Below are 60,948 nucleotides of genomic sequence, written 5' to 3'. Positions count from 1 at the left end.
CAAAAGGAATGAAAGTGCGAGACAACCCATGCAATGATGAAGGATTTATTTGGCAAGTACATATATCCCAGCACAACTTGTACACTTCACAGATTACCATCCCGCCCACCACTTTGAGGGTTTCTTCTTCAACGAATTGCTAAAGAAGGTACCCTTTAGGAATGAGAATTAATTGCTCTCGACATCCAATCAAACAAGGTTGTACTTTTTGGAATTTCACATGCATGGGATTATCTAGGTAGAGCATGACATCGATACACTTGTCTTGAATTACTGTAAGATTCATATGCTTGTCGATGAGATAAGACAATAAATAACCAACATGATCTTGCAAAAGAGTCCTCTATGAGCCATGGATGATACTTCTCTTACCATTTGCGAGGATGCAAGTGACAACACAATCGAGAGGAGCCGAATCAAGATTCTACAACTACTAGACAAATTGAAAGGCATGGAAAATATGACGTCGACAGAAGATCAATCTGCTATTTACAAAAACATCTTCGAGATAGAAGCGGGCTACACATTGTTTGCAGAACACCTGGCTCATGTAAGACATTCATGATCAAGTACATTACATACAACCACGCTTTGCACAAAAAATCCATAGTTCTGTTAGCAACAATTGGTGTTGTAGCACTTTGCGTGAGCTGCCTGGCGACAATAATCCATCATCAATTTACCCTTCCAAAGAAGAACGATATGTTTCATAGCACACTTGCCAAATCAGATGAATGCTACTATGCTTTACTTACATTAGACACAATCATCATTGACAAGATATCTACGATGACGTCCCAAATGATGAACCTAGTGGTTCGACACCTATGTGAGTTTTGCAACAACAGTAAGCTAGACCCATTCCAATCCAAGAAGGTGATTCTTTTCAGCGATATGCAATGACTGCCACCGGTATGCAAATGTAGAGTCGGTGCAAAGGACTATTGCTGCAAATGCCACATTACTAATTTTCCCTTCTAGAGAATGGGAAGATTTCACTATATGCACACATCCATACGGCACCTGGAAGATCTAGAATTCAATACGTTCTTAAACATGATTTGCACAACACCACCAACTTCTCAGATCCAACGATACCTCGGTGGCTCCTCGGTGGCCTCATGATCACAGAAGAAGATGCTGCAACATTCATTGACACAAAGACGACTATTCTATGCACTCACAGATAGGTCGTACATCTATTTAATGACACAATATTAACATCACGATTCGCGAGCTCCCACATCATACCATTCCAAGTCGTGGATGAATGCCACCAACATTGATGAATTACAAGATTGGATCATGGACCCTGATTTCCATGAAGTTCCACATGTAGTAATTGGGGAAAAAATCATGCTAACAAAGAATATCAACTTGATGATCGGGGTGGCCAATGGAGCAACAACAACTATTCAAAGGCTGGAGTGGGACGAAACAACATCATGCCATCATCTCCTCAACAAGAGAGTGTATAATCTCCTTAGATGCTCAAAGCACACACAAAAGGTGCTGAATGGAATGTGGTACCACAAAATGTCATCCCCAATCACACTCGCATACGCCATGATTGGCCACAAGTCACAAGGCACAACACTACAAGGAAAAGCATTAATCATGATACGATAGTCGTTTGCTCCAGGACATACATATGTCATGCTCTCTCGAGTGACTACTCGTCAGAATCTTCGTATCTTGCATGACATAAAATCGACTCACTTTGTATCCATGCCGTACATTGCACTACCGGAATAAAATAGGTATTTTCTTTAAAACAACCATCATGTCCACTCTTACATTTCAACTAGTAGTTATCGTGAAATTATACTAACACTTTTCTCCAGTGTATCCACAAACCTTCAGAGACCAGACCAAAGCCCCAGAACCGAAAAGGAGACTTCGGTAATGAATTTTATCTATTGCATCATTGTCTTGACAATGGAAAGAAATACATTGGCCAAACTACAGACGCTGTAAAGTGACTACAACAGCACAAGACTAACCCACCAACTAAAATGCTTGATGATGTACACAGGTACACCCCATTTGAAAGCCACTTCTTGATGGACATACTAGCGTTGACTCGAAGCAAAAAAGAGGCAAATACCTTGGAGCGCCAACACATTCTACACCTAGGAACAACATCGATCTCAAGGGGTTACAATAACATAAAAGGAAACCCAACAAGTCTTAGCAAGTATTACTACTTAAAGCGGAGGAGACTTATTTAATTGCATTTTGTGGGGGCTCGAATCTAGCCTATATTTTTGTTAGTCCTTTTCGAATCATGCACAAAAACATTGAGCTGATATCATCACTTTCGGCTACTTTTGAGTAATTTTGTTATGATTTGCCCACATTAATTTTCGATAAATCAGTGTTCCTTTCGAAAAATCTATTTTTTCTTCAAGAAAACAGTGTTCATTTCTCAGTGTCATTTAATAGTGTCTAGCTACCGACATGAACACGTTTGGCTATTTTTGAATCTTTCAATTATGAGTTAACTACATTAAACTTCAAACAAGGTGAATTATATTTCACTGGGCCTGCCCTCATGCTTTTAATATAATAATTTTTAAATTGTTGTGTAAACAATTGAGTGATTGAACCAATAGGCAAAGTCTTTCCCGGAGATTAGATTTTGTATGTTGTTATTTGTGTCCAAATATGGTCTATAGTGGATCCATATATAGTTGTTGGTGAACTTATTAATTGAGTCATATGTATTTGATGCATGAATTCTTTTAGTGTTTTTAGATGAATTGTTTGCTTATGGAAGTTGATGTTGAAGTCTTCGCAATGTAAGTTATTGTGTTTGTGTTTTGTATGTTGTATAATTCTTGCAAGCATTGACGAAGCTTTTCTGGTTGCATTTTTGGGTGTTTGTAGACATTAAATATCCGAATTGTGTTTTTTTTGTGTGGAAAATTGTAAGTAGGCACTCAGCTCCATCTTTTATTCTGTAATGATTTTCTTTTAGTTGCATTTCTTTTTTGTAGTATGTCGCTATTCCATATCCATCTTCCCTATGAATATTTAGAAATCCTTGTAGTTGTAGTATATTGTTTTTTGTTGCATGTGTTTCTTGAAAGCATATTATGTTTGCTGGCCATGAGGTTGTTTGTTGTTAATATATTTTTCTTATGGATTGAAAACGACGTTGTGTTTAGTGATTGGATATTGATTTTCTTGTTTTCAAATGTTTGCCAATCTATTTGTTGAAATTGCCATGCTGATTCTTTTTGTAGTCTTTCTATTTCTTGTAGTACATGTGTGTCGACTTTGATTTGTTTTGGTTCAATTTTGTCTAGCAAGTATAAGTTACTTTTTCAGTAAGCAAGCCACGCTTACGTGTTATGTGCATCACTGACCAGTTGCACGCAGCCAACACCAAAACCAATCCAATATTGCCACCCAGGCAGGCCAAAAATAGACATTTATCATCGCGAGCAAAACCAACCCTTCACTAAAGCCTTTCTCCCGGGCAGGCCAAAAACTACAAAAGAAATTAGTGTTCGTTTCTACGACAGTCTCATTTAACAATTAAAAAAAAACGGGAAAAAAAATAAAATCCAGCATAGTTCGCAGTGCTTACGATTACGCCTCACTGTCTGCCTACCGCGGACACTTGAGAGGGACTCGCAGAGCTATCTGCAAAGCATGACCAAAATGAAAGCCAAATGCCAGTAGCCCATCGGTACGAGAAGCTGTTTGAGATCTCTGACAGAAATCCAAGGGCTGTAGATTTTAACGAGAAATTTGCGAAGAACTTGGCGTGGGCTAAAATCAAGGATCGATTATTGACATGTGGCATAACGAGGAGTCTTCAAGCAAATATAGTAATGCACTGTACCACAGCATCAAGTAACCAGGCTCGGTCAAACTTTCAAGACGTGGAGGAGCTAGCGGAGTGTAAGGTCACCATTAGTTCTGCAGTACAGGTGAATGCATGTATCATTTCTCTGGAAGGATGTCCCAGCTGCCTTCGGTTGAAACGCTTATATGGGTTTTGCAGGGTTGCAGGAAAGATAAAAATCTACAGTATACCAAGCGTTTGCGGGCTTGAACTTCATATATGTCCCAATCTTGCTGTTTTAAGAGGTTGGTTGATAGGACTGAGCATCTTGGACTTGTTCAATCCTTGAATGTGGGGAACCGCGGCTTGCCCTCAAATGCAAGAGGACTCTACGTCCTAGCAAATGTACGTTTGTAGCCCTCCTGAAGGCATGTGATAGTTGAAAGATGTGGGAAATACACGCTGAGATTGCCAGAGGAATTGTAAAGACAGAATTTCGTTGGCAATGCCTCGGACAATATGTATGCCAAATGTGGTTCACCTGTAAAACCATGCAAAGTGTTCAATCATCAAGGTGTAGTGCACCTTATTGAACAGATGCAACTGGAGGGTGTGTCTTGACAGCTTGTGGCACCATTAGAGCAGAAATAAGAACGTAGATTGCCAAACAGAAACTGCAATGGAATCCCTTTGTTGGCAGTACCTTGGTTGACAAATATGCCAAATCTCCAAAAGCACGAGAGGCCTTTGATATTCTGGGCTGCAGGATATACTCAGCAGGGGATTTGTGAGTAAGCACTGATCTGTTTTGAACAGATGCAACACAAGGGCATCTCTCTGAATGCTGTCATGTTTGTTTGCAGCTAGAAATCTTCTGCAGGCAAAGGCCAAGACATACATGCTGAGATTGCAAGACAAAAATCTGCAAGAGATCATTTAGTTGGCGTCAACCTAGATCCCAAATGTGGCTCGCTTGCAAAAGCATGGGAATTGTTTGTCAAGCTGCCATTTAGAAGTGTAATCTCATGCACTAATTGTTAGGATATACTGAAGATGGAAAGCGCTGAATTTGAGATGCAATCACTAGACGGTGTCTGTTTGTAAGCTGTCACCTTTGATTGCAGCTTGAAAGCTTGTAGCAGCATAGAAGCCATAGAGAAGGTCCAAGAAGTACATGCGCAGATTGTGGGACAGAAAGAGATTCAGGAGATGCTAAACATGACAGCTCTCGCAATCTAGGCTGGGCTAAAGAGATGTACGAGAGGTCTTCGCCAAGCAATGGAGTGTGGTGGACCAAAGCATCCAGAGGTCAGGCATGGTTAAACTCTAAAGATGCTGGCTCGGTGGAGGAGCTGGCTGAGTATGTCTCAAACTCGAAGGGAAGCTTTAGGTCTGGCATTCAGCTGAGCGCATCTAGTGCACAAGGGCTGCAAGAGAACAGTGAGTTGCAGATGTTGAGCTTAGAGGAGGCACTCACTTATTTGGAACGGATGACCCAGCTGCCTTTGGTTGAGAACTTAATATGCATAATGCAGAAGTGCCGGGAAAAAAAAAATCCAGTGTATGTCAAGCGCATGCATGCCTACATGTGCAGAAGTGGGCTGGAAGCTCATAGCTTTCTTGGGAACTACCTTATCCCGATGTTGGTGGAAAGTGGAAGCATGTGCAGTGCTCAGAAGGCTTTCAACAGGTTGGTTGATCAGAATGAGCATTCTTGGACTTCTCTCATCATGGGTTATACTGAATATGGGGAATCACAGCATTCCCTTAACCTGTACAAGAAAATGCAAGAGAACTCTGTACATCCTAGCAAGTTTACGTTTGTGGCTCTACTCAAGTCTTCTAATAGGCTGAAAGACCTGGAAGGAGGCAGACAAGTGCATGCTGAGATTGCAAGGCAGGGATTGGAAAGAGAAACTTTTATTGGGAATGCCTTGGTTGATATGTATGCAAAATGTGGATCGCTTGCAAAAGCTCGCGAAGTATTTTACAACCTGGCTGTTCGAGATGTAGTCTCATGGACTTCACTTATTGTGGGATTTGCTGAACACGGGTTTGGTGAGGAAGCATTGAACTGCTTCGACCAGATGCAATTAGAGGGTGTATTTCCAGATACTGTCACATTTGTTTGCAGCCTGAAAGCTTGTGGCAGCATAAGAGCTATAGACAAGGGCCAGGAGATACATGCTGAGATTGCCAGACAGGGATTGACAAGAGATCCTTTTGTTGGCAACAGCTTGGTTGACATGTATGCCAAATGTGGGTCACTTACAGAAGCACAGAAAGTGTTTGACAAGCTGCCAGTTCAAGATGTAGTCTCATGGAATGCACTAATTGCAGGATATGCCGAAAGTGGGCTTGGTGAGGAAGCACTGAACTGTTACGAACAGATGCGATTGGAAGGTGTAGCTCCGGATGCTGTCACGTTTGCCTGCAGCTTGAATGCTTGTGCAAGCATAGGAGCCATAGACAAGGGCAAAGAAATACATGCTGAGATTGCCAGACAGAAATTGGCAAGAGATCCCTTTGTTGGCAGCACATTGGTTGACATGTACGCCAAATGTGGTTCTCTTGCAAGAGCACGGGAAGTGTTTGACATGCTGCCAGTTCGAGATGTAGTTTTGTGGACTGCACTAATTGCAGGATATGCTGAACATGGGCTTGGTGAGGAAGCACTGAGCTGCTTTAACCAAATGCAACGTGAGGGAGTAGCTCCAAATGCTATCACATTTGTTCACAGCTTAAAAGCTTGTGGCAGCATAGGAGCCTTAGCCAAGGGCCAAGAAATACACGCTGAGCTTGTGCGACAGCAATTGTCAAGGGATCCATTTATTGGAAACACATTAGTAAACATGTATGCCAAATGTGGTTCTCTTGCAAAAGCACGGGAAGAGTTGGACAAGCTGCTAGTTCGAGGTGTAGTTGCATGGACTGCATTAATTTCAGGATATGCCGAACATGGTCTTGGTGAGGAAGCACTGACGTCTTTTGAACAGATGCAACTGGATGGTGTCCCTCCAAATGTTGTCACGTTTCTTTGCAGCTTGAAAGCTTGCAGCAGCATAGGAGCTCTAGGCAAAGGCCAAGAAATACATGCTGAGATCGCCAGACAGGAATTGGCAAGCGAGCCTTGTGTTGCTAACGCTTTGGTCGACATGTATGCCAAATGTGGCTCACTTGCAAAAGCACGGGAAGTGTTTGACATGCTCCCAGTTCAAGATGTAGTTTCATGGACTTCACTACTTGCAGGGTATGCCCAGCAAGGAAAAAGTAAAACTGTTTTCCATATGCTTGAGAGAATGAGGGGAGAAGGCATAAAGCCAAACGATGTGACATTCCTTAATGTTCTTACTGTATGCAGTCATGTCGGTCTAGTGGATAAGGGTCAGGAGTACTTTGAAACAATGAGCAAAGCCTGTGGCATCACCCCAACTGTTGAACACTACATTTGCATGATTGATCTTGTTGGCCGTGCAGGCCAATTAGATGAGGCAGTAGCGATGGTGGAGAAAATGCCTTTTCAACCTAATCTCATTGTGTGGCATTCTGTGTTGGGTGCTTGTCAAAAGTGGGGTAACGTTGAGCTTGGAAGACGAGCCTTTGAACATGCAGTGTGGTTGGATGAAAAGAATGCTGCGGCTTATGTCTTGATGTCTAACATCTATGCAGCTGCATTGAGGAAATGAGGTTGACAGGAGCATCATGTAAGAAGCTGGTACAGGACTAATTAGGTCTACCTTTGTGGTGGAGGATACAAGGCATCCCCAGAGAAAAGGGGGGGGGGGCGGAGAAGGGTATGCCCCAGTTTTGAATTGTGAGCGAGGGTGTGTGTTCAATTATGCAAATCAAGATGGGTTATGTGGGCACACTGAAAGGAAAGGTGGCTATTGTGTGTGCCCTAATTAATATGTGGCATGAAAATTCTCTGGGCTTGTGATGACTGCCATGCTGTCACTGCAGTTACATATAAAAAAGAGAGCAGCTCACAATTCTTGTCATATTATTAAGGAAGGAAAGTGTGGTTGTGGAGACTATTGGTGGGACTGGTGTGTCTATAGGTTCCAGTGTATTGAATCAAGGAAAGACAGGTGAGGCAGATTCAGAAGATATCCTTTCTTTTAAAGAATGGGGAATGGGTGGCAAACCATCCTACGAGTTCGACTAAATGCATGCCATTTGTGACAATACACACGAATTGCATATTCTTGCCTAGGTAGAGAGTATTACAGAACAGGAGAGCAGTACCACTTCCAATTGCAAAGAAAAGCAGAGATGGAACTGGTGTGTCTATAGCATAGTTGCACGAAACGTGCGTTTCGTGGGCCGAAACGGAAACGCCGAAACGGAAACGCCGTTTTGTCAAGAAACGGCGTTTCGTATTTTCTGTTTTTTCAAAAACCCTAAAAACGGGATTTCTTTCAGATTTTCGTCGCCTTCGTCTTTCGCCGCCTCCCGCATCCTTTGTGCATCCTTCCTCCACTTCTTCAAGCTCTCTCCATCCCATCCTTTGCTCTTGGACCTACCCTCACCTCCATCCTTCTTTGAGCTCTCTCCATCCTCTTCATCCTTTGCTCCATCTTCTCCATCCTGCAAGCTGCAGCCTGCAGCTTGGCATCCTGCTCTCCTGACTCCATCCCTCCATCCTTCTTCTCTCCATCCTCTCTTTAATCTTACCTTCTACCTCTCCATCCTCCTCCTCTCCATTCTCCTTCACTTCTACCTCTCCATCCTCTCCATCCTCTTTTACCTCTATCTCTCCATCCTCCTTCTACGGTCTACCTCCCATCCTTTCTCACGAGTCACTTGTGACCTCTCCATCCTCCTTCTCACCTCTCCATCCTCCTCAATGCCGAGAGATGCTTATTGGGTCCATGTCTCCCTCCTGGATAGTTATAAAGGAGGCGGTGGCTCCAAGAAGTGGAGATGCAACTATTGCGGCATAAGCAAGACGGGGTCTGTCACACGGGTGAAAGACCATCTAGCAGGTGTTCCCTGCAAGGATGTAGGACCTTGTGAGTTCGTGCCTACTACAGTGAAAGGTGGCCTAACAGAATGGAAGCGTGCGCGTATGGCAGCCTTGGCTGCAAAAAGTGGAGGACAAGGGCTGCAAGATGAAGAAGAGGCTGCTGACACTGAGCCATTGGATGATGCCAGCACATTGGGTTCTGCAAAGAGAAGTAGAGGGGCATCAACTACATCGAGCGCGGGTCCTAGTGCCACAAGAACACCCTTGCCACATGGATCAATTAGTGTGGATGCTAGTGCGGGAAAAAGAGGATCACTGCAAAGGTCTAGCATTCAAGCACGCTTGCAAAAGCAAGCAGTGAAGGAGGCCACTAGTGAGCTCACAAAGCTCTTCATACAATGTGCAATACCCTTTCATGTGGCGAAGACTACACGATGGAGGAAGGCCATGAGAGCCGTAAGCCGCATTGGGTATGAATGGAAAGGGCCTACATATGAGGCCTTGCGGACAAGAGAGCTAAGAAGAGAGAGGGCATGTGTGGAAGACCAAATGAAGCCCTTGAAAGAGACTTGGAAAAAATATGGATGCACACTCTTATGCGATGGATGGTCAGATGCACGCAAGAGAAATGTGTACAATATTTTAGTGTCTTCTTGCAAGGGAACCATGTTCTTGAGAGCCATAGACGCTTCCACTGCAGGTACAGTGATTACAGGGCTGTATATTTGGGAGCATTTATGGGCAGCCATTATGGAGATATGTGTTGAGTATGTGGTGCAGGTGGTGACAGATAATGGCAGCAATTGTGTGTCAATGGGTGCCATGTTAGAAGATGAGTTCCCTAAGATTGTGTGGACACCCTGTGCCTCACATTGCCTTGATCTTTTGATCGAGGACCTAGGGAAGATACCTTGGATTGATGCCATCTTCTCCACAGCCCGCAGTATCGTGAAGTTTGTCACGAAGAGACCCAAAGTCCTCAGCATCTATCGGGCTTACAGTGACCTTGAGCTATTGAAACCTCCAACCACAAGGTTTGCTTACATGTTCATAGTGGTGGAGAGGCTTGTGCGAGTGCGCCAGGGCTTGTTGCGCACGGTTGTGTCTCGGGAGTGGGGAGATTGGGATGATAGAGGCCAAGCAAAGTCTATCAAATTTTTTCGCATGATCATGGATGAGTCTTGGTGGAATCAGGCGGAGGCATTAATCAAATCGATTAATCCTATCTACACGGTGCTTCGCATCACAGACATGGAGGGAAGCACATTAGGGCTCTTGTACGAGTTTATGGACAAGATTGGAGAGGCCCTCAACAGAAACACTTCCCTATCGCCTGATAAGTAAGACTTTTTACTTTTGTAATATGTATAATTATTGCAGTTACTAAATGGCAATTTGTTATCATGAAGCCTGGAATTTTCAGATATATATTATGTATGTACTATTATCTATAGTCTATGAATTTTGCATGCATAATGCATTCTAATTTCTTGTGGCATGATTTAGGGTTGAGTCCATCCGTGCTATATGGAATAAGCGGTGGAATTGGTTCCACCGCCCAATCCATGCGGTGGCACATGTATTGCATCCGCTCTGGCGCAGTCAAGAGCAATATGAGAATGACGAGTTGGAGGAGGGGATGCAACAGTATCTACAAAATTGGACGGGTGGTGACTTGGAGATGCAACGAAGACTGGAGGATGAACTTCTATTGTTCCGCAATCACAGCCTCTCCTTTGGTCGACCTACAGCTAGGCTCCGAGAGACACAGTTGCAACCTGTCTCCTGGTGGGAGAAATATGGCAACTGTACTCCTACTTTGGTAAGAGTCTAAGAGACAAGTTCCAACGCCACTAGTTGGAGCTTAGTCGTTAAGTAATTTGAAGTTTTATCTACTACAAATATGTTTAAAGCTATCAAGTTCCTGATACTTATCTCGGCTTAATTGGCTTATGGCAGAAACGCCTTGCTATACGTGTTCTCTCACAGGACTGCAGTTCCGGTCCTTGTGAGAGGAACTGGAGCACTTGGGCCCTCTTTCACACAAAGAAGAGGAACAGATTGAGCACGGCTCAATTGGAGCAGTTGGTGTTTTGTCATTGCAACCTCCGTCTCCTTGAGTTTACCGCCGGCTGCCCCGAACCTCGCCAAGTGAATGTAGACAAGGTGGACGTGGAGAAGATGGAGGTCATACCAGATATCCCACGGGAGGAGCTGGACATATACACCATGTTGTATGAGGAGCTGTCAGCACCAGCACACCACACACGATCATACACTCAACCATCTGGAGATGGTGCTAGTACTTCAGTTGCACCCGATGGTCCTGATCCTGATGTTGATGATTCTTCTTCAGACAGTGACACAGATGCCTCGAACTTATCTGAGGATGCAGAGGATGACGATGACGAGGAGTCCATGGATGATGCAGATGATCAGTAGTCCTGCTGCTTTTTTTTATATCATCCATGAGAGCTTTTATTTTGAGTCTTGCATGACTCATGAGTCATGAGTCATGAATCATGATCATGAAATTTATGGACCATGAATCATGATCATCTATGGAGTCTGGACATTGAATACTTTCAAGTTTCAAGTTTCAAGTTTCAACTTGTGTGCTAAGTTTAAACTTTTAAGTACTTCAAACTTCTAAATTTCAGATTCTTGTAATGCCAAACTTGTTAGTCATGACTCATGATACATGTTGATTTCAGATTATTGAAGCATCATTCAAGAATTTAGAATCATAGAGGCATGAATCATGAATGATGCATTGATGCTTGAAGGCTGAAGCCTGAAGCTTCAGCCTTCAAGTATAGATAATTGTAATTTGTATTATGTATGATTTGCACTCTATTGATAATTATATTATGTATAAAAAATAAAATTTTATACATAAATTGTATCATATTGCCGTTTCTTCCGTTTCCGTTTCGGCGGGGCCTGGAAACTCCGTTTCTTCCGTTTCCGTTTCGGCTGGTAACTATGGTCTATAGGTTCCAGTGTATTTAATCAAGGAAAGACAGATGAGGCAGATTCAGAGGATATCCTTTTTTTAAAAGAATGGGGAATGGGTGGCAAACCATCCTATGAGTTCGACTAAATGCATGCAATTTGTGACAATACACATGAACTACATATTCTGGGGTAGGTAGAGAGTATTACAGAACAAGAGAGCAGTACCACTTCCAATTGCAAAGAAAAGCAGAGATAAAAGTTCCCACAGCTGTGTTGAAGAAGTAGGCCACTTCTTCAATACAACACATAACAATCTGTAGTATGCAATCCATTGACTCCCCTGCTTGGCAGATGCTAAACTTAAATAAAGTTGGTGCACTCTGAAGTCCATAGAAAAGAAGCTCTCATACTCTGAAAATACAGGCGCGCCCTTTTTTTCGAGCTCTCTCTGAATCTCCCTTGTCTTTCTTCCCATCAGCATTGCATCGTCCTACTCTTTTAAGATAGGTGGTGTCTTGTGTGTTTGGCGTGGAGTACAAGGAGCCTTCCATTTGTAAATCCCTTTATGCTTTGGATTATCCTTGTTAGTCTCCTCCATTGGCTCCTCCGTGTCCTCTAGCTCTCTCTCCACTCTGTCACGTCCATTTCTACAAGTAGGCTATTGCCACAATTGTGTGGGGGTGTGTTTGGTTGTTTCCATGGTGTTGTGTATGTCTTGTGTGTGTGCGCGCGTGTGTGCATATGAGTGTGCATGTGCACACATGCACATTTGTGGGTGGGGGGGGGGGGGAGGACATGATTGGATGGACTAAAAAGCAGTGTCCATGGGCTAAGCTTTTTAAGTGCTTGTAGAAGCACCTCCAAAATGTAAATTTCCTAGTCAATTGGAAAAAACAAAGGACTCATGCAACGTCTCACGTCCAACTGGTATCATTGTCTTTGGCAACTTTGTTTCTTCCTCCTCTGCAAGTCAAGCTCTGTGTCTCCATAACTCTCCTTTGTATGCAAGCTTGTCTCCTGTGCTTTCTCCCGCCTGCACACTCTCTCTCTCTCTCTCTCTCTCTCTCTCTCTCTCTCTCTCTCTCTCTCTCTCTCTCTCTCTCCCCCCCCCCCCCCCTGCAGTCTCTCCCTCGCCTATAAGCTCTATGTCTCCCTCGCTCTCCCGTGCCTGCAAGCTCTGTCTCTCCCTCGCTTGTAAACCATGACTCTTTGTTTATTATAGTTCCCTCTTTCTCAAGGCTCTGCGTGCACGTTGTTGAGGCAAATTGTAACTGCACAAGAAAAATAATACATGCTTCTTCAAGAATACATTTGCTTTGCTTTTTTTGAATGATCTTTCAGACTCTCACTACGAAGGAGGCTTGTAGTGATGTTTTATGTTATTTCCTTGCAGGTGCAAGCAACCTATTAATCTTGGCATTTGAAGATGTCAACGTAGGGACAACAACACAATTGACATGTAATTGATGACAAGGTTAAGCACTATTAGAGACTATGAGGCTGCTATGGCAGGTTTGGATAACGTTGTAGTCGACATGGACAAGAACTGAAAGATAGCAAATGGGATTGTGCCTTTCTTTTTGAAACAAACAAATAGAATGGATTCAACTTCCAGAAAGAACATCTTTGGATGAATCCTATTTCATCCCAATGTCAGGCATTTGCACAATGCTAACTTGGAGGGAGCAATTGTATCCAACATCCACAACACCTTAAGCCATGCTAGGTAGCCACAAACTTGTGATGAGGTTTTCTTTACTGATGAATTTTGATAGACTAGACCACTAGAATTTAACATTATTTTGGGTGTCCATAGGAAGATTTTTACCTTGCAAAATCTCGTTTATTCATCGAACATCATGGAATGTTGCCGCTATCCTCTTATGCCAAAGACAACAACGAGGAGTTAGCAACCTTACACAGGAGGTTCAAGATAATGTGTTTGCACTTTGGACTTAGGGAACACAGCTGTTCCCTAATAAGAAAGATGTTTGTCGTTGCAAAATGATAGGTAGAAGAAGCTACACGAAGCACCATGTTCATCTTCTCGAGGAACTACAAGCGTGGTGCACTCACTGCTTTGTAGCATTCATGGGATTGTTATTGTGTACTCCAATAGACAAAAAATTGATTGAGACATTCATTGTACCCCTAAGAATTATATGGCAATAGCCATCACAATGTATATTTTTATCTCACAATCACATGGGGAATTTATATAAATAAAAAACTCATTATTGGTTTAATTTTTGAACACTTTGATCGAGACAAAGATGGAATAAAAAAAAATTCTCCATGTTCAATTTTTAATATTTTGATTGTGACAGAGAGAGGGTTGTGTGATGATGTATCTTATGGTGTGGTGTTTAATTGAGAAATAACTTTTCTTCTGAATAGGTTGATCTACATGTTCTACTTTTTTCACTTTGAAAGAGCTTAGGGTTATGATGAATGGGTTCTTTGTGACTGCTTTGGACTATGGTGATGATGACCCTCCCAAGCCAATTAAACCACTAAGTGAACTTGCTATTAGATTTCTTTGGGACTGCTTTGTGATTTCTTGAGGCTGTGGTGGGTCCCCGAAGCAATAAAGCTACCAATTGTAGGTGCTTTTTGACTTATTTTTTAGTGCTCAGGGGGATGATCGTAAGCAATGTTTGTCTTTGTTTTTTGGCTATTTTATCACTGCTTTGTGATTGGTTTGATTCTTGTGGTTTGTGCCAAGCAATCAAACTGCCAAGTCAACTTGCTCTAGATTTCTTTGTTACTACTTGGAACCTTTATGAATCGCCCAAGCCAAAAACAACCAAGTTCAATGCTTTTGGATTGCTTTGACATTGCTTTGTAGCTACTTGGGGCCATGATGAGTCACCCACACAATCAGACCACTAGGTTAACTTGCTTTAGAATGCTTGTAGACTACTTGGGCCCATTTAGAGTCCTCCGAGCAATATGATACATGTCGAAACTACCCTTGGATTGCTTTTAACTTCTTGAAGCCAATGTGAATTGCCCAAGTAGAAACAACCAAGATGAGGTGCTTTTGGAATTCTTTAAGACTGCTTTGTTGCGACTTAGGGCCATGATAATGTCCCCCAAGCGATAAAGCTACTAGTTCTAGGTGCTTTTTTATTGCTTTTGGACTAGTTGGAGCCATGTAGACTCCCCAAGCAATCAAACCACCAAGTAAACCTGCTTTGATGGCTTTTGGATTGCTTGGAAGCCACGATGAGTCCTCCAAGCTAAAAAACAATCATGAGAAGGTGCTTGTACCACGATTCCTAATTGCTTTGCCAAATGATTTCTTTTTCATTGCTTTGTCTTTTTGCCTTCTTTGAGATTGCTTATGGTAGCATACTAGGGGTGAGTTTGTTATGCGATCAATATTGTTATTATGTTATGAGAGCATAGTGTAGGTGGCTTTTGGGTGAGTGCAAAAGTTGTGCCCTATAGATAAAATATCATGTTGCACAGATGAGATGAATTTTGATTCCAAATAGGTGTGGTGAAGGCCTTTGTGAATGTGGAACCAAGCACCATGGTGCAGGGAAAAAAGAATCAATGAAAAGACCTTGTAGGCAAGGAGATGCATTGCAACAATCTTATGTGGCTAATGACGACTTACCTCAAAAAAATCATCAAGCGCAACACTTGTACATGGCATGCTGACCAATTGAAAGAGTGCATGCCAAGGTCCCTAAAGATGTGGTAATTACAATGGTGGAGATCACAAAAAACTATTCTTTCAAGGAGTAAAATGAGATTCTATCCATGCATTGGCACTCCATCTAGGTTACAAATTTTAATGCCCCTGACATATGCCCGTATAGAAAAAAGAAGACAAAGAAGACATTTCACTTCTTTATTTCAAATGACAAGGTGCACGACACCCTCTTTATCCCAATATTGTTTTATGTTGCATCGTAGATGGTTGATAGATCAAGGGTTGGAGCTTATTAGGAATTGGATTTGGTCACATGGAGCAGCCCCCCAATTCAAGGCTAGAAGACCTTTCTATTTACTTTCTAGATTTGAACAATTGGTAGGTTTGCAAATGACATGGAATTTCTTTGGGTTTGGGCATAACATGGTCAGCATCTTAGAAATTGGATTTGGTCACATGGAGCAGCCCCCCAATTCAAGGGTATTTGAACAATTGATAGGTTTGCAAATGACATGGAATTTCTTTGGGTTTGGGCATACCAAGGTGAGCATCATGGAGTTGAGGCTATTGTGAAGAGAGCATTGACCATGAATAGCTAAAACAAAATGGAGCCACCATAAAATGTGCAACATATGTTGTGAATTTCTCGAGGATCCCTTATCTCATGGAGATCAAGCTAGTTATGCATCCAAGGAAAGGAATGTAGCAAGAGTGTTTTTGAGAGGTTAAGAAAGAATATGCTGATAGATCTATACAGTAGGATTGTCAACTTGTGCTAAAGACACAATCCATGCACTATGTAGGAGTGTCTAGACAAGGGCTAGCAAAGCAATGGCAACAAACACGTTATCATGCTATTGCACTGCTTGTATCCCAGAGTCTTGAATAAACTGCGCCAATAGAAATCATGTTTTCGACTAGAGTACCACATCCTTGTTCTTGATGAAGATGATTTTGATAGTGATGAGGAGCTCATTGATGAGCCTATGTGTGCATGGCATCATGACGTGTTTAGCAATTCTCTTTGCATGAGGGACAACGTTATGCAAAAGAAGACAATGAAGAATGTGCAAAGTTCTACATTTTAAAGTGTACCAAAGCTAAAGAGAGGAGCCAAAAGCCTATGAAGGATGTTGGGGCAACATAATTGCAAGGAGATTCTATGTTGTAAAGGGTTTCTTCTATGGCCATCAAGGTGATTGCTTCTATGAGCTTCTTCTATGGTTGGGGCAACATAATTGCAACGAGATTCTATGTTGTAAAGGGTTTCTTCAATGGCCATCAAGGTGATTGCTTCTATGAGCTTCTTGATGATTGACTTGAGGTCTTTTTATACTCCCATCTTGTAAGGTCAATAAAGTTTCCACTAGAAGCAATTGAGGTACATAGCAACTTATACTTGATTTCATGTGAAGTGTACAAGCATTCCTATAATAGTTTGCCTTATGATCTTCAAATTATATTTTCATAAAGTTATTTCCTACCTTTCCTTCATTTTCTACAAATTTTCTTTGTTGACATATGTTGGAAAAAGGTGTTCGTTGGTCTATGTTCCATTATATACAATGTCTGTGGATTTGCAAAGGAGTGGTTTGGGTATTTGTGGATTTGCATGGTCTGGTTTTGTACATTAAAACATTACAATCATATGGCTGTGAAAGCATTATTTCATTTTCTAAAAAAGTTTTTTGTCGCCATATATATTGATAAGGATAAATAGATATCCAACCAATCACAATGAGTAGTAGTAATAAACTGCTGTAGAGTAGTCAGAAAGCAGTCATGAAGCACTCACATAAGCATTACCAAAAGTAGTCACAGAGAACCAAGTAGTCATAAAGTACTACCAAGTAGTCCCACATCAGTGACAAAGCACTGACAAAGCACCATAGAGCAGTCACAAAGCAGCACTCACATAGCTTTCACAAAGCACTGCCAAGGACTCACAGAGCGCTACCAAGCAGTCACATAACAGTCACAAAGAACTTACACAATAGTCACAAAGCACTACTAAGAAGTCTCACAAAGCACCAAAAAGGCAGTCATAAGCACTCAAATAGCTTTCTCAAAGCACTACAAAGCAGGCACAAAGCACTATAAATTAACTACCAAGCAATCAGCACAAGTGGAATAAAGTACATATTAATTTTTGACAAAATGATACATGAACCATGGTTGAACATAATTGCAATTCATGATCTGGTTCACAAAGTACATGATCCAATAGCTAAATGATTACTTTTCATGATCCAAGTCACACAATACATGATCTAAGGGCTTAACAAATACACTTCATGCACGATAACATTACTGAATGTAGTCACAATATATTTATAATACTTGAATAATTACATGCATAACATCATTTAGTTACCAGCTACTACCCCCATCGGGGTCCCACATAGCTTATGTGGCTTGTAGAAGCAACCATCTCTAGTATTGGGAATGTCATCCACCATGGATGTACAATATTTTTTTTTGCAACTAGCAGGCTATCTGAGTCTCCCCAACCCTTTACGTATGCTTTTTGGCCATGTCCAATGCACTGATGGTAGCTATGTCCACCTCTAGACTCACGTTGTCGAGTGACCTTCACAACCAACAACATATTATGGTTTCATTGTGTAGGTCATGGATGGTGTGCCATGGCCATGTGAAAACTAGATAGATGAAGACCCTAGAGCCAATAGATTGTGGGAAATTGATTGCTGGCTCATTGCTCCCTATCTAAGGCTAGGTGTACTCTAAATATCTTCATCCTATGGTATGCCTTCAGAGGGTTAGTAGAAAGATTTCTTGTTTTTTGGTATCGGTTGATTTTACCCTCTAGCTCGCCCTATTGCTCAATTGTGCCAAGGACCAAAACTATCGCCAATGTAACCTTAAATTGATTATTGGAAGGAGAATCTTGGTAGGCTCAATAATGCAAATATAAAGCCTCTTGTAGAAGGTTGGGGTCATGAATGTTTTTAAACTTCACTCTATAGTCCTTGCTCTTTATAGGCTCACTAAACACAATGAGCCACTCTCGTTTTCTAAGAGGTCCAAATCTATGAAAAATCATGTGTTCTTTCCACAATAATACTCGAGCCATGAACATCATCAAAATCTCTAGTAGGACAACAATGCCTCCTTTGTGGAAGATCGATTAGTGAGCGAGGCATTTTAATGATTCATTGCTGAGCAAAAAATTGGGTTTGATTAACATAGAAAAACTTTCTAAAAAATGAGAGGCACCAAGACAAAGCAAAAACTAGAATAGAATGAGAGCAAGAGACATCATCGACGAAAGCAGAAAAGCAAGCTATAGCAATGTAGAAGGCACAGAGGTTCCTAGAAAAGGATGATGGTAAGAGAGAGAGAGTGTAGAGATGTGGTGGAAAGTAGGAAGTTACAATTGACGTAGTGTGTCGTGATGTTTTGAAAGTGTCACATTAACTAGATATATGAAACAAGTAAGATATCAAATTAGTAAACATGACTCATATACATATGCTTTTTAAATCCCACCAAGTTCTATTTTCTAAGCATACTTGAAAAGTGCTAAAATAGTAATTTTTAAGCACATCTTCTTAGCACAAAGCATACCAACCAAACATTCATACCCCCATGTGTGTGTGTGTGTGTGCGTGTGTGTGTTTGTTATGAATAAGCAACGACAAGCTATGTATGACAAGAGACTTATGAGGGCACTGCACCCTTGAGATGAACGTGTTGGTCTCCTCCTAGAGCATTGGATGCTCTCTACCATCTCCTTTGTCTTCTTTTACTCTCTGCACCTTCTACTATCTCTTCCCGCCTTATACTATCATGCCCAACGCTCAATCTCTTTAGGGAGTGGCTGGTGCAAATTTTTTCCTTATGTCTATTCTCTCTATAAACTCCTAGACATCACAAGTCCAAGGAGCCTTGTTGGTGACTTCTAGATTCTCGCACTGTTCCATAATAATTACTCCATAGCTTCCATTGCAAGAAATATGGGCTCCCATAATCCCTAATATAAGTAGGAACATGCATCCATAGTTATCCATAGTTATGAGGGCAAGATATATCCACCTCCCTCCTACACACAATTTGTAGTCCATATTAGGGGAGGGTTTCAAGGGGGTCATGGGTTTGGGAAGTCCATATGAGTTTATGGTATAAATCCATAATAATCGATGGGGTAAGCTCATATTATCATAGTGGGAAAGCCACCAAAAGTATATCTCATGTCCTTCCGGCCAAATATCATAAATAAGTCCCATATTCGTATACCGCCTTTAAGATTCCCAAAATTATTTCATGTGGGTTCAATAAGCTCCATATGGAAAATATATCTTTTTTGCTGGTGGTTAATAGACACTATAGCTTTCTAACAAAACAAACTCCATGATATATATAGCAACTAATGTTAATAGTAGATGACGAAGACCCCACAATTTTGTGTAATGCTGAGTTAAGCATGATGGAAACAAGAAAGGACATGAAATATGTTACTATTGATAGAGGATCTAAAATGGAATTCGATACCCTTTATTTGGTGGAATAATCATGATATTATGTTGGATAACTTGTGCTGATTTCCACTATCATTGGTAATTCTTATGAAACTTGGTTGGGTTGGTCCATTTTTGGAAATTACTATGGCTTAAGGAAGCTCGGTTGATTGTTGACATGGAAATGATACTTTAATGAATGTACACTGGTAGGACCATGGATAGAATAGGGTAGATGAATGCTAGGTAAAACACGCACCTGCGTACATGCATAACACACACATGAGAGAGAGAGAGAGAGAGAGAGAGAGAGAGAGAGATGGGTGATAGGGTGAGTTTATTTTTTATTTATTTATATTTTTTCAATATGAATTATCAATAAGTGTATGTGGTGCATTGTGAGTTGGCTCTAAAAGATACTCTCAAATGTGACAACCATGTGTGTGTGCATGGGCAAGTGATGAGGTACTACCATTAAATGACACATACAACCTTGTAAATTGATCCCCCAAACTTCAGACAACCTTCAAGCGTCTAGTCTTCCACACACGCACACATGTATGCATGTATATATATACATACGTACATACATACCTACATACCTACATACATGCATACATACACACATACACACATACACACATACATACATACACACACATACATACATACATACATACATACATACATACATACATACATACATACATACATATATGTACGAACGTTCAGACGTACATGCATGACATACGTATGTATGTACGCATGTATATATGTACATATGTATGTATGTTCACACAGATAGAGACATGGTGCAAGAAAGATGGAATCGACAAACTCATGTGCATGGGTGCACATATTCTACCCATGTGCATTTACAGGTGCACATGCATATGATGCACATTCACAGGGGAATTCTTTGTTTTTGAGAGCTTTGTTGAAAAATCCATGTGTTTTTTAGATAAAAAATATGGGGAGGTTAGAAAGAAGGGGGGGGGGGGTTGGGTATGTTCATTTTCATAGCATGTGGGAGAGGCAGAAGAGTGGGTATAATGCACACTAGGGGGGGATATGAGTGGGAGCAAGAGGGGAAAAATGTGGAAGGTATGTTCATATTCAAAGTAGAAGGAAGGGACTATGGGAGATATACACTTTGAAAATGAACATAGTTCCCACATTTTCTCCCTTCCCCTTCTCATTTGCATCTCCTTGCACTCCTCTTTGCATACCTTATATGTTCTCTCTCTCCATTCTCCACTATGATAATGAATATACATTCCAATCCCAATCCCCTCTTCCCCCCCTCTTCTCCATGCCACCTTACCCATGCACCCATCCCTCCCCCTTTCCTTCATCCCCCCTCGCCGCTCCCCCCCCTTTCATCTACTAACCACAACCCAAACTTCCAACCACCTCTCCTCCATGTTGTTCCCCCCCTTCTCTCTCTCTCTCTCTCTCTCTCACTCATGTAAAGCTTGCAAAATTCATGAAAATTGAAAAAAAGCTCTTGACAAAAAGCTCACAAAAAAATCACACCCCATATTCGCATGCACCTAAACACACAGACTTGTGGGGACACATGCACACACATGTACACAAGTACATGTTCAACTGCACATGTACACACATACCTTAAAAACAAGATTCTCCTCCAAAATTGTACTTCTTCATATTTAGAAGTTCATTGGAATAAAAGTCATTTAAATTAGATTTCAAATGAAAGCTCTTGAATATATATATATGTGTGTGTGTGTGTAAATTTCTTTTTTTTTTTTAAAGTGTGAGTAAATAAATTGAATTCAAGTCATGAATTGTAATCAATCATTGCATTAATTGATTTTTCATTTGAAGGTATATATCTTTAACCTATAAACCATGGACAAAGGAAAAAAAAAGCAAGGACATGTGGCGGCTTGGAGGAGAGGAGCCTGCCACGTGTCACAAAGAAGGAGCTCTTGGATGGAGGGAGGAGGTGGAAACACGAGAGGCAGGATTTGAGTGGGAAGGAGGTGGAAAGACAAGAGGCAACTTTGGAAGGAAGGAAGAGATAGAAGGTGAATGGGATGGAGGAGATGGAAGTTGAGCTTTGGGAGTAAGGAGGATATGGAAGGCCAATGGAATTAAAGGAGGAGATAAAGCCATGGGTTAAGAGTTAGCCAAAATTTCAAAAGCCAATCCAGCAATTTAATCCATATTTCTCTCTCTCTCGTCTAACTACATATTTTAGTTAGACGCATTGATCTAGTTAGACGAGAGAGAGAGAGGGGCAATGCTATTTTCCCAACTACACACTCTTCATAACTATTTTCCCTATGACAGCGTACGCTAGTCATGCTACTCGTCTGTGTATTGTTCCAATTGTCGCTTCGTAGGCAAAGCATTCCATAGCTGTCGCTTCTAAGCTCTCAAGACACGGATCAATGAGGAAGGGAAGACGATGGAAATCTGTAAGTTTCGAATTCCTGACGATGATGATGCATTTCTTGATGTTCAATTCCAGGGTACGCAGCTCGGAATTCCTAAAACCCATCACTGGGGAAGATGTGCCATTTTTAGTTCCTCATCTTCTTTGGCAGCTTTCCTCATGGAGCACAATAGCCGAACCATTCGATGCCATCGGCCTATACAGAACATGCACAGATTGCGGGGAACGTTGGCCGCATTACTGTTTGCGGTCCTGATGGAGTCTTCGGTTGGCTTTTCTCAAAGTCCTTAAACGATTTTTGGCAATGGGCCTCCATTGTGCCCATGCTTCGCCAAGTACGTAACGATCATACACCACTGATCTCTCCCAGTGGCGGGGTTAACTGCCGAGACTTGCAAAACATGAAATTATTCGGTTATATTGGCAAGTCTGACGACTCTATTGTGAAAATCCAAGGCCTGCTGATGTGCGAAGGAAAAGCCGTCCGCCTGCACTGGAGTGCACGAGAATGCTTCTAAAGCACAAGAACTGCGAGATAATACTAACTTGGAGATGCTGAAATTAGAGGAGGCACTCACATCTTTGGAACGGATGCCCAACCTGCCTTCGTTCGGTGACTTCATATGCATACTGCAGAGGTGCAGGAAAACGAAAGATTTAGCGTATGCCAAGCGCTTGCATGCCTATATGCTGCGAAGTGGGCTAGAAGCTCACAGATATCTTGGGAATTACGTTGTCCCAATGTTGGTGGAATGTGGGAGCGTGCGTGACGCTCAGCAGGTTTTTAACAGGTTGGTTGACCGCAATGAACATTCTTGGACTTCTCTCATCACGGGTTATAGTGAATGCGGGGAATCACACCATGCCCTGAACTTGTACCCGAATATGCAAGAGGACTCTGTACATCCTAGCAAGTTTACGTTTGTGGCCCTACTGAAAACCTGTGCCAGGTTGAAAGATGTTGAAAGAGGCCAGGACACGCATGGTGAGATTGCAAGACAGGAATTGGAGAGAGATCCTTTTGTTGGCAACACCTTGATCGACATGTATGCCAAACTTGGGTTGCTTGGAAGAGCACGGGAAGTATTGGACAAACTACCAGTTCGAGATATAGTCTCATGGACTACACTGATTGCAGGATATACTGAATGGGGGCTTGTTGAGGAAGCACTGAACTGTTTCAAACAGATTCAAGTGGAGGGCCTCTCTCCGGATGCTATCACCTTTGTATGCAGCTTGAAAGCTTGTGGCAGCATAGGAGCTATAGATAAGGGCCAAGAAATACATGCCGAGGTTGTCAGACAGGAATGGGAAAGAGATCCTTGTGTTGCCAACGCCTTGGTTGACATGTATGCCAAATGTGGCTCGCTTCAGAAAGCATGGGAAGTGTTTGACAAGCTACCAATTCGAAATGTCGTCTCATGGAATGCACTAATTGCAGGAAATGTCGAACATGGGCTTGGTGAGGAAGCTATGAATTGTTTTGGACAAATGCGACAGGAGGGTGTCTTTCTAAATGTTGTCACGTATGTCTGTTGCCTGAAAGCTTGTGGCACAATAGGAGCTATAGACAAGGGCCAAGAAATACATGCTGAAATTGCCAGCCAGGAATTGACAAGAGATCCTTGCGTTGGCAACACCTTGGTTGACATGTATGCGAAATGTGGCTCTCTTGCAAGAGCATGGGAAGTGTTTGTCCAACTGTCTGTGAGAGATGTAGTTGCATGGACTGCCCTAATTGCAGGATATGCTGAACATGGGTTTGGTGAGGAAGCACTGAATTGTTTCAGACAGATGCAATTGGAAGGGGTCTCTCCAGATCCCGTCACTTTTATATGCACCTTAAAAGCTTGTGGGAGCATAGGAGCCATAGAGAAGGGCTGTGAAATACACGCTGAGATTGCCAGACAGGGATTAACTACAGATCTCTCTGTTGGCAACACCTTGGTACACATGTATGCCAAATGTGGCTTGCTTGACAAAGCACAAGAAGTGTTTGACAAGCTGCCACTTCGAACTGTAGTCTTGTGGACTGCACTGATTGTAGGATATGCAGAATCTGGACTTGGTGAGGAAGCACTGAGCTGTTTTGAACAGATGCAACTGGAGGGCATCCCTCCCAATGCTGTCACGTTTGTTTGTAGCTTGAAAGCTTGTGGCAGCATAGGAGCTATAGACAAGGGTCGAAAAATACATGCTGAGATTACCAGGCAGGGAGTGGAAGGAGATCCTTTTGTTGTCAACACCTTGGTGGATATGTATGCTAAATGTGGCTGGCTTGCAAAAGCACAAGAAGTGTTTGACAAGCTGCCAGTTCGAGATGTTGTCTCGTGGACTGCACTAATTGCTGGATATGCTGAACGTGGGCATGGTGAGGAAGCACTGAACTATTTTGAACGGATGCAACGAGAGGGCATCTCTCCGAATTCTGTCACGTTTGTTTTCAGCTTGAAGGCTTGTGGCAGCATAGGAGCCATAGCCAAGGGCCAAACAATACATGCTGAGATTGCCAGGCAGGAATTGGCAAGAGATCCATTTGTTGGCAATACCTTGGTGGACATGTATGCCAAATGCGGCGCGCTTGTAAAGGCACAGGAAGTATTTGACAAGCTGCCAGTTCGAAATGTAGTCTCATGGAATGCATTGATTGCAGGATATGGTGAACACGAGCTTGGTGACAAAGCACTAACCTGTTTTAAACAGATGCAACTTGAGGGTGTCCCTCCAAATGCTGTCACGTTTGTTTGCAGCTTGAAAGCTTGTATCAGCATAGGAGCTGTAGACAAGGGCCAAGAAATACATGCTGAGCTTGCCAGACAGGGATTGACAAGGGATCCTTGTGTTGGAAGCACTTTAGTTAACATGTATGCAAGATGTGGCTCTCTCGTAAAAGCACGGGAAGTATTTGACAAGCTGCCAGTTCGCGATGTAGTCTCGTGGACTGCACTAATTGCAAGTTATGCTGAACATGGGCTTGGTGAGGAAGCATTTGACTGTTTCAGACAGATGCAGCTGGAGGGTCTCTCTCCAGATTCTGTTACGCTCGCTTGCAGCTTGAAAGGCTGTGGTACCATAGGATCTATAGACAAGGGCCAGGAGATACATGCTGAGATTGCCAGACAGGAATCGGCAAGAGATCCTCATGTTGGCAACACATTGGTCGACATGTATGCCAAATGTGGCTCCCTTGCAAAGGCACAGGAAGTATTTGACAAGCTGCCAGTTCGAGACGTGGTCTCCTGGAATACACTAATCGCAGGATATGTGGAACATGGGCTTGGTGAGGAAGCACTGACATGTTTCCAACAGATGCGACTGCAGGGTGTTTCCCCAACTGCTGTCACCTTTGTTTGCAGCCTGAAAGCTTGTGGCAGCCTAGGGGCCATAGACAAGGGACGAAAATTACACTTGGAAATTGCAAGACAGGAATTGGCAAATGATATTTTTGTCGGCAACACCTTAGTTGACATGTATACCAAATGCGGCTCACTTGCAAAAGCACAGGAAGTCTTTGACAACTTGCCAATCCGAGACATAGTCTCATGGAATGTAATTATGGCAGGGTATGCCCAGCTCGGAGAAAGCAAAATTGTTTTCCATATGCTTGAGAGCATGAGAGAAGAAGGCATAACACCAAATGAAGTAACGTTCCTTATTGTGCTGACTGTGTGCAGTCACGCGGGTCTATTGGATAGGGGTCAGAAGTACTTTGACGCCATGAGCAAAGACTATTGTGTGACTCCAAGTATTGAGCATTACACTTGCATGGTGGATCTTCTTGGCCGTGCAGGCCAATTAGACGAGGTGGTGGTGATGGTGGAGAAGATGCCTTTCCAACCTAATCTTGTGATGTGGCATACTGTGTTGGGTGCTTGTCAGAAGTGGGGCAATGTGCAGCTTGGAAGACTGGCCTATAAACATGCAGTGCGATTAGATGAAAGAGATGCTGTAACATATGTCTTGATGTCCAATATCTATACAGGTGCTCACATGCAGGACGATGAGGCAAGGAAAGTACAAGGATGGAAAGAGCTATTCTTGGCAGAGATGCAAAATTCTGTGTGTCTTCAAGGAAGGAAGCCGTTCTTTTTGGGACTATAGGTGACACTAGTGCATCCATAAGAGCCAGCATCCCTATCATTTGAAATGTTTCTGCAAGAATGATAGAGAGGTAAGTGCGCTGTACTCAAGAGGAGGATGGAAATGAGCCAAATGATGATTTGTGGATGGAGTGAGTTACCTCTACTGGGATCAACACCATTTACATATGGATTTATACGAGCTGTGGTTATACAGTTAATGAGCTCAAAAGGTATCAGCTAAGTCGAGACACATCTATCAGCAGCTTCGTGGTTTAGGCACAGGTCTCCAGCAATCAAGGTGTAACAGCTTGCAGAAGGGACCCTTCATTTCAGTTCGGGATCTGCATAATGTCTGGATCAAAGGAGCTGTGGGCAGGTCAGACAGCAACTGCTGTCGTGCAGAAATCTAAAGCTCATATGCAAATGCATGAGTGTAGTCAGAACTGACAGAAAGGTTGAGAGCCAATGACAACATATCAAGCCATTACAAGGCTGTGGAGTAGTCATTAGTAAAGGTCGCGATAGCAATAAATGATGGGATCTTTGGATTGAAGCTAGAAGGTGTCAGCCTGAAGCTTGCAGATAAGACTTCAGCCAAGCTCATGATAGTTGAAGTTTTGAGATGGCTGAGCAGGATGACTCCAACAACTTCTGGAAAAACTACAATGTTATGCTCTAGCCGAGATAGCATGACCTCGGAAAGATCGGTGGGCATTTTCTCTTAGATGACCGGCTTGTGTAATATTTAATGTGCGTAAATAAAATGGTCAAGAGAAGTAACTGCCAAGGTCCTAGGTGAGGGTGTAATGGCATTGACTAGGTGGTTCTGAGTGCTAAGGCCTAGGTGCACCTAAATGTGTAATAATGCCAAGGGGGAAATGTGCTAAATTGTGCCCCAAGAGAGGGGTAATTGGTGTACCAAGTAAAAAGGTCTCAAATGAGGACATGTGGCAGAGGGAACCATCTAGGGAACTGAGGGCTTGTGGATAGGCATAAAGAAATAGAAATTACGTATCTTCTGTTTATGCAATCCATGAGGAGGCTGGGAGGAAAAAGATGGTGCCATCGCTTGTGATATTATATTGCCCGTAATTCGGCGGAACAGGGAGAATAGAAAAGTGATCGTGTTAGTTAGTGTCCGTGTCCATTGGTATCAGAGCGCATGGTAGAGATCAAAGGCTGGACGAACGGGATGAGAGCGTGATTTGAAGCGGTCGGGTACAGGGAGAGCGTGAAACTCAGGTTGATGTGGCAGCCATGGCGATGCAACAACACAGAAACTTGGGCTTGGTAGAGCCAGAACCGCGTAAAAGCGAGAGGCACACGTAGAAAGGTCTCTGGAAAGTGCGGCGCCGGCCAGCCAATCTTAGGTTGTCGTGGATTTTGTTGATGTGGCACAAGCGTACTTGTGTCAATGCGGCACTGGCGGTACAGATCGATATAATCTACATCGAGTTTTTTCAAGCTTGCCTCACAAGCGAAACGCACATACTCAGGCTCTCCTCCATATAAGCGTTGTCCATCATTTCCAATACAGACCCCGAACAGCGGCGAGCGAAACCTTGTCCTGGATTCCTTTCAAAGCCTGCGTAGTGCAACGGCGTCACGTCTGTCAATAGCTTACTTCAGGAGGGTCTACACCAGGCACGAAATTTCTTGAAGAGGGAAGATTGTATGTTTGAGAAAGAGGAGCGTATGAACTCGAATTGCGTGGAGCTTTCAGGGAGCAGTTCTTTTCTCTTTTATACAAATTTTCAATTTGCAGTCGATTTATTTCTGTACAGCAGAGTTTGCAGTCGATTTATTTTTGTACAACAAAGGGGAATCTGAAAGGGGGGAAAAAAAAAACTATTTTCCCTTTTGAAACAATGGAGGCAGAGGGACAAGATTCCAGGGTAAATCCTGGTGAATCTAGAGCGCGATCTACGCAAGAAATGTCCCATCATACAACACCTACTTTGGTGGGTAGAATTTCTGTATTAGAAGATGCTTTACAGCAAATTATGAACCAACAGCTTCAAGTGAATGCTGATCAAAATGAGATTAGGGAGATGGTGCAAGCCTTGTTGGCTAGGCCATCTAGAATTGATAAGGGCAAAGCTCCAGCAGAGCCAGAGCCCAGTATACACTCATTAGAGCGTGCGAAGGTCAAGGTGCCTAATATTGCCAACTATAGACGGGAGAAGTACGCTGGTCGGATAACCGAGCGCAGTTTTGATGTGATCGAGGTTTGGTTACACAAGTGGGAAGAAGCCTTTGCCATTTGTGAAATCAGATCTGATCTAAAGAAAATTCGTGAGACCACTCACCTGTTTATTGAGGCAGCGGATAGATGGTGGATAAAGCAACAGAAAGATCAAGTTGCCCCTACCACCTGAGAAGGGTTTAAAGCTGAATTTAAGAAACACTTTCTTCCACCTGACGAAGAGTCCCGAGCTTGGGATGCTTATAGAAACCTTCGTCAGAGGAATTTGTCGGTGGCAGAGTACACTGACAAGTTCAGGGAATGTGTTATGAAGATAACAGACCCTCTCCCTAAGTCGGTTCAGTTGAAAGACTAAATCTATGGACTGAACGACAAGATTAAAATGGAAGTTCGGGCTAAATATGTGACTACATTAGATGAATCTATTGCAGTAGCCCTGAACTATGAGGATGCCAGAGGCAGATCTAGTGGATTTGTGCAGCCAGGGACTCAGTATGAGTACCCGAGAAAAGGGGGATTTCAGAGGAAATGGACTTCGAAGATTAGTGTCTCGCAGCCAAGTGGCCACCAAGTGGCCAAACCAAGCAAGTGAAGCCGGTTGAGGGACCAGCAACAACAAGTACCACTGTTGGGGTGAAAAGGAAAATAACTCCAATGGCAGCCCGGGCTTGGTCAAAGTCGTCGTTGACCCCTGAACAAAAAGAGAAAGCTAGAAAAGAAGGATTGTGCTTTGGTTGCCTTTAGCGACATCAGTGGAAAGATTGTTTACTGAATAAAGACCGTCGCACGGCCAATATGATAATATCTGAATGCGACGCGGAAATGTAGGAGAGTCCCAATGCGGAACATATGCAGATGCAATTGGCGGGACCTTCTCAGAGGTTAGTACCTGTGTTGTTAAGTAAGAGGGAATGAATGTTATGCTCTAGCCGAGATAGCATGACCTCGGAAAGATCGGTGGGCATTTTCTCTTAGATGACCGGCTTCTGTAATATTTAACGTGCGTAAATAAAATGGTCAAGAGAAGTAACTGCCAAGGTCCTAGGTGAGGGTGTAATGGCATTGACTAGGTGGTTCTGAGTGCTAAGGCCTAGGTGCACCTAAATGTGTAATAATGCCAAGGGGCAAATGTGCTAAATTGTGCCCCAAGAGAGGGATAATTGGTGTACCAAGTAAAAAGGTCTAAAATGAGGACATGTGGCAGAGGGAACCATCTAGGGAACTGAGGGCTTGTGGATAGGCATAAAGAAATAGAAATTACATATCTTCTGTTTATGCAATCCATGAGGAGACTGGGAGGAAAAAGATGGTGCCATCGCATGTGATATTATATTGCCCGTATTTCGGCGGAACAGGGAGAATAGAAAAGTGATCGTGTTAGTTAGTGTCCGTGTCATACAAGGCCTCAACACAAACCATCTTGAGCAAGGCCACTCAGTTGCTCAAGGATATTGCATGAGGTTGAAGGTAGAGTAAGGAGCTATTGCTATACCCACGAAGAGGCTTGCCAAGCAACATAGGTCGGCAATGTGATGAAGGCCTTGTGATGGTAAATACAAGGCTCAGAGGCTTTGAAACAGGGAGAGACTTTTGAGTAAAAGGAGCACAAAGGTTCATAGCACAGCAGCAAGTGATGCTGAAGAAGGTCTGAGCAACTTACAGGGTGAAGCATTAGGAGTCTTGAGTAGTTGGACTCGACTCTGCTGGTGGCATGGCAATTAGCATGTAGTGGTTTGGCTGAAGCTCGTACAGCAAGGGCTCACAGCATGGAGGTTGGCAAACTAATAGTGTGGGCTGCAAAGTCTTATACTGGAGCATCTAGAGAAGGCATGGTCAGGCCGAAGGTCAGTCAAGGACAGATAAGGCTGCAGGTACCTCCGAAGACCATACTCGTATAAATTTTGACATTTGCAAGTAGCTTGCAAGTCTCTCAAGAACAAATGGCAACACGTCACAATGTAGAAACTCTCATGAAATCAGAAACTTGCAAGAAAAATGAAACTCGCAGAGTTATTTGCGAGTTTCTTCTTAGAGACTCGTGATCTTGCAGTGATATAAGAGATTCAGCTGGTGTGATTTGTGTGCAGGAGTACAGTGCCTTGTGAGAGGATGAGAGTCCATGTCATGATTGTTGGGGTAAAGGCACATTGCCAACCCTTCATTAAAGATAGGACACCTATGACTGTCTTAAGACAGTCATAGGGTAAAACCTAATCCTAATAAAACTAAAGAGTTTGTGGTGTGGCTCATCACTTCACACCCGCACATTGGAGTCTTCTCTCTCTCTCTCACTCTCTCCCTCTTGCTCTTCTTCCCCCTTCAGATCCTTCAACTGGTATCAGAGCCTACCTCTCCTACTCTCCCTACTCCACTCCCTAGCCTAACCACCCCTTTAACGAACTCCTCTACCTAGCATCTACAGCAGGGCCAGGCGGCGCTGAACAGCGCCAGCAGCTGCAACAGCAGCTGCTAGCTGCTACAGTTGCGAGCAGGCAGGACGGGCGCATCGCGCAGGGCAGGGCGGCGCAACAGCGCGCCACTTCGCAGGGGGGGCAGCGCATCGCGCAGGTGCAGGCGCAGGTCTTCTTTCGCGCGCCGTACATCCGTACGTTGGCCGTACATCCGTACGGACGGCCCTGTGCCGTACAGTACAGACTATCGTACTGTACGTTGACAGGCCCTTCAACAGAGCAGGGAGCTGTTTCCGTTTTTTGCAGCAGGGAGGTACTTTTTTTTTGGGATCTGTGTCAGCAGATACATTTCTCCTTGGATCTGGTTTTTTGAAAAAGTACAGCAGGTACACTTCTTTTTGTTTGGGGAAGAAAGAGAGGAGAAAGAGCACTCTGCTCTACATTCCTCTTCATTCAGGATAATCTTTCAGTTCTCAAAACTGTGTTTTCTTGAAAGTACAGCAAGTACCTTCATTTACCTCGTGCTTGAGGAAAAGAGAACCACAGTGTGTGGTTGATTGCACAGTTATTTTGTTCTGGGAAGGTAATGCCTTGATTTTGCAAGAGGACATATGCTTTCACTGGGTTTGAATCTCAGTTTCCGGGTGAGCAGATCATAGGGCTTTTGCCCGGCAGGTGATGCTTTGTATGCCTTGAGGCAGTGTGGTGCCAGAGAGCACACATTTGGTCTCGATTTCCGCAGTGTGGAGGTGACATTTTCTTGCAGGTCACATTTCTTGTGCAACACTCAGAGAACCTCAGTTGAGCCACGCTTGGCCAGGGCGCATCGAGTTTACTCGGTCCCTAACTGTCCATCGTTGACAGTGCTCAAAAGGTTCCTCATTGAGTGTTTGTACGTTGGGATCTGTGTATGTCATTTTTACACAGGACAGTATATGCATTACACTGTTGGTTGATTTTGTCAGAGAGATTTTCACATTGCATGCTACCTCAGTGTTGAGGTGTTTTTCACTTGGTTCAGGTGTCAGATCAAGGGGCTTTTGCCCAGACTTTGCTTGATAGCACTTGGGTTACTGACAGAGATCTTCAGATGCATTTTATCCCCTTGGCAGAAGGGTGATTGCTTGGGATTTATCCCATTTTCTGTTGCAGGTTTTGTGACAGGCTGAAGTGTCATTCTTTTTTGGGTGTTTGCCAAGTGGTTTATGCATATTAACTCAGTGCAATACCTCATCTGAGGTGGGAGAAGTGATCAGTACAGTCAGTACAGCAGTGTTTACAGCAGTATTTGTGCCTTGTCAGCTGATTATGCACTGTTAAGCACTTGTTGAGCAGCTGCAGCATTCTGAAATTTACTGTTTATGCCTCTTTGAGCACGGTACAGTGTGTCAGAAGGTACAGTATTTGCAGGGACATTTACTGTTTTGCTGCAGATTTTCCTGATAGTAAAAAAAACAGCACTATTGTGAGTGCTCCTGGCTCTTGATAGAGCAGGTTTTTTCTGAGAAATCAGAATTTTTATTCAGTCCTTTTTACTTCCAGTGAGTCAGATACTTTCCTTATCTGATATGGCATCAGGGGGAAGTGATTCTTCAATTCTGAACATAAAGAAACTGGAAGGAGCACACAATTATGCATTATGGGCAGAACAGTGCTTGAATGTACTTCTATTAAAGAAGATTTCTAAGCCCATAAGGGTGAAGGGTGTCAAGCCATCTGACATGGCAGCTGATGACTGGGAAGAGCTTGATTTCTCCGCAAGGGCAGCTATCATGCTCACTATCTCTGACACTCTTGTGTTCAATGTTCAGGCTGAAAAGACCTCTTATGGTCTATGGCAAAGGCTAGAAGAATTGTATGCCCAAAAGAGCTCAGCCAGTAAGGTTTATTGGTTGAAGAAGCTGGTTGATCTTCGCATGAAGGAAGGTACAGCTATGACCTCACACTTGAGTGAGTTCAATAGCCATCTTTACACAGCTGATTGCACAGGGTTTGATTCTTGATGAGGAGTTCAAGGCTACTTTCTTGCTGTGTACCCTCCCTGAGAGTTGGGACACTTTCAAGACCACCCCGTCAAATTCGAATGTCACTCTTATCTATGCTGATGTAGAGAGCTCTCTCCTTATGGAGGAGATGAGCAGGAAGAATAATGCGAGCAGCAAGTCTTCAAATGCCTTGCAGGTACAGGATAGAGGCAGGACTCAGCAGAAGGGGAGATCTGCTTAGTCCAAATCCCGCAGTCAGTCCCGTGGCAAAAAGGATATTGAATGCTTTTATTGTGGCAAGAAGGGACATGTGAAGTCTAAGTGCTTCAAGTTCATACGGGATCAGAAAGCCAAGAAGGCTGAAACAAAGGATGCAGGCAATGGAAGCAAAGGCAAAGGCAAAGCCAAAGCAGATGACTTGGATGCAGTGAATGTTGCAGCAGAGGACAATGACAGTGACATACATGATGTTTTATGCTCTTCTGCTGTAATAGCACATGCTTTGGTTATTGATGGCCATGACATGCACACCTGGCTCTTAGATTTAGGTGCTTCTTTTCATGTTACTCCTCATAGGGAGTGGTTTACTTCCTACACAGGTACTCATGGAGTTGTTCATCTTGGGAACAACTATGCATGTCAGATTGCAGGGATTGGCAGTATACAGATAGTATTTCCTGATGGACGCATATTCATGCTTGATGGTGTCCGCCATGTGCCGCAAATCAAGAAAAATCTGATTAGCACTGGCTTATTGGATGACAGTGGTTACCACACCACATTTGGGGATTCCAAATGGGTGATTACTGATGGCCAGGTTGTAGTGGCTGAGGGTTTTAAGAGTGATACCTTGTACCCTCTTCATGTTTCCAGTGTGGGTAATCATGTTGTTGCCATAACCGAGCTGCCAAAGGTTTCATTGTGGCATAGCCGGTTGGGACACATGTCTATTAAAGGAATGCAAGAACTGTCACGTTTGGGTTATCTGCCGTCTCTTTCTTTTTCAGATTTGCCTACTTGTGATCATTGCATATTTGGCAAGCATTCTGTGACTCCTCATAAGAGGAGAACTCCCCAGCATAGAGCACCACTTGATCTAGTGCACACTGATTTGTGTGAGATGCCACAGTTATCACTAGGGGGTGCAAAATATTTTATTACTTTCATTGATGATGCCACACGCAAAGTGTGGGTCTATTTCTTGAAGCATAAGGGCGATGCCTTAGATGCTTTCAAGAAGTTTGTCGCTCAGGTTGAGAATCGGACAGGTGGCAGGCTGAAATGCCTCAGATCCGATAATGGGGGTGAGTATGTGTCACATGCTTTTGTGCAGTTTTGCCAAGCTAAGGGCATCAAACAGGAACTCACAGCCCCTCATAATGCATCTCAAAATGGTGCAAGTGAGCGGATGAATCGAACTATTCAGGAGAAGGTTCGATGTATGTTGTCTTATGCTGCATTACCCCATGGCTTTTGGGCAGAAGCCGTGCAAACAGCAGTTCACATTATTAATAGGTCGCCAAACAAGGCTTTGGAGTTGAAAGTGCCAGAGGAGGTGTGGTCTGGCAAGCCACCTTCATATAAGCACTTACGTGTATTTGGCTGCGAGTGCTTTGCTCATGTACGCAAAGACTTGCGCACCAAACTGGATCCAAAGTCTATCAGATGCATCTTTATGGGTTATGGTGACGAAGGTGAAATGGGGTACAGGTTATGGGATCCCGTTAAACGGAAGATTATACGCAGCAATGATGTCATCTTTAAAGAGGATAGTGTACACAAGGAACCCGTGCAACCTGTGGAATACAGGAGGGTTATTTATGATGATGTTGGACAGCAAAGAATGCCCATTTATATGCAGCAGCAGGCTGCTGCAGATAACCCTGTTCAAGAGGGTATACAGGCTGAAAATCAGCCAGATAATTTTGCCAATGATGCACCACTGGATATACCAGCAGATGGGGCTGCAGAACAGCCAGATATGGTGGTACAGCCACCCGTCATGCATGATGAACAGGCTGGACAGCAGCCTAATCCGGAACATTTTGTTAGGAGGAGCTCCCGTGTACAACGGCCTCCTGCCAGGTTTGTTCCAGGAGCCAATAATGTGGCTGATTTTATCATGCTAACAGATTGTGGTGAGCCTTCCAGCTTCAAGGAAGCTATGGGAAGAACAGAGAAAAAGAAGTGGGAGAAAGCCATGCAGTCAGAAATGGACTCCCTACTTCAAAATGATACATGGGACTTGATGCAGCTACCTGCAGGCAGAAAGGTTTTGCCATGCAAGTGGGTTTACAAAGTCAAAGTGGATTCAAATGCTTTACCGAGGTATAAGGCCAGATTGGTTGCCAAGGGATTTAAGCAGGAGAAGGGCATTGACTTTGATGAGATCTTTTCCCCTGTAGTCAAGATGACTACTTTGAGAGTAGTGTTAGCTCTTGTTGCTCATGACGACATGGATTTATGTCAGATGGATGTGAAGACCGCTTTTCTTCACGGAGATCTCCATGATGAGATCTATATGAGTCAGCCAGAGGGATATGCTGTTAAAGGGAAAGAACAGCTTGTGTGTAAGCTCAAGAGGAGCTTGTATGGACTCAAGCAGGCGCCAAGAGAATGGTACAAGAAGTTTGATGCCTTCATGCAGTCCCAAGGGTATCATAGGTGTGAGACCGATCATTGCTTGTACACCAAATGGGCAAAGGATGGCAGTTTGATGCTTCTCATTTTATATGTGGATGACATGCTTATTGCCAGTAAATCTCAGCATGAGATTAGTGCTTTGAAGAAACAACTGCATAAGTCTTTTGACATGAAAGACTTGGGTGATGCAAATCATATTCTTGGCATGCGGATTACTCGTGACAGGTCCAAGGGACTTTTGTTTCTGTCACAAAAAGAGTACATTGACAAAGTACTGCAGCGGTTTAAAATGGAGGGGGGGAAGTCCATTAGTACCCCGTTGCCTCCACATTTAAAACTCAGCAGTAAGGACAGCCCCAGATCAGATGATGATAAGGCTGAAATGGCCAAGGTTCTGTATGCATCTGCAGTTGGTTCTTTGATGTATGCCATGGTTGCCACTCGTCCGGATATTGCCTTTGCGGTGGGAGTCATCAGCAGGTATATGGCAAATCCAGGCAAGAGGCACTGGGAAGCAGTGAAAGGTGTCTTGAGGTATCTCAAGGGTACCAAAGATTTGTGCATATGCTATGGTAGGCAGGATGCATTGGTGCATGGTTTTACAGATTCAGACTATGCAGGGAATGCAGATAACCGGAAGTCTACTACCGGTTATATTTTCACATTTGCAGGAGGTGCTATATCATGGGTGTCTCGGTTGCAGAAATGCGTTGCACTGTCAACTACTGAAGCTGAATATGTTGCAGCCACTGAGGCTTGCAAGGAAGCAATATGGCTTACTCGGCTGGTGGGAGATTTGGGCATTACAGGAGATATGCCAGTTTTGCATTGTGATAGTCAGAGTGCTATCATGTTGGCAAAGAATCCGGTCTTTCATCAGAAGACCAAGCACATAGATGTGAAATATCATTTCATCAGGGAGGTACTGGAAGACAAGCGACTTGAGCTTGTGAAGGTGCACACTGATGATAATCCTGCAGATTTGCTCACTAAGAGCTTGCCTACAGAGCGGTTTGCACATTGCCGCCACATCATGGGATTAGGATAAGACCATTCTTATTTTATGGTCTTGTATACAGTAACTGTATATTGCTGTAATTTTTATTCTTTTCTCCCCTTTAGGCACATTGGCCTTTAGGTGGGAGGTTGTTGGGGTAAAGGCACATTGCCAACCTTTCATTAAAGATAGGACACCTATGACTGTCTTAAGACAGTCATAGGGTAAAACCTAATCCTAATAAAACTAAAGAGTTTGTGGTGTGGCTCATCACTTCACACCCGCACATTGGAGTCTTCTCTCTCTCTCTCACTCTCTCCCTCTTACTCTTCTTCCCCCTTCAGATCCTTCAATGATCTCTATGAATAAAACCAACGCACTCTACTTCGCGAAGCTCCTCTCTTGTTTGTGTCTTCCCATCTCTTTTTACTTCCAAGAAGTCCACCTTTGTGTTAGTTAAACATGCTTGAAAGGAGGGACCCTACACAAGCGGGGGCCTTGCCACTAGCTAATGGGTGAAGCAAGACCCAAACCTACCTTTGTGCTAGTTAGACATGGTTGAACAGGGACCCTTCGTAAGAGGGGGTCTCATTGCTTGATAATAGTTCAAGAAAAATAAAATAACCACCTTTTTGTTAGACTAGAAATTCACCTTGTATTAGTTAAACTTGCTTGAATAGGGACCCTACACAAGTGAGGGTCTCACCACCTACAAAACAGGTCAAGAAAAATGAAACATCCACCTTTTTGCTAAAGCAGAAACTCTCGTTTGTGTTAGACTTGCTTGAACAGGGACGCTATACAAGTGGGTGTCTCACTGCTTCATAACAGGCCAAGAAAAATAAAATACCTACCTTTCTATTAAATGAGAAACCCACCTTTGTGTTAGTTAAATGTTGAACACAAGCATGGGTCAAACCTAAAACTCACCTTTTAGTCAAACTTGCTTGAATAGGAACCCAGGACAATCGATGAAGGGACGAGCCCATTTGAGGCCATGTATGGGTACAAGGTACATGTTCCCTCTACTGTTTAGATGGAACCATGACGAACCAGCACGCCATTGATGATTTGACACATATGGCAGTCCTACTTCAGCAACGCAAGGACCATATGGTAAAACCCCAAGCACGCATGAAGGCATATGCTGATGAGCATAGGAGGGAGCTTGCTTTTGAAGAAGGGGATTATCTTCCTCATTTTATCCTTTTTCACAATAAAGGGTACCAAAAACAATGCCCTACCAACATGGAGGTGATAGCGGCCTTTTCCAAAGCATATGCAAAGGAGTTTAGCCCAGTGTCAATTGAGCAAGGCAGTTCAGTTGTGTTTTCCTAGGCGGTTTTTACTGAGCAACACATTTAGGAGTTGCAAAGCAATGTGGCTATTTTGACAGCCACATCATGAAGTGGAATAAAAACAATGCAGGAATGTCTACAATAAGGGATGAGGATGAATCTGGTGTTGCAAAGAATTGGTGAGGAAGGTCATATCCAACACATACGAAAGAGGATCATTGGAATTAGAGACCACATCCTCAGAAACAAATATTACAGAGTACTACATCAAATGGAGGAGATTACCAAATGATGAGTCTTCATGCCAGCCCTCTTCCATAGTGGATCAGTATCCTCACTTGCTTAGCTGATTTTGGGACTAGACATGATTATTTACTAGCAGTTTGGAGCTCTGAAACTTTTATATTCTATCTATTGCTCCACCAACACTCTTGCTGCAATTCAGCATGCAGCAATGGAGGACTTTGGATAGGTGCAGCAGGGATTACTCATTATTAAACACCTGCTATGACCAGATATGAGTTCTCTTTCCTTCCTTTGGACTGTCTTCCCTTGTTACAGGTCCCTTGCAAATTTGCAAGCAAATCTTCTTTTGGGTAGGGTGGACTTTAATAAAGGTGAAATTTACTTGGTAATTTCTAGTATAGGTAGCCTTTAAATGGCTTTGTAAATAAATAGTACTTGAAGTAGGGGAAGCCTAAAGTTGCCTCGTGGCATCCTAGGTTGGCTATCCCATAAGCATAGGTGTACTTTTTCATGCCTATACCTATAACTCGAGCTTCTCCATTGGCCTTTTAGTGTTTCTACACGCTATATGAGGTGCTCATTACAGCAGGGTTTTGTTGTCCCGTGGCAGTCACCATGCTACCCAAGCGTGCCCCTTGGGATACATTGCATGATAGTGATGAGGCTGCTCAGCATGAGCACTTGCCTTCCACATTGGGTGCATCCACTAGTGATACAGAGATCCCTATAACTCAGCCTCTCTCTCTTGCATCTCGAGACGGGTAGGTAGCGCAGACACAGTTTTTTGATGCCCTTTCCTCTATGCTCCAGGGTGCTTTCCGTTAGATGGGATAGGAGTTCAGCCAGCAGCTTACCACAGCCATGGCTATGCAAGATGCCGCTCTTGCCTAGATGGGATAGCAGATTGGTCAGCAGATCAAATCTGCCATGGCTACGCAGGATAAGGGTAAGCAGCCCGCACCCCAGCATGGGGATCAATCAGATAGCCATGATGAGTTCTCGGGCCCACACAGAGGGTTTATGGCTGATGCACACCATGCCTATGAGCATGTACCCCAGCATGGGGATTACACTAATTTGGGTGATGCTTTTTCTATGCCACAGAGCACTTTCTTGACAGATATCAGGCCACCTTTTGGCTCATAGTTTCCTGCTTCTACACAAGTTGGTCCGTCTATACTGAGCCGATCTTTGGGTATGCATTCATTGAGTGTTGCATCCGTGAGTGTGCTTGGATCTAGTTTTGGGTTACAGGGCAATTGGGAAAGAGGTCAGTCCTCTTCTCAGGGTTTTACCGCACCATCTTTTCAGAGGGATGCCTTTGGAAGGCAGACTCAGCCAGGGCTACATGTTTCCATGGCTCCATCAGTGAACACCTTTAGTTTTACCGCACCATCTTTTCAGAGGGATGCCTTTGGAAGGCAGACTCAGCCAGGGCTACATGTTTCCATGGCTCCATCAGTGAACACCTTTAGTCAGACACAGCCCGTGCATCAGGTTGGTGGTGTTACTACGCAGCAGAATGTTGTAAATGTGCAGCAAGTGACCACAGATGATATGCTCTCAGATGCCTTACACTCTTACAGAGCCTTGCTTGAGGAAGTGTGGGATGAGATGCCCTTTCCTTAGTATGTGAGCCTTAAGTGTGAGGATGCTCAACATTCTGGTGGGTACAAGGATGTGAAGGGTAAGCTCTCGGTGCATAAGTTAAAAGGGAACACTCGCACTCCCAATGAGTTGGAGGAGTGGCTCACGAAGCTAGAAGACTATTTCTGCTACTACCCCAAGTTTGATGAGGAGTGCATCATTTTTGCAGGTATGCATATGCAAGACTATGCCCACACATGGTGGCGATACATGAGGGATTCGCTTCAGAAACCAACCACTTGGAGGGGTTTCAATGATGGTCACTACATTCGTATCCCCACTCGTCTTGGATCTGCCTTGTTGCAGACCGAGACGGTCCAAGAGTATTTGCAGCACTTCTGGAGGCTTTCCCTGTTTGTGTAGGACGTATCTGAAAAGTGGAAGCTGCGTTTCATCCAAGGGTTAAGTCCTTCTCTGGCTGTATATGTGAAGGCGCATAACCCTCAAACTATTGAGAGGGCAGCCCAGCTGGCAGAGGTATTTGAGCCGAATATTCTAGCAAGTATAAGAGTGGAAAGCATCATGGTGCTGCATATGAGCTTTAGAAGAAGCCTAAGATGAGTGACTGGCATGATAAAAAACTTGCAGCAGTGCCCTTTCCAAGGTTCCCTACTGTTTCAAGTAGTAAAATGCCCTATGCCAAGCCATACAAGCCATCGGATGCCAAGCCAGGAACTAAGCCTACTGCTGGAAATGAAAAATCAGAAATTGAGCAGTATACCAGGGCCATAATGGATAGTAGAAAAAAGGCAAACTTATGCTTTAAGTGTGGGGAGAAATGGACCCTTAAGCATCGGGATGTTTGCAAGATGTAGAATACTGGTTCAGCCAAGCTCAATATGATCATTGAAATCTTTGATGATGAGGATTTGGTTGAAGCCACACATTCATTCGATGCCTCTCATGATGAGACAACAGGATCACCTGATGCGGATGAGGCTCCTGACAATGGAGCCACGAAGGGGATTGATTTCCTTTTTGATTCGGGTGGTGCAATTGGTCATGATATTCATGATATGTCATCACTAGACATTCAGCCCACTCGTGGCATGCGAGGTCGTAGACCTACGTCTTTTCTTATGGAGCATTAGGTTGCTATGCCTTTTCTTGCGCGAGAGGATGCAAATGGAAATGCTCCTGTGTGACGAGGAGGAGATCTATTGGGATGCGCAGCAAACAATTTATACTATCTCTTTTCATGCCTTGATGGGTGCTAAGTGTGTTGAAACTATCAGATCACAAATTAATGGCAGGACTGTTCACATGCTTGTGGACAGCGGTAGCACTCATAGTTTCATAAATTCTAAGACCTTACAGAAGGTGGGATTGATTGCTACTGAGATTGATCATGGTCTGAGAGTAGAGGTGGCAAATGGACAGCATTGGTCAGTAAATTTGTTGCCAAGATGCAAGGATCAAGCTCTCTGAGGATTATGATTTTGTTGGGGATCTCTTGGTATTGGATATGGGCCCAATCGATGCTGTTTTGGGCGGTGATTGGCTGAAATCCTTGGGCAAAATCAGCATGGACTTAAATGCCTTGTCACTCAGCTTTGTTCACAGGGGAAGATCTATAACATTGCAGTATTGCAACCTTTAAATTGCAGGTCATTTTAGTGAAGCAACTGGTCAGAGAACTCAAGAGGGAGTGTGCCATCTATGCACTGAATGTGTCAGTTTCTCAGGAGGATAGCATTTCCCATGTTGAGGATTGTGATGTGCAGAAATTGCCCTCAGAATTTACAGATGTGTTTGCTGATATGCCTTCACAGTTGCCTCCACGAAGAAATGTTGATCATGCCATAGTGCTTGAGCTTGGTAGCAAGCCAATTAATAAGGCTTCGTACCGTCTCTCGAAGGTAGAATGAGAAGAGGTGGCCACACAGGTGTGAGAATTGCTTGAGAAAAACTTTCTCTCTCATAGCACTTCTCCTTTTGCATCCCTAGTGCTCCTGCTGAAGAAGAAAGACGGTTCATACTGCATGTGCATTGACTACAAAGACTTTAATAAGGCTACTATCAAGAACAGGTTTCCGATCCCTAGGATAGATGACTTGTTGGATGAACTCAAGGGTGCTCGATTTTTCACTAAGATTGATTTGAGGTTAGGCTACCATCAAATCAGAATGAGAGAAGGAGATGAGCACAAGACAACCTTTCACGCAGAAAAAGATTTATATGAGTTCAAAGTTATGCCTTTTGGATTGACCAATGCATCGGCTACTTTCCAAGCCTCATGAAGAAGATTTTGCAGCCTCTTCTTTACAAATATGTGCTGGTTTTTTTTAATGACATCCTCATTTACAGCAAGGACAAGCAGTAACATATTAGACATGTCAAACAAGTCCTGGAAATCTTGAGATTGCATCAGTTTTATGCTAAAGCCAGCAAATGCACTTTCAGGGCAGAAGAGGTGAATATATTGACCACATTGTGAGCAAGAAGGGAATTGCCTCCCCCTGGCTGCTCGCTGTCTTACTCTCAGGAGTCAGCACTCTGGCGCTGCCTTCCAAAACTATCCACGGCTTCTACTCCTCGTTGGTCGTGCCTGTGTTCTCCTATAGAATCTTTGATGGCCGCATGCACGCTTTATCCGACATTTCGTGCCTCGTGGAAGAAAATCTCTCTCGGCTATACCGCCACCTCCCTCCAAGCCCTTGTTGGACTCATAGGTAACAGGTCCATTCTTTAATGCTCTTTTTCATTTATGCCCTCCTTTTTAAACTTAAACCCCCTTCTTTTTTTCATTTCACGAGTTTTAAATCTAACCCTTGTCCCCCTTCACCTCACTAGTTTTTATTCTCTGTGTACCTTTTAAAATCTCTTCCTCTTCTCCCTTTAAGTTTACTACCCCCATGCTCAGTTCTTTCCCTCTATGTTTCCTTTACAAAGGACATTTATTTCCCTTCTAACCTCTTTAACCTATTAACCTCTCCACCTCTTAAACCTATTCCCCTTCTAAACTTTTTTAACCTACTAACCTCTCTCTTTTAGCCTCTCTATTAACTTATTAACCTCCCTACCTCTATGTACTTACCCCATCCCTCCGCTTTTAATTCTTATCTCTTAACTTACTAGCCTCTCTATTAAATAATCGTACGTCTAGTCTCTCTATTTAGCTTCTCTATTAACTTATTAGCCTCTCTAGCTCTTTGTACTTATATTCACTACTTCAACCATTTGTCCGAGCTTCTCGATCCCTTATCTCCCTAGTCCCCCTTATCTCTTTCTCCATTGATTTTCTCTTATAACAATTATTGATTTTTTCTTATGACTAAGCTTGTTTCTCTTTATTTCCCCTTTGTCTCTTTGGTCTCATGAACTAAATTGGTTCGTTTCTTCCTCTAACCTTACTCTCCTTTGTCGTATGAAATGCCTTTTTTCAAAACCCTTTTTTCCTCTTTATCTAAACTCTCCTTACATGCACATATCTATGTCATAACCCCCCCATTCTTCATTGTACCTACCCTTAAATGTCCCATTCACATTACTTTCAAATTTACTCGGTTCCCTAAATAGATAATCTTTTTTGCATTTATAAGTATACATTGAGTTGTATAAGTTTGCAAGTTTTTATTTTTATTGTGACCCCGATAACAAGGGAGGGGTGTTTATGACACCTGTCTTCCCAACTAAGGTTTAAGCGGGTTCTCACCACATTTTTCTTGTTGGATGGTGGCAGGTAGGCAAACTCCCCTCTTTAATAAAAGTGATGCTTGGCACGACTTATTCAAGGAGAGCTGACATGACTCTAGATCAAGGAGCTTTGACAATGACTAAAATAATTGTTATTTCCATATGTATAATAAATATTATTGAATGTAATGTAGTAAGTCCTTGAGTAAACCACTTGACCGGATTTTAGACTTAACGGGGACCACATTGATGTGGCAGTCTAATTCTAATTCACATGTAGTGAACACTGACCAAGCTGGCAGGAAGTAAAGTACAGCGCATTAATGAGAGTTGTGGCAAGATGTATGCATGGGGGAGTGGACATATCATTGGATTTGGAGGCGGGAAAGAGAATAATCTGTACATTGGATCCTCTAGAAGTCCATCTACTTGGAGCAACTGGTCCACATTTAATGGCCCTGAAGAACTCATGGCGATGCTCATGGAGAGTGTGTCTATGGGTGGCGCGAAGCAGTGTCCCGGTTGGTCCTATACTATTACTTACCTTCATCTACCAACTGAGAATTCAAAGAACGGGTGGAACGAGTTGCACTACCTGTTCGACTCGTGAAAAGCAAGATGAAATGACTTCTGCGGCTTACCCCCACACAACGTTCATACTGGGAGCTTCTTTCGCCCCAAGTAGCGTAACACTAGGAGAGCAAGAGACTATGGAAGAGTCCACGTACTTTGGTTGCACACTTGAGAGCATGTCCCTTCTACAACTTGCTATCATTTTGTTACACAGTTCCGATATGGAGGTTTCTCTCTGCACATTTTGTAGCTCGACCCCGTGACGGAGAGACTTCTTTGGATTTCCGTATCTATGCTTGGCGATTTCAAGGGCATTAGAATGTCAAAAGGCTGGCATGCGCAGTTCTTGGAGCTGTCTAATACTCCACTCACACCATGGAAATAGCGAGTGTTTATCGCCTATGCATTTTGCTTGCTTTCTTCATTGCCCACTTTTGGACTACTGCTTAGTGCCGCTTTTGGACTGCTATTGTCATTTGGTAGCAACTTGGTTACCTTGCCTATAGTTAGTAGTCCCATGATACATATATGTCGAAGGATCGCTCGCATGGAATATAGTCTCGTTAACAAAGATGTAAGGACCAGAGGAGCGAGCCTATAGCTGAGGACACTCACTACTTCGAATTTCCAGAGTTCTGATAGCCCGAAGACCCGACCTCTTGGAACCCAACCAAGTTTGACTGGCTCACTTTGATAGAACGTGGAGCTGGAACAAGCAGAGAGGTCGACCAGACTAGAATTGCGCATGGTTTCACAGCTGCTCACGGCAGATTGGAGCTTGCATTTCAACAACTTCCTCCATCCATTATGCTTCTATAACTAGGAAAAGGGTAGAAAGCATTCGGATTTGTGGGAGATAGAAGATCGAACCTGTGTGATGCTTGTAAAACATGGACCCATGTTCTTCCTGCATGGCAGACTCAGAGTTTTGCCACAGATGTTATGGTTATTCTCACTGGTCGTGACCTAGAAGAGGTACTGGTCATTAAGGGAATATCCTTCTACTTTTCTGCTGAGTCTTTGTTGATGTTGAGCTTGTTGCTTAGTGCTCCAGGTTGTAGGAGTCTCTCCAACAAGTCATTTGTGCTTGTAGAAGCTATTGTTAGATTTTCGATTAAGATTTCTTGCTCACATAATGGAAAGATTTGGAGATCTCACTTAGAGAATACTCACTCAGAGCTGCAAGCTTATAGAGAAAACTTTTATTTTTCTAGGTTTTCATTAAGGACATAACACCACGTGGAGCTATATTATAACGGTAAATGGGACTCTGAAATAAGTAAATTTAGTTGTTGGAGTCTCCCTAACCTCGATCTACTAACATTGGACCATTATAAAAGGGGAGATTGAGAGAATGTTATTCAAGACCTTGAACTAAAGATGTCATAGTTGCCAAGACTTTGGGTTAATTATACATTATAAATTTCTTTGATTTTAGCTTTTGGAGCAAGTGGATCAAAAGTTTTTTAGACCTTGTTCTAAGGAACTATTACTTTGGGGAGACTTGGTTGAGAGCCATTAATGATATATGGACAAGATGTGGTACTAATACGGCCATGGATGAAACAAGTAAAAGTCCTAGATTAAGACCTGCTAATTTTGGGGTTCTCGTATTCTATTTGGGCATATGACATTTTATTTCTTGACATGGTTGTTAAGACACTCGTGTCTTATGATAAGACACTTTAGACACTTAAGACACGTGTCTTACCTTAAGATACCTTTAGACACTCTTGTTTTTTTTAGTGGGTTGGGTGTAACAACAAACATCGAGTTTGACTTAACCATGCTGTCATTGATGGTAACTTGGGATCTAGCAGTGGCAGTGACCTCGTAGATTCGGATTAGGATGAATCTTGAGAGATTTGACTCTTGAGAGTCAAAAGTTTCCTTTCAAAAGTTACTTCTTGCATTGTTTAAGTGTAGCTTATTGTACTTCTAGAATCAAGCAGCTAGCTATGCTAGCAAGTTGTACACTTGTATACTTATACATATATTAATTAAATATTTATTATTACAATGACGTGTCTCACGTGTCTTATCTTTAAGACACTTTAGACACTCGTGTCTGAAGCGTGTCTAACGTGTCTTACAACCATGTTTCTTGATTGCAAAAATAGGGGCATTATTTATAAGATTTTTTCCTAAGAATTTGAAGAGAAGAGATATGTTGGTCTGTTAGAGGATACCGTTGTAGGGGTGTCGGTTAGAGGATGCAAGATATTTTTGGGCACAAACATGGTGCTTTTAATAGATGGAAAATTTTGCCCACTTTGAAATTGTTTCTTTGATAGGTAAGCCCAGCTCGTTAGGGACTACCTGACAAAAGGGTCAAATGATTTAGTGCATTGGTGAAAATACTTTTTTGGGAGAGAGTAAAAGGGGTTACTTTATTAGTTTCATAGACATTTGGAAGAATCTTTTGGGAAAAAAGTTAAGGACTGTCCATGATGTCCTCTGACCATGGTCTTTGTTTAACACTTTCCATATGATTATAGCCTATTTTACTATGGAATTTAGGGAGTTTTTTGCTATTTACTGTTTGAAAATTTATTACAGTATTCTATGATCATTGAATTGGATTAGTCCTTGGCCTATTTGAAGACCCCTAAGGCTTGATTGATTGGTGACTTGAATTTCATTATAGTAGTAGGGTTTGGCACAATGATCTTTATGTACTTAGAGCATTTGAGTAATATTTTACCCTTAGGATGGTATTGGGTTACACTTTACACTTTATACTGTGATATGTTACACTTTACACTTTGTACTTTGAGAAATGGAAAAGGCCATCATTTGTCACGAGTCGGTAAATTGTCAACGGTGTTTTTTATATTATGTTGCATTTCTTGATAGCTTCTCCTAATGTGACTAGGGAGAGAATCACCATCAGAGTATTCTTTTATCTTATTAGTTATATTATGGAGAGATTTCCTATTTATTGAATTAAGAAACATTCATGGTGTAATTATTAATAGAAGTCACGAGTTTAGCAGGATTTTAAGTGTGAAATGGTGAAAAGGCCATGTAGCATGGAGTCCGTCCTTCAATTTTGACATTCTCAAGGACATTATCACACTTTGATGTGTGCGTAATTTTAATTGTGATACTGATTATTGGAAAGTGCCAATAGGTGATCAAGGAAAGCTATCAGTATATTGAGGTTATATTTGGATTTTTTAACCTTGGGAATTCCCTTGGACTTGGCTGAAATACCCAAATTTATGGTTTACTTGAGATTCCCATTTATTACTTGGATTTCACTAACATTTTATATGCATTTATTCGTATCGTTAATTGCCCACCTCTGATTACTATTGAATAGTAAAATGCCAAGATTTGATTATGCTAATTTAGATCAAGTGACATGGATAACAACTATGTGCCGGCATTGAAGCCTGCAGTCCCACAATTCATAGTGTGCATGTTCTAACATGCTATGTTTGTGGATGGATGCAGGTGAGTCGCCATACTTCCCCATCAGGTTTGCATTAGAAAATCTAAGGCATGAAGACACGGTGTTGGCAACTTCAAGGAACACTCTACAACAAATTTTCTCCAAGTACTGCTAAATATAATTAAACTCTCTATTGGAGACTATTCATCAGTATTATTGCACTTTTTGCAATGTATTGACATATATGTGAATATAATAATTGACTCCCACTTTGACACCTTGTTAAGAGGAAAGGTATGATATGGATTATTCTCACTTATGTGGTATTGAGAGGTTGGTTATTAACTGACTACTCTCACTAGTTGTTTGAAATTGATTTACTACTAGTATATCCATTGTAAGATAAGAAAAATCTTGCGACTGATGGCTATACTTGGATTGACTTGTTTTGGCTGATTTAAGTTTCAGGCCTGATTATGGTAGGAGGACTAGGGGGCCAACCCCTTTCCTTAGTTGCTACGCCATGATGCTTGGACCAACATCAAGATATTGGATGCATCCATTGCCCATGATATGGAAGATTTACAAGGAAAGGCAATTCCTCTTCACATATTTGATATTCACATGAAGTCTCCATATGGTAGAGGTAATATATCTAGAAGTTCGAAATGTTAATTATCATTAGAAGTATGTTATTTTGATACTTGGACTGATATCCTCGACCAACTGGTCGAGCATCTTGCACTGGATACACTCTATGATTATCCCCGACCTACTGGTCTAAGGACTCTTCCATGACTATGGAAATTTGACCACCCTCCACCGACTGGTTAGCGAGGATTGATACTTTCTTACTTTTCACTTACTGGTTAGAAAGGATTAATGAGACACTGGTATATCCAGTTAAGTTTATGTTTTAGTTTATGACTTAATCTAGGGCAATAGTCCGACCCAATCCATTGTGATGGGCGGACTGCTACCCTCACTTGGATTGTGTGTCGGACCTGCGGGAATGCGGTCGGTGGGAAGCGCGCACGCACACACACACACACACACACACACACACAGACACACTCCTTCGGGGACCCTTGTGTGGTTCAGACTTTTCAATATACTGACTAACTCGAAAAACCCATTGGATCTTTTAGGAACATCAATATGGGATATATATATATACCAGTAGCCAATATATATACACATACGAGTGGCCAATTCTCACCCATGGCCAGTCATCCCCTATTGTTAATGGATATTTATTCAAATACTATTGAGATTTTGAGAGTCAGGAGGATAATAGATCCTTATATTACAATAAACAAATAGTTCAAGAGATCTATTCCAATTAATTAAAAGGACACTTATTGGAATACACTCTAAGAGTTTTGCTATAATTAGAGATAAAGAAGAACAAACAACATTGTACTTGGATAATTATGGGATATTGGATTTTTGTAGCTCATATTACTTAGAGACATTAAAAAGTATCCCAATTTGTCACTAACATATCGGATACTTTGGATGGAATGCTATATAGATGAACCAGTAGATTCAAGGAGACTTGACATGACTCTGGATCGAGGAGCGTTGACAATGACTAAAATAATTGTTATTTCCATATGTAGAATAAATATTATTGGATGTAATGTAGTAAGTCCTTGAGTAAACCACTTGACCGGATTTCAGACTTAACGGGGACCACATTGATGGCAGTCTGATTTTAATTCACATGTAGTGAACACTGACCAAGCTTGCAGGAAGTAAAGTACAGAGCATTAATGAGAGTTGTGGCAAGATGTATGCATGGGGGAGTGGACATTTCATTGGATTTGGAGGCGGGAAAGAGAATAATCTGTACATTGGATCCTCTGGAAGTCCATCTACTTGGAGCAACTGGTCCACATTTACATACCATGGCTCTGAAGAACTGCGACTCCATGGCAATGCTCATGGAGAGTGTGTCTATGGGTGGCACGAAGCAGTGTCCCCGTTGGTCCTATACTGTTACTTACCTTCATCTACCAACTAAGAATTCAAAGAACGGGTGGAACTGAAGCTGCACTACCTGTTCGACTCATGAAAAGTGAGATGAAATGCCTTCTACAGCTTACCCCCACACAACGTTCATACTGGGAGCTTCTTCCTAGATCGCCCCAAGCAGCGTAACCAGCTACACACTAGGAGAGCAAGAGACTGTGGAAGAGTCCAGGTACTTTGGCTGCACACTTGAGAGCATGTCCCTTCTACAACTTGCTATCATTTTGTTACACAGTTCCGATATGCAGGTTTCTCTCTGCACATTTTGTAGCTCGACCTCGTGACGGAGAGACTTCTTTGGATTTCTGTATCTATGCTTGGCAATTTCAAGGGCATTAGAATTTCGAAAGGCTGGCGTGCGCAGTTCTTGGAGCTCTCTAATACTCCACTCACACCATGGAAATAGACGGTGGCTTACCTGCCAAGTATTTGTGGCAGTCTTCAAGCTATGTAGAATAGATATCGGGCCGACACGTGAAGGAGCCAACAGCAGCCATGCAATCCCAGCAGCGAGAACCATAACCTTGGAAAAAGAGGTCGCAACAGTGGGACTGGCTGGAGCGTAGCTCCCCAAGATGGTACTCTTCACTGGCTTTTGAACGGCGAGTGTTTATCGCCTACGCATTTTGCTTGCATTCTTCACTGGCCACTTTTGGACTACTGCTTAGTGCCACTTTTGGACTGCTATTGTCATTTGGTAGCAACTTGGTTACCCTACCTATAGTTAGTAGTCCCATGATAAATATATGCCGAAGGATCACTCGCATGGAATATAGGCTCGTTAGCAAAGATGTAAGGACCAGAGGAGCGACGACACTCACTACTTCGAATTTCTAGAGTTCTAAAAGCTCGAAGATCCGATCTGCTGGAATCCAACCAAGTTCGACTGGCTCACTCTAATAGAACGTGGAGCTGGAACAAGCAGAGACGTCCACCAGCCTAGAACTGCGCATGGTTTCACAGCTGCTCACGGCAGATTGGAGCTTACGTTTTAACAACTTCCTCCATCCATTATGCTTCTATAACTAGGAAAAGGGTAGAAAGCATTCGGATTTGTGGGAGATAGAAGATCGAACCTGTGCGATGCTTGTAAAACATGGACCCATGTTCTTCCTGTATGGCAGACTCAGAGTTTTGCCACAGATATTATGGTTGTTTTTACTGGTCGTGACCCAGAAGAGGTACTGGTCATTAAGGGAATATCCTTCTACTTTTCTGCTGAGTCTTTGTTGATGCCGAGCTTGTTGCTTAGTGCTCCAGGTTGTAGGAGTCTCTCCAACAAGTCATTTGTGCTTGTAGAAGCTATTGTTAGATTGTCGATTAAGATTTCTTGCTCACATGATGACTCAGAGAATACTCACTCAAAGCTGCGAGCTTATAGAGAAAACTTTTATTTTTCTAGGTTTTCATTAAGGACATAACACCACGTGAAGCTATATTATAATGGTAAATGGGACTCTGAAATAAGTAAATTTAGTTGTTGGAGTCTCCCTAACCTCGATCTATTAACATTGGACCATTATAAAAGGGGAGATTGAGAGAATGTTATTCAAGACCTTGAACTAAAGATGTCATAGTGTGGGGGTTAAAGGTCATTGTGCCTTTACCCCGGTTATGTACAATACTCAAACAGATATATAAATGAATGAAAAAGAAGATTAGGGTGGTTCTGCACCCACCAAAACTTGTGTGGCTCTCTGTCTCTCTCTCTCCTTCTTCCGTTCTTGCTTCCATTGAGAGCACTCTCAACTGGTATCAGAGCCCGGGCTGAGCGTGCGTGAATGCTTGAAGCTCAGCAGCTCTGTGGGAGGAAGGAGAAGCTCTGTGGGAAGCTTTGTGGGTGACTTTACTTGCATTTGAGTGTGCAGAGACCTTAGAGGAACCTTTGGAAAAGTCTTTTTGGCTTTGCAAAGTGGTTTTGAGAGCCTGTTAAGTGGTTTCAAAGAAAAAGTCGTTTTTTGAGCTTTTCCCTGTTCCGTTCGATGACAGAGACTCCATATTGACTTGTAGAGGCAACTATTGCTTGCTTTTGGTGTCCACTTCACTTCAGGAGCTTGGAAACACCTTCATTCTTGAATCTGGGATCATTTCATTGGATTTCTGACTCACTGTGTCAGTTCTTGCGTTTTTTGCCCGGGTGTTGGAACTCAAGTTTGGAGTAACCATTTGCAGATCTGTCAGTTTCGGTGGACTCAGGAGGTCCTAAAACTTCTATGTTACTCACCATTCGCACTCCGGTTGAGTTTACAAACAGCTCTGTTTTCAAAAACGTTTTTAAGTTTGTGTGTTGGACCCAATGATTGAGACCACGGTTTCCAAAACCGTCTGTCCTATTGCGTTCCGGACGCCCAAAAATCCCTACCTGTTAGTTCTTGCGCGATTCGGTGGAGGATTTTCAGAGTTATAGATCTCTGTGTATTCGATTTCGTCTCTCTGTTATGCATTTTTCATTCTAAGGTTTTGAAACCTTAGATTTATGCCACATGGCAGTGGATAAGTGTTGACTCCCATTTCTCACTCATCGGTTGGGATTTTGGAGTTCTGGTAGAAGAGAGATATTTGCATATTTTCTTGCTGAGTCCGATTATGCAATGGCGCCCATGTTTTGAGGCATCTCAGGTTCTATTTTCAGTAGCGGTCATTACCGTGGGACTATGATTTCTTGAGCATATCTTATGCAGATCACTCTGGTTGCAGTTTGAGCAGTGTGCGCTCGTTCGTGGTATGCATTGGGTTGCAGTGGATGATTTATAGGCCATTTGGATGCATTGCGGTCCTTATTGGATGCGCTGATGGGATGCTATTTTTTATGGACGCTTTGCACATGGATGCTATTTTATGCTGAGGGACAGCTTTGACACATTGTAGGTAATGCACTGATAGTGCTATGCTCTCTTGGATGAGATATTATTGATGCATATGCCAGTGGACAGTGCTTATGCTTGAGTCATTTGGCACTTATTGGCATTTTCTTTTGGGCCAGATTTGCTCATATGGATGCATAGTATATGCACATGAGTCAGATGCATCTTTTGATGCTTTGAGCTTTGAATTTTGGTGATATTTCACTCTATTGTGGCATACACATTTGGGTGCACCTAGTATTTGGTGTGATTCTCTCTTGAGGCACTAGCATTTGGGATTTTGTTTTATTTGCATCATGGCATCCTCTTCCATGTCTGAAAAGGAGTTTTTCAACATTAAAAAGTTTGATGGGACAAACTTTTCTTTGTGGAAAGAACAAATAAGGGATGTGCTTATTCAAAAGAAGCAGATTAAACCCTTGGCAGGGATTGAAGCTAAGCCTGCAAATATGTCTGAGGATGATTGGAATGAGTTGGATGCATTAGCAAAGTCTACTATTAGACTTCATCTTGCAGAGTCAGTTTATTTCACAGTAGTAAATGAGCAGACTACGGAAGATTTGTGGAGGAAATTGTGTGCCACTTATGAGAAGGAAACTGCCTCTAATAAAGTTTACCTCATGAAGAGGTGGTTTGAGCTGCAGATGAAGGAAGGGGTCTCCATTGCTTCTCACTTGAATGAATTCAATATTATTTTCAGCCAGCTTCATGCTCAGAAAATGAATTTTGATGCGGAGACTAAGGCAATATTTCTCTTATGTTCATTGTCATCCTCATGGGATACCTTTCGTACAGCTGTCAGTAACTTTGCACCTGGTGGAGTACTGAAATTTGATGATGTTGTGGGTAGCTTGTTGGCCGAGGAGATTAGACGGAAGTCTATGGATGGCAACAAGCAGGATGCAGCCTTAAATGTGCAAAGGGGTAGATCACAGTTCAGGGGGAAGTCCCAAGAAAGAGGGAAGCCTCGTAGCAAATCCAGGGCACGAAACATCGAGTGTTACCACTGTGGCAAGAAGGGCCATATGAAAAAGGATTGCTACAAGCTGAAAAGAGAGCAAAAGGATAAGAAAAAGAATGCAAATTGGGGTGCAAATCAAAAGGAAGAGAGTCCAAGGGAGGACAAAGGAAAAGTGAAGATCGAGGAGATCAATGCAGTCACACATGATAGTGACAATGATGTTCTCTTCATGTCTACTTTATCTGCAGAGTTGCTTACCACTTCAGATGATGCATATTCCCAGGATTGGATTTTGGATTCTGGTGCTTCATTCCATGTTACTCCCCATAGGGAATGGTTCTCCACTTATGACAGTGGAAAGACAGGTTGTGTGCATCTTGAAAATGACTATGCATGTGACATAGTGGGAGCAGGTGACAAAGTTTTCTTTTGCAAATGGGTCTACATTTGTTTTGAAACATGTGAGACATGTGCCTAAGCTGACCAAGAGTCTTATTTCAGTGGGTCAGCTAGATGATGCTGGTTTTCACACCACTTTTGGCTTTCAGAGTTGAAAAATTCAGAAGGGCTTTATGCTTTTGGCCAGGGGTGCCAAGTGTGGGACTTTGTATCCCTTACATGTATCAGGGGTATTTGATCATGTTGTTGCAATAACCAAGCAGCCAAGCACTTCTTTGTGGCATTGCAGGTTGGGGCACATGAGCCAAAATGGAATGAAACTCTTATGCCGTTTGGGTTATGTACCGCATTTGAGTTTCTCTGATTTTGAATTTTGTGAGCACTGTCTCTATGGGAAGCAGACTAAATCAATCGATAAAAGAAGGGGAAAGAAAGAGTTTGAAAAGCTTGATTTGGTGCATTCAGATGTATGCGGTCCCATGCCTACACGGTCATTAGGCGGGGCTGAATACTATGTGACATTCATTGATGATGCAACTAGGAAAGTGTGGGCTTATGCTATAGCTCGGAAGAGTGATGTGTTCCAGGTATTTCAGAAATGGCTGGCCTTGGTTGAGAATCAGTCAAGTAAAACGCTTAAATGCCTACGGACTGACAACGGTGGAGAGTATCTCTCTCATGACTTTCAGCATTTGTGTGATACACGTGGGATTAAGAGGGAGCTCACATCCCCTCATACTCCAGAGAAAAATCCGGTTGCAGAAAAGATGAATCGTACCATTCAAGAAAGGTTGCAATGCATGCTTTCCAATGCAAGTCTTTCTGGTGGTTTTTGGGCTGAGGCAATGAAGACTGCAGTGCATGTGATCAATAGATCACCTAGTAAGAGTTTGGATGGTGGTATTCCTGAAGAGGCATGGAGTGGCAAGAAGCCCTCTTACTCTCATTTGCGTATATTTGGGTGTGAGGCATATGCACATGTGCCAAAAGAGCTTCGAAAGAAGCTAGATCCTAAGTCTAGGAAATGCATCTTTCTGGGTTATGGTGAAAGTGGAGAGATGGGCTATCGTCTCTGGGATCTAGAAGCAAAGAAGATCATACGCAGCCATGATGTGGTCTTCAATGAGAAGAAGATGCATAAGGCACCCATGAGGGATGTGGAAATGAGGAGAATCACTTTCCAGGATGTGAATCCACCTGCATATGTTGATAGACAACAAGCTGTCCATGCACCAAATGTACAAGAAATGGTACCACCAAGTACTCCCACAGGTATACAATCAAGGGTAGATGATGGATCATCTATTGGTGGAAATGATGAGCCAAATGTGGCTGATATGCAGGTGGGACAGCAAGCTAAAATGCCATTGAGAAGATCATTTAGAGTGTCTAGACCGCCTGATAGGTTTGTTCCAGGGGTAGACTATGTGATGCTTACTGATTGTGGGGAGCCTTCTTGCTACAGAGAGGCTATGATGCATGAGGATCAACGCAAGTGGGAGTATGCTATGCAATCAGAGATGAGTTCACTTATGAAGAATAAGACTTGGGACTTGGTTTCTTTGCCACATGGAAAGAAAGCATTGCCATATAAATGGGTCTACAAAATGAAGGTCACAGGTGATGATGTGCCTAGGTACAAGGCCCGTTTGGTTGCTAAAGGGTTCAAGCAAGAGAAGGGTGTGGACTTTGATGAGATATTCTCTCCGGTTGTGAAGATGACCACACTTAGATGCATGCTTGGACTAGTGGCAGTAGAGGATATGGAGCTTATGCAAATGGATGTCAAGACAGCTTTCTTGCATGGGGATTTGCATGAGGAAATTTACATGGTGCAGATGGAAGGCTTTGAAGAAAAGGGCAAAGAGCATTTAGTTTGCAAGCTAAAGAAGAGTCTCTATGGTCTTAAGCAAGCGCCTAGAGAATGGTATCAGAAGTTTGATGCTTTCATTCGGTCCCAGGATTTTAGGAGGAGTGAAATTGACCACTGCCTCTACACCAAAAGGGCTAAGGATAATAGCCTGATAATCTTGGCACTATATGTGGATGATATGCTATTGGCTAGCAAGAATACTTATGAGCTAGATGCATTAAAGGCCAAGTTGCATGAGGCCTTTGATATGAAGGATTTGGGACTTGCAGGTCATATTCTTGGTATGCGCATCACGCGTGATCGGAGTAGGAAACTCCTTTGGCTTTCACAAAAAGAGTATGTTACAAAAGTATTGCAGCGTTTCAATATGGAGGGGGGGAAGGCAGTGAGCACTCCTTTGCCTCCATATGTGAAACTGAGTCATACAGATAGTCCCAAATCAGATGAGGAGAGGGCCATGATGGCCAAGGTTCCTTATGCATCAGCAGTTGGGAGTCTTATCTATGCTATGATAGCTACTAGACCAGACATTGCATTTGCAGTGGGAGTTGTAAGCCGGTATATGGCTAATCCAAGAAAGAGGCATTGGGAGGCAGTTAAGTGCATCATGAGGTACATGAAGGGTACCAAGGAGATGTGCATTTGCTTTGGTAAAGGAGACATGCGTGTACTTGGGTACACAGATTCAAACTATGCAGGGCATGTGGATAGTAGGAGATCCACTTCTGGTTATGTGTTCACCTTTGCAGGTGGTGCAGTGTCGTGGATGTCTCGCGCATAGAAGTGCGTTGCTTTGTCTACCACAGAGGCTGAGTATGTTGCAGCCATAGAGGGTTGCAAAGAGGCTATATGGCTTGATCGGCTAGTGGGAGATTTGGGGATTCATACAGGTGTACCGACATTGCATAGTGATTCCATGAGTGCTATTCAGCTAGCACGGAATCCGGTCTTTCATGCAAAGATCAAACACATTGAGGTCATGTACCATTTCATCAGGGAGGTACTTGAGGACAAGCGTATAGAGCTTGTCAAGGTTCATACAGATGATAACCCTGCAGATATGCTGACGAAGAGTCTACCTAGTCAGCGGTTTGAGTATTGTCGTGTATTGATGGGCATTGGATAGTATGCTCACTGGTTGTTCTCCCTTAAAGGCACATTGTCCTTTAAGGGGGAGGTTGTGGGGGTTAAAGGTCGTTGTGCCTTTACCCCGGTTATGTACAATACTCAAACACATATATAAATGAATGAAAAATAAGATTAGGGTGGTTCTGCACCCACCAAAACTTGTGTGGCTCTCTGTCTCTCTCTCTCCTTCTTTCGTTCTTGCTTCTGTTGAGAGCACTCTCACATAGTTGCCAAGACTTTGGGATTAATTATACATTATAAATTCCTTTGATTTTATCTTTTGGAGCAAGTGGATCAAAAGTTTTTTAGACCTTGTTCTAAGGAACTATTACTTTGGGGAGACCTGGTTGAGAGCCATTAATGATATACGGACAAGATGTGGTACTTATACGGCCATGGATGAAACAAGTAATAGTCCTAGATTAAGACCCGCTAATTTTGGGGTTCTCGTATTCTATTTGGGCATATGACATTTTATCTCTTGATTGCAAAAATAGGGGCATTATTTAAATATTTTTTCCTAAGAATTTGAAGAGAAGAGACCCCTCATGGAAAGAGATATGTTGGAGGTTTGTTAGAGGATACCATCATAGGGGTATTGGTTAGAGGATATAAGATCTTTTTGGGCACAAACATGGTGCTTTTAATAGATGGAAAATTTCGCCCACTTTGAAGTTGTTTCTTTGATAGGTAACCCCAGCTCGTTAGGGACTACGTGATAAAAGGGCCAAATGATTTAGTGCATTGGTGAAAATACTTTTTTGGGAGAGAGTAAAAGGGGTTACTTTCTTAGTTTCATAGACATTTGGAAGAATCTTTTGGGAAAAAAAGTTAAGGACTGTCCATGATGTCTTGTGACCATGGTCTTTGGTATATTCCATTTAACACTTTCCATATGATTATAGCCTATTTTACTATGGAATTTAGGGAGTTTTTTGCTATTTACTGTTTGAAAATTTATAACGGTATTCTATGATCATTGAATTGGATTAGTCGGCCTATTCAAAGACCTCTAAGGCTTGGTTGATTGGTGACTTGAATTTCATTATAGTAGTAGGGTCTGGCACAACCATCTTTATGTACTTAGAGCATCTGGGTAATATTTTACCCTTAGGATGGTATTGGGTTACACTTTACACTTTATACAGTGATATGTTACACTTTACTTTGTACTTTGAGAAATGGACAAGGCAATCATTTGTCATGAGTTGGTAAATTGCCAGTAGTGTTTTTTATAGTATGTTGCATTTCTTGAGAGCTTCTTTTAATGTGACTGGGGAGAGAATTACCATCAGAGTATTCTTTAATCTTATTGGTTATATTATGGAGAGATTTCCTATTTACTGAATTAAGAAACATTCATGGTGTAATTATTAATAGAAGTCACGAGTTTAGCAGGATTTTAATTGTGAAATGGTGAAAAGGCCATGTAGCATGGAGTCTTTCCTTCAATTTTGACATTCTCAAGGACATTATCACACTTTGATGTGTGCATAATTTTAATTGTGATACTGATTATTGGAAAGTGCCAATAGGTGATCAAGGAAAGGTGTAAGTATATTGAGGTTATATTTGGATTTTTCGACCTTGGGAATTCCCTTGGTCTTGGCTGAAATACCCAAATTTATGGTTTACTTGAGATTCCCACTTATTACTTGGATTTCACTAACATTTTATATGCATTTATTCGTATCGTTAATTGCCCACCTTTGATTACTATTGAATAGTAAAATGCCGAGATTTGATTATGCTAATTTAGATTGAGTGACATGGATAACAACTGTATGCCGGCATTGAAGCCTCCAGTCCCACAATTCATAGTGTGCATGTTCTAACGTGCAATGTTTGTGGATGGATGCAGGTGAGTCGCCATACTTCTCCATTAGGTTTGCATTAGAAAATCTAAGGCATGAAGACACGGTGTTGGCAACTTCGAGGAACACTCTACAGTAGATTTTCTCCAAGTACTGCTAAATATAATTCAACTCTCTATTGAAGACTATTCATCAGTATCATTTTACTTTTTGCAATGTATTGACATATATGTGAGTATAATAATTGACTCCCACTTTGACTCCTTGTTAAGAGGAAAGGTATGATATGGAATATTCTCACTTATGTGGTATTGAGACATTGGTTATTATTAACTGAATGCTCACTAGTTGTTTGAAAAGGGCAATAGTAGATGTTTGAAATTGATTTACTTTGATATTGAAAACTGGTCTAGTAGTATAGTAGGATAGATGTTTGATAGGTCAAAACACACACACATTCTATGATTTCCTCCCTTTTTCATCTGACCCTTCTTTCTTCAGCTTTCGTTCGCAAAACATCCCCCTGCCCCCCTCGATTTTCCTATGCTTTTTCCCTAAATTTTTCCTATCATTCCTCCTATTTTTCTCTATTTTCTCTTATTTTTTCATATTCTTCCCCTATTTTCTCTAAGTGTCAAAGACAGTGGGCTCCCAACCAACTCCAACTCCAGGCACCACTCAGGCTCATTTTACTCAACATGTTTCAGAAGCATTGACTACCCATGCCTTGTTAATGTTGGATGAGCTAGAGACAACCGAACAGGTTCTTTATCGGGAAGGGTCCCAATTTCCAATAGATGTCTCATCCATATGTGCCCACATGGAACTCCCTTGTCCTTTTGCAAAGGCCATGTCTCCTCCCTTAGAAAATTTTCCCACGGCCTTATGCATGCTGTCAGATATTTTGTGGGCTATCTCTACTAGAGAGGAATGTGGGTCACCTCTCCGTTTCCCTTCTGAGCCTAGTTTTGTACCAGCACCAACTTGAGTCATCCCTTTAGAATATCTACCAAAAAAAGTCTCTTTTTATAATCGGGCTGTGCAGCATGAGTTTGACAAGCCGATGAAGACCAAGGAAACAAATCAACAGGGGAAGTGTACAAGGTCGAGCACTAACCTTAATGCATGGTATCCAAGAGTTTTGCCTTGCCCAACTGCCTCAATTTTGCTGGAGTATTTTGGGTCCATGTTCCGACTCTTACAAAAATTATTGGAGATAGCTGCGACCAAGAATACTATAGAACATTTTGTACAGTGTGCCAACAATTGGCAATTACTAAATTTTCTCAGCCACAAGTGCAACACAAGCGGGATAAATATAAGTTTGTAATTTTAGGCATCATGGACCCAGACATGGTCCAAGTGATTGAGTGATGAAAGGAAAAGTGGTTTCTCCACTGGATGAAGTTCCCATCAATATTAATGCCTTGCATCCATGGCCATCAGCTCTAGTACCTACTCATCTCGATCCTCTTCATACCTATCTTCTGGACCATGATGCCTCATACCCTCTTCGCATTGACAACCACCCTCGGTGACCTTACCAAACCTGGCAACCGAGAAACAAAGAAGGCACCTTCAGCGATACCCCATGTCTTACGAGTCATCAAATTTTGAAGACCGGCTCATTGGTGTAACTCCTTGAAGAGACCAACATCCACAAAGACATGTATGAAGCTAAGCCAAGGTGAAGTGTTGACCCCTAGTCAACAAGGAACCAACCAAGCAATTAGGCACCCTCGTGGGCCCATCAAGCAGCTAAGCGCCAAGTGACGGGTCTCGACTCTCTGAGTGGCAAGGATAGGTAGTAGGTCACCATCATTATCATTCAATTAGAGTTAGAAATTTAGAAAGGTTCTCGACGAGTAGGACCTTATCAAGTCGATTGCTAGAATCACCTGGTAGAACGGGAACCAGTATATAAGAGTCATGATGTATTAACTATTTTTTTGGCTTGCAAGCATCTTGTGTGAGTGGCAAGTCCCAGTGAGTTTCAATTCTTATTGCAAGTGAGTGAGTGGTCCCTATGAGCCATGTCTATGCACCCTAGGCCTATTTGTGTTGTCCAAGGCCTTTGATTAATACAAGTTCTTTGTAATTGGGTATTTCTTTAACTACTTGTTAACTCATTCACCCATATTCATATGGTTTCCACCCATGCAACATAGGCCTGTCAGTTCACGACATTGTATTGCAACCAAGCACTAGGTAGGAACCTTGTGACAAGCTACCTATGGAGTGCAAGAGAGAGCATCTTTTGACCAGGTAGTATGCACACATCGGTCATCGAGTATAGGGCACTAGGTAACTTGAAGGGTGAGTGGAACCATGCAGCAATGGAGAGGGATTGAAAAACACTTATAAATATCTCTTAATAAAATGATATTCCATACCTTTGGGGCTTAGTGCTATTTGTTAAAAACAAAATAACATACTAAGTAATCCCTAAAGGCTAACCAATTCTCAT

At 42.5% G+C, this 60,948-nt stretch overlaps 1 protein-coding gene and 1 long non-coding RNA gene across 2 annotated transcripts; both read left to right on the top strand.

The window, feature by feature from the left end:
* Positions 1-3,680: 3,680 nt before the first annotated feature.
* LOC147893265 (uncharacterized) lies at positions 3,681-4,152 on the top strand. The gene is made up of 2 exons (XR_015542284.1): positions 3,681-3,917; positions 4,016-4,152. It is a non-coding gene; the product is annotated as an uncharacterized LOC147893265 (long non-coding RNA).
* Positions 4,153-5,049: 897 nt separating this feature from the next.
* Positions 5,050-30,613, top strand: LOC147893264 (pentatricopeptide repeat-containing protein At3g09040, mitochondrial-like). The gene is made up of 3 exons (XM_087386616.1): positions 5,050-6,930; positions 23,290-27,036; positions 29,978-30,613. The coding sequence occupies exons 1-2, from the start codon at positions 5,050-5,052 to the stop codon at positions 26,386-26,388; spliced, it is 4,980 nt and encodes a 1,659-aa protein (XP_087242742.1). The 3' UTR covers positions 26,389-27,036; positions 29,978-30,613.
* The last annotated feature ends 30,335 nt before the right edge of the window (positions 30,614-60,948 follow it).

The sequence above is a fragment of the Dipteris shenzhenensis genome, chromosome 15 (assembly GCF_047967505.1).
Source record: "Dipteris shenzhenensis isolate YYH24624 ecotype China chromosome 15, Dip_SZ_1.0, whole genome shotgun sequence".
Taxonomy (NCBI): domain Eukaryota; kingdom Viridiplantae; phylum Streptophyta; class Polypodiopsida; order Gleicheniales; family Dipteridaceae; genus Dipteris; species Dipteris shenzhenensis.
The sequence above is the reverse complement of the archived record's forward strand: the minus strand, read 5'-3'. Positions and strand labels throughout refer to the sequence as shown.

Bases quoted from the DNA above. Each gene is read 5' to 3' on its own strand.
- LOC147893264 (XM_087386616.1), top strand. From the start codon at position 5,050: ATGTACGAGAGGTCTTCGCCAAGCAATGGAGTGTGGTGGACCAAAGCA. The intron at 6,931-23,289 runs GTTGCTAACGCT...ATTGCAAGACAG, and splicing joins AATTGGCAAGCGAGCCTTGT to GAATTGGAGAGAGATCCTTT.